This window comes from Ictidomys tridecemlineatus, chromosome 3, assembly GCF_052094955.1.
Source record: "Ictidomys tridecemlineatus isolate mIctTri1 chromosome 3, mIctTri1.hap1, whole genome shotgun sequence".
NCBI lineage: Eukaryota > Metazoa > Chordata > Mammalia > Rodentia > Sciuridae > Ictidomys > Ictidomys tridecemlineatus.
The window spans coordinates 50,548,870-50,619,951 of NC_135479.1; the positions used below are offsets into that span (position 1 = coordinate 50,548,870).

Below are 71,082 nucleotides of genomic sequence, written 5' to 3' on the forward strand. Positions count from 1 at the left end.
AACAAGATACTAGTTCTGAGTCTAGGCCTTAGGAGATGTTGTGTGTTGCCACTTGCCACCATCATGGCCATGAGAAGAACATGCCTGAGTTAACCCACTGATAAAAAAAAAAAAAGGTGCAAGATGCAAGGAAAAGGTCCAGGTTGGATCCCAACCCATATCAGCCCATCTCCAACCAATCCATGCACAGGTAAGTGAAATAAATGCTTATGTTTGTATGCTACTAAGACTGTGTGGGAGTTTTCCTTACACAGAAATATCTGCCCAGCACAAACTCTATTATGCAGGCCACAGCTGATTCAGTGATAAATGTAGCTGATCCAAGGCAGGAAAGCATGTAGCCAGAGACTTAGGAGATGGCTGAAGGTGAGACCCCTGCTGAACAGAGGTACCCTGTCTGCTTGATCACTCCACAACTACCTGGATCTTCATTCATGGGAAATATGTCTGTCAGACAACCTGAGAGAGACATTAGAGAAGAGGGAGTCCCCAGACTGAGAAATGTATGAAGAAGGCAGTAGAAAAAAGCCAGAGGCAGTAGAAACCACAAATGATCAGAAGGTGCCACAAGAGTATTGCATAGAGAGGTGCCATTCAGGAAGAGTGCAGGAGGAAGGAGCATGAGGACTGGGAGGCCGAGATGGAGAATGTGGGTCATGGGGTGAATGGGTGGGAGGTGAAAATGAAGAGAGGTAGAGCAGGATGATTAGAAATAATGTTGAGCTACTAGAGCCACTGTCCTGTCCTGAATAGTGGGCCTTCCCAATGTAGACCTGAAGAGGGGATTCAGCCCTTGGGCTTCATGGACTTAGAGCAGGCCATGAGCAGGCCATGAGTAGGCCACATATTTGTCTTCAAGTTGATCTCTAGTGAGTCTGAGAGATGGTTCTCCTCCTCCTCCTCCTCCTCCTTCTCCTCCTCCTCCTCCTCCTCCTCCTCCTCCTCCTTCTTCTTCTTCAAATTGAACCTAGGGCTGTTTAACTACTGAACCATATCCTCATTCCATTTTTTATTTTGAGATAGGGTCTTGCTATGTTGCTTAGGTCTTGCTAAGTTGTTGAATTTTGTCTCAAACTTGCAACTCTCCTGCCTCAGCTTCTCTCCCAAATTGCTAGAATTATGGATTTTAAGCACTGCACCTGGCAGGATGGTACTTCTTTGAGGACAAGAGTCCTTGAATATAAGCTCTTTTGCATACTTTGCAAGCCCCCTCACACTGAGCCATACCCCCAGGCCAAGAAGTTACTTATTTTTAGGACAAGAGAGAAAAAACGGTGTGTGTGTGTGTGTGTGTGTTCCAGAAGTACTCATTAAATTATTTTTATGCAACTCTGTATGGATAAAATAATGTAGTACTTCAAAACATTATAGGAGTTCTGAAATTTTTCTTGTAAACAAGGGGAGAGCATGTCACCCCAAAGACTGAGAGAGACAGATCTCTGAAGAAATATTTACTGTGGGATTTGGAGGAATTTTTCAGGAAGGTTTTCAGTGACATCACTAGGATTCTGCAAGTAAGAGCCAGAAAGAATGGCTTAGATGAAAAGGTGCTAGTAAACTAGGTGTGGTGGTGCATACTGGGTCCCACCTACTTGGGGGGCTGAGAGAGTAGGATCCCAATTGGAGTCCAGCCTGGGCAATTTAGCAGACCTTGTCCCAAAATCAAACAAAAAGGGATGTGGGTGTGTGTAGCTCAATGGTGTGGTAGAGCACTGGCAGAGCATGTGTGAGGCCCTGGGTTCAATAATCTCCAGTATTGAACATGAGTCAATAATGAAATTACCAAATAAAATGTGGTAACCATCAATTGAAATAATCCTTTACTTTTTTACAAATTGCCTATTCCACCCCTGGAGAGCACATCTACCTTGTTAACCACTGTATTTCCTGTGCAAGTTAGTAGCTCAGTACCTGTGACAAAAATAAGTGGGTCACAGAACACCAAGCTCAGAAGGCCCTCACACACTGCTGCTGTTTAGGGCATACTCTAAACAGGGAGGGTTGGGGTGGACTCCAAGCAGTTTATTCCAGGGAGGCAGGGGGTGGGCCAGCCAGGCTGGGGTCCTGGAGCAAGCAGGAATGACCTGGCAGTCAGTGGAGGGAGGCTCAGTGGGCTGAGCCCTGTAGAAATGAGAAAGGGAGTGAGGACTTGGCCAGAAGCAAGCAGGTCTCTCAACAAGTGTACCTTATGCCGTCCCATCTCCTTTTTCCTCCAGTTGGCACAAATGAAACTAATAATGTAACCCAAAATTGGTCTTTGTCCCCTATGCCAATTCATGCCAATTTAATAATGAGGACACAGTTTTGAGAAAAAGGAAAAGTCATTTTATTGTTTGCTAGGAAGGTGAAACCCAGGGAAATCCTGTCCCAGAGGCTGTGATTCTACCCATCAGGGAAAACAGAGGGCTTATAAAGAAGCTCTTCAAAACCTACTTTCCAGGTGTGCCTGAGAGGGGGTCTCAGGGCATCTGGATAGTGTGTTAGGATTCACTTGTTAATTTGGGAGATAGTCTCTTCCTGGAAACTCTGGCAGACATCTCCCTCCTGTGGAGCACAGATAACTCAAGGCAATCTTATTCCTTGTCCCCAAGTTGGGAGTGGGAGGAAGAAGAAAAAAAGAAAAACATGTCCGTTTTCAAAATAAGCCTCAGAGCAAGGAGGGCTATAGTCTATACATGTTCACAAAGTATAGAATAAAAGTGTTCACCAGGTGTAAGCCACACAGCACAATCTCCAGGCATGAGGCAACTACCAGCAAGGAGAACAGTGTCACATTCCAGGACACCACGTTGGGTGGTTCCTCGCAGAAATTCCAGGAAGCATAGTTGTTCAAGTAAGTGCCTCTGTGGACAGGTAGGGTCCAGTGAGTGAAGGAGGTCAGACAGTGCCCTAGCCCCACCCTCAGTCCCCTCCACTCACAGGATGAAATTTTCAAAGGGTTAGTTGGAGCCACATGGAGGGAATTCTCCTGAAGCTCAGTGGCACCCAGGGTCCCGGCCCTTGTGGGAAGGACACGGGAACCAGGGTATATAGAGAATGGGGGTCACTAATTTGCTAATCCTTACAAGGTTTCTTGGAAGTGGTAGTCCCACGTGCCATACATTGAGCATTTGGGTCCAATTCTGAGGCCGACTCCTGACACAGAGAGGCAGTAGATGGCACCAAGCATTCCGAAGACTGAGCACCAGCAGGAACATGTAATCTGGACCGGGTGTGGAAGATGGGCTGAATAGGGCTGCCCCCTCCCATGGTGGCCCGACCACACCTAGCTGTGTTCTCTACATGGCCAAGTGACTCTGGAGCCAGGTTGAAATACATTCCTGGGGCTGGGGATGCAGTATTGTAACAGAGTGCTTGAAAATAAATTTTCCTATAAATCCAGGACTTGGAGTTAGGCAAAACTAAGGGCCAGTGGGGATTCATGGCAGTTAGGAATTCTGTAGAGGCTCTGGGAGAGACTACTTTAGAGACAGAATCCTCAGTCTTTTTTTCATTTTTGAGGGGTGGAGGCTCACTGGGGATTTATCCTAGGAGTTCTCTACTACCGAGATTGATCACAGCAGCTCCTCCGCCCTTTTAAAATATTTTTTTTAGTTGTTGATGGATATTTAATTAATTAATTTATTTATGAGAACCCACTGTCTCACACATGCCAGACAAGTGTGCTACTGATGATCTACAACCCCAGCCTGATCTATAGCCCTTTTTATTTTTTATTAATGAGAGAGAATTCTGCAAAATTGCTGTGGCTGGCCTCGAGCTTGAGAAGCTCCTGCCTCAACCTCCAGGGTCAATGGGATTACAGGTGTGCACACCATGTCCTCCCAAATCTCTTCTTAATTTGTATCTCACCCAGTCAGGATGTCTAGCCTCTGCCAGAGCTGCTGTGATTCCAGGACATAGTACCTGTGGGATAAGAGTCAGTGTAATAGTGAGTCAATCTAATACTGTGAACCCAGCACCCAACACAAATTCTTAAAGTCTTTACCTCTCCTGGAAGCTGCCTATGATGTCCTCAGCCCTTTAAACTATAGGAAGACCTTACCTCTATCTGTTCTGGAGCATGGCTGAACTCTACCTTACTTTATCATTATTTATGTGCCTACCTTACCTGTTCATATTTCAGCTTCCTTGAGGGTTGGGTTCAATATTTAACATTCCCATAAACCTTGGCACATAGTAGGTGCCCTCCTGATTGGGAATCAGGATGACCTGAGTTGAGGCTAGGGCCACACTACTTCACACTCAATGAACTAATTGGTTTCTCTGGGTCTCAGTTTGTCCTAGGTAAAATTGGTTTGTAAAACCTACCTCATATAGTTGTTCTTAGGATTTAATGGTAACTGGGGGACCAGGTGTCAAGACTGCTTTTGAATAAATGCTCCTTAGCTATAAATGCCTTCAGCAGTGGGAAGAGGTAGTGGTGTTGGAAGGTCTGGTGAGCTAGGATATGGTTGAGTATGCTCACAAATGCTGTGATGTGGAGTATGGGATTTCCTAAGATCCAGCCCCTAATGTTTTTTTCTTCCTGTGACTTTTCCCACAAGAAGTTCACTCCTCCAGGGAATCAGCTATTCCCCTGATGATAGTTATCTGTACATGCCTAGAGAACCAAATCTAACTGCCTGAAGATGATGTCCACTCAAAAGTCTTGGTTTTAGCTCAGATTCTGCCTGTATCCGAAGTGACATCATAATATTTTCCAAATTCATCTCCCTTTGATTTCCTCATCCTTTTAATTGAAAAATAGCATCCACCAGGTCACCTAGGCTGAAAAACTTTAATCCTTATGCACCTGCCAAAGCCAAGTCTTCTTGACTTTTGCTTCAATGGCTCCTGAATCTATCAATCCTTTCTCCTTCTTCTTTTATTCAATTACTAATCATGTTCCATGAGGAAGATGTTCTTGGCTTCCTTACTAAGTCCCATTAGCTCTTGTCCCATGCCACCCCACACTTCATTATACATGCCCCCACCAGATTAACCTTGGTGCTGCCAGGGTCAGATGGGGCACACCTATGAGCCCAGAGATCCAGGAGATTGGGACGGGAGGATGCAAGTTCAAGGGAAGCCTTGGCAACACAGGGAGACATTATCTCAAAATAAAAAATAAAGGGCTAGAGCTCTAGGTTAGGTTCAGTTGGATGTGGGGGTGGAGGTGGGGAGGATTTTCTTATTTTTTTGGATTGCCTTGGTACTGGGTATTGAACCCAAGAGCACTTAAACACTGAGCCACATCTACAGCCTTTTATTTTTAAAATTCTATTTAGACACAGGGTCTCAATTAGTTGCTTATGGCCTCCCTAAGTTTCTGGATTTGAACTTGTAATCCTCCTTTGTCAGCCTTCTGAGCCACTGGGAATACAGGTGTGATCCACAGACCCTTCTGCAAGGAGAGTTTCCAAATCTTTGAGGCTCCTCACTTTGCCTCCAGCCTTGTTCTTGTCCTCATAGCCCAGAACAAGTTCTTTGTTCATCTCCCATCCCTGGAATTCCACAGCTGTTTTGATCCTTCCCTCCCTGTTGATCTTGTCTGGCTTATACTACACAAGGCAGCATTTTACTCTTTTCCAGGGAAGGGGCTGAGAGTTTTAGTTCTGTTATATCATCCCCAGCAACCGCAGAGGAACCAAATTTTCAGGAGCTCCCCTCCTCCTCTGTCAGGGCAGATCCAGGGCCAGTGCTGACCCCATTGCTTAACTTGTCTGTTGAGGTCACTTACTGGGAGGATCCATGATCCACAGATACCTAGAATAGCCTTCTGGATTTACTAGTGTGTGTGTGTGTTGTGTTGGTGAAGATCTCATCCAGGGTCTTGCCATTCTAGGCAAGTGCTCTACCACTGAGTTACACCCCCAAACCACATTTACCAATTTCAAATCAACCAACTAACTCCTTGAGAATTTTACTTTTGTTCAAAGTATTTGTTTCCTTTTGTATTGTCAGCTTCCTTATCCTCTTCACTGTCACCTAATTGTCTTCATAAAAAGAGAAGAGTCAACATAAATTCAGGAGGCAACACTGTTTATAGCTCAAATCTCCTCACTTTTCTCTATCACCATGGCCACTGGACTATTTCAAGGTCCTATTTTCCCTCCATGACATTAGTCTTATCTTTCCGCATCTATGAATGACCTCCTACTATCCATTCTCCACACAATAGCCAGAGCAATCTACTTTAATCCAGTGGGGGTGTGGAGCAACTAGAAATCTCATACTGCTCTGATAGGTATTAATTGACAGAAAAACTCTTATTAAAAAGTATTTGATAGTATTAGCACTGAATATTTGCAAATCTTAAGAGTCAGTAGTGTTACTCAGGTCTAAGAGTAACAATGGAAATAAAAACATATGTTTACCTAAGGTACCTACAGGAATGTTGATAGCAACATTATTTGCAATAAACCCAAATGGGAACTATCCAAATGTCCACCAACAGTGGAGTGTTTCAATTAAAGTATAGTCAAATGATAGAATGCATAAGAAATAAAAAACTACAGCTACACTAAGTAACATGGGTGGCTATCACAAATATAATATTATGCTAAAGAAGCCTGACACAAAAGAACACATAGTATATAATTTCAATTTATGTAGAATACTAAAGAGACCAAAGCAGTTTCTGGGGTTATAAAATAGAATAATAATTAACCTTGTTGGTTTTGGGTAGTACCTGGCGATGGGATGTCTGGGATTCTGGTAATATGATCTGTGTTTTTTTTGTTGTTGTTCATTTGTTGTATGATTTGAGGTTTTGCTATTTCACCCAGGTCAACCTGGAACTCCTAGTGTCAGCCTCAAGATCCTCCTGCCTCTGCTTCCTGAGGAGCTGGGACTACAGGGGCATGGATGAATTGTTTTTTGGAAGTGGGAGTTGGGTAGATGGGTATGTTCACTTTGTAAAACTACATTGAGCTGGGACTAGGGATGTAGTTTAGTAGCAGGGCATGTGCTTAGCATTCATATGGCCCTAGGTTTAATCCAAGCGCGCACGCGCGCACACACACACACACACACACACATACACACACACACAAAAAGCATAAAAGAAAAATCTCAAAGCTACTTGCCCTAGATGATGTTTATGATAGCTTTATTTATTTATTTTTTATGGTACAAAGGATTGTGCAACACAGGGCACTCTGCCACTGAGTCACATCCTCAGCATGAGCTCTCTTTCCCTTCTCTCTCTCTCTCTCTTATGTGTATGTATTTATATAGTCTAATTTTCCCAGGTTGACCTTAATCACACTTACAATTTTCTTTCTCTCTCTTTGCAGTACTGGCAATTGAACTCAGGTGTATTTTCTACCAAGGCATATCACAGTCCTTTTAATTATTTATTGCTCAGGTTGTTCACAAATTTGTGATTCTCCTGCCTCGGTCTCCTGAGTTCCTAGGATTACAGACATGTGCTACCATGTCTGGCTGGCTTGTGCGTGGTCTCTTGCTCTCTATCTCCCCCCCCCTCTCTCTCTCTCTCTCTCTCTCTCTCTCTCTCTCTCTCTCTCTCTCTCTCTCTCTCTTGCTTGAAGTGGTGCTGGGGATCAAACCCAACATCTCTCAAATTCTAGGTTCATTTTCTGCCCATGAGCTATACCTCCAGCCCTATTTATTTTTATTTTTTGGTGGTACTTACTCCTGTCTGAAATCATCTTCAAGTTCCTGTTAGGTGAAGGCACTGGTCTAAGCACTTGCTCTCATGAGGCTTCTAGTCTTGCTTCCTCGTATATTTATCTCCAGAAAGGAACACAAGATTCCTGGGGATCAGGGACCTTTTTGTGTCTTTGTGGCTTAATGAGCTATTTCCTGAGAGTGACTCAAGTTGTAGAGGAGGCGGAAGATACCTGTGAGATGTTGGAAAGTGCATCATTGGAGATTGCCAGTGAAGAAGACTAGTTAGACTGGGTGGAGGAGTGGGGAGTAGTTTAAGCTGCAGAAGAGACATGCTGTAACACTGGGGAGTGTGTACGTGTGGGAGGAGTGTGACATCTCAGAGAGAGTTGAGGTGAGAGAGATGGAGTAGAGTCCAACAGCCATGAATGTATGTAAGGAATGGGGGAGTAGAAGGCAAGAAGGAGCTGCTAGTTCAAGGAGAGGTATACCCATTTATCTAATAGAGATGTGACCCAGAATAGGGATGAGATGAGACCTCTTTTAGAGAATATTATCTGTCATCTGTCCTGAAAAGGGGGGAACTCTGCTGGGTAGATGTCTCATCTTTGCCCCACACAAATATGACACTAGGTTAACCATCTAAAACTTCCCCTAAATGAGGGGAGAGTTAGAGAAGGAGGTCCAGGGAAATCGGTCTCCTCTTCCTCCACTTCTCCCAGCAGGTCCCCATCTCCAGGAAGCCTTGGGGGCAACTTCTCTGCCCTCTGACCTGCTTCTGAGTTTGTCCTTAGCACCCAGCACAGAGTGGGCATCCAGAATGTGGGCTGAGAGTGAGTGGATGAGGAGGAGGGAAGGATAGCACTGAGCTGATAGATAGAGTGACTGATGGGTGACATCACTGCCAGACTCCAGACATATTTGATGCACCCCCCCATGCCTTTTATTACCCTTCCTTGATGAGCTCCCACACAGCCAGCTGGTCCTTCTGCTTGGACGCTTGTAGAGAGGGGTCCCCAATATCTGCTCAGCTGTGGGGACAGGGAAAGGCAAGTGGGACATGCATTTTCCCAGATGGTAAGCTCTTTAGAGACTTGAGCCTCCCTTCCCTGCCTTCCCCTTCCCTTCAGACATTCAGCTCCTGTCCTTGGGGCTCCTTCAGGGCTGTCTACAGAGTGCTATGTGTGTAGGGGGAGCATTATGTAGATTCCTGGTCCTCACCAAGCACTTGCAGCCCCTCTGGAGCTCAATCCTTCTCCATCTCTCCTCCCTTTCCATTCACTATCCCTTTCAGTGGTGCCCAGTCCTGTGTTCTAGGCTTCTTACCATCAATCCCCCGCCGATGAAGCCAGGCATGAGCAGGACTTGCAAGCTGAGTTGTTCAGAGCTCCAGGTCTTTCCATCAGGCACCAGTAGGAGGGCATTGGCCCCAATGCAGACTAGGGAAAGAGTTATTAGGGAGAGTCCCACAGAGCGGGTATACTTTTTTGGGTTCATGGTGAGGCGGTAAGTGAAAGTGAGCCTTAGGTTCAGAGGAACACAGGCTAGAATGTGAGTAAAGGTCAGAGGAAAGATGTGGTAGAAACTGGCAGGATCAGAATGATACGGGAGAGAGGTTCTTATCACCAGCTGCAGCTGGTGAGAGAAGGGGAGGATGTGGTGATGGAGCAGGTCAGGGAGCTAGTCACAGGCTGGAAGTTACCTGGTATCAGTGTCTTCTTCATCTTTTTTTCTGCACACACCTCTCCATCATTCCCTTTTCATTCCTTACCCGTTTGTCTCTAGGTCACAATTGCCTCATCTCTATAAAAGGTAGAGTGGTACCACTTGCCTCCTGAGATGGTTGCAAGGGTTTCTTAGGACAAGGGGAGTATTTGGTAAACTAGGCAGCACAAAGGAGGCATACAGTGACCTCATCATTTCCATTTGTCATACAGAGAGAGTTCCTCCCAGAAAGAAGTGAGAAAGTTGCTTTGGGCCTTCCTAAGTTGCTGAGGCAGTTTTTAACTCATGATTCTCCTGCCTCAGCCTCCCAAGCACTGGTATTACAGGCATGCGCCATTGTGTCTGTCTTCATTTCATATTATTAAAATTCATTTATGGATCCTTTCTTGTTTTGAGACTACTACATGTTTCTCAGGGTAGAATTGAGATTGAGACGTGATTTGTTAGAACATACCATCCTCTGGCCCCAACATTTGACTCAGCCATACCTGTACAATCCAAGCCAGTTCCATGAAGAATCCATTTTTAAAATTTATTTATTTGTGTTCTTGTTTTTGTTCACCATCTGAAGGTCAAGGAAATTCTGTTTTTGAGACTGCTGGTGGTCTGTTTTCACTATGAGGCAAATCCTGCTTGTTTTAGCAGGAAGTCATTCCAGAGGAAACAAACATTGAGAGAGAGAGTGAGGTGTGATGGCATCATTTGAATTGGCAGATTCAGCCATGCCTGGAGCCTGATCACTCCTTGAAACTTTTTTTTTTTTTTTTGTATTAGAGATTGAACCTCAGGTCTCTTAACCACTGAGACACATCTCCACTCCTTTTTAAAATTTCATTTAGACATAGGGTCTTACTGAGTTGCTTAGGGCCTCCCTCAATTTCTGAGGCTGACTTTGAACTCACAACCCTCCTGCCTCAACCTCCTGAGATGCTGGGATTATGGCATGCACCACCACACCCTGAACTCCTTGGAAAAATTTTTTCTTTTTAGTTTTATGTGACAGTAGAGTATATTTTGACAAGCATACATGGAGTATAACTTTTTATTTTTGTGGTTGAACTTGATGTGAAGTTACACTGGTTGTGTATTCACATATGAAACTTGGAATATTTTTTAAAAAATATTTTTTGGTTGTTGATGGTCCTTTATTTTTAATTATTTGTATATGGTGCTGAGAATTAAACCCAATGCCTCACACATACTAGGCAAGCCCTCTTCCACTGAACTACAACTCCAGCCCCACATAGAACCTTTGGATGATGTGAATTGGTTTGAATTGTGTTTCTGTCAGCTACAATATAAAGAGTAGTTTTTGATACAGAGACAGTGTATTAAACTCTGGCTTCATTAGGACCTGTGGTAGACATACCAGGATTCACAGTTGAGGGCTGAGACCCAGCTTATTTTGTCAGGCAGAAAGAGGAGTGTGCAGCCCCCTGCAGAATTAGCCCACACCCATGTGTGATGAGGTAGTGCCCATGGAAGAGATGAGATAGCACTAAGTACCACAGGACCCCACAGTGCTTGCAATAAAAAATAGTACGGCACAGAAAGTGGGAGCCAGTTGAGGACCACTGATACAGTTTCTCCCAAAGGCCCACTCGAAACATTAGAGAGACATGGATGGTGGAGAAAACTTACCACTAAAACTGAATGCCAGAATCTGAGCAGAATCCTTGCTGTTTATAAGACAGAGAAGCTGGATGGAGAAAAGGCTGTGAAGAATGGACCTCTAGAATGAGAGGAACCTGCCTGACAGGTTACCTCTGACCCAATCACAGGCAATCACTGTGGTAACTGATATTGGGTTTTGCTTTTGTTAGCTTGTTTAATGCTTTTAAAATATTTTAAAATGCCGCTTATTATATCTACTGTTCTTTGTTTTCAAAAATATTGCATTCCCCTGTTAGAAGGCCTATTTTAAATCTGAATAGAGTTATTTTTATTCATTATTATCATTTGTGTGTGCGTGTGTGTGAGAGAGAGGGTGGGGGGACGTGCTGGGGATTGAACAAGGGCTAGCTAAGTGCTCTACTGGTGAGGTATATCCCCAGCCCTAGTAGTTATTTTAAATATTGCAAACAGTGTTCTTTAACTTATATCTCCCTGAGAAACCTCAGACTCTTATTCCACATCCTCCTTTGAGGGGTTCTATGCAGATGTTTCACCATGCCTAGAGCCATATGACCATGTTGTCTGTAGTAAAAATGGAACTGCTCATTGCAAGTCCTCAGACCTCCTTGTAAACATATCCTTTGCTAAGCAATTTAGTTGTCCCCCCACCACCTCCCTACTCAGTAAGAGGTAAATACACCTCCCACCATATGGGCAGAAAGTAAAGTGGGCATAATCAACAAAGTTGATTATGAGGTTGTGAATTGGTAAAGGTTCTGAGTCTAGGCCTTAAGAGATGTTGTATGTTTCCACTTGCCACTATCATAGCCATGAGAAGAACATGCCTGAGTTATCCCACTGATATAAAGGAGTTGTAAGATATAAGGAAAAGGTCCAGGCTGGATCCCAGCCAAGATCAGTTTACTTCCAACCAATCCATGCACAGATAAGTGAAATAAATGCTTAAGTTTGTATGCTACTAAGACTGTGTGGGAGTTTTCCTTACACAGCAATGGCAGCCTAGCATAGACCGTATTGTGCAGCCACAGCTGACTGAGTCACAAACTAATAGCTGATCCACAGGCAGGCAAGCATGTAGCCAGAGACTTAGGAGATGGCTGAAGGCGAGAGCCCTGCTGAACTGAGGTACCCTGTCTGCATGATCACTTAGCAACTACCTGGATCTTCATTCATGAGAAATATCTCTGTGAGACAACCTGAGAGAGACATTAGAGAAGTGGAAGTTTCCAAACTGATAAATGTATGAAGAAGGCAGTAGAAAAAATCCATGAGGCAATAGAAATCACAAATGCTCAGAAGGTGCCACAAGAGTATTGCATAGAGAGGTGCCATTCAGGAAGAGTGCAGGAGGAAGGAGCATGAGGACTGGGAGGCAGAGATGAAGAATGTGGGTCCTGGGGTGAATGGGTGGGAGGTGAAAATGATGAGAGGTAGAGCAGGATGACTAGAAGTAATGTTGAGCTACTAGAGCCACTGTCCTGTCCTGAATAGTGGGCCTTCTCAATTTAGACCTGCAGAGGGACTAAGAGCAAGACTAAGGGACTAAGAGCAGGCCATGAGCTGGCCACATATTTGTCTTCAATTTGATCTCTAGTGAGTCTGAGAGATGGGTTTTTTTCTTCTTTTCTCCCCTTCTTCCTCTTTTTCCTCTTCCTCCTTCATATTCTTTTTCAGATTGAATCTAGGGCTGTTTAACCACTGAGCCATATCCTCAGACCATTTTTCAATTTTGAGATAGGAACTTGCTATGTTGCTTAGTTAGGGTCTTGCTAAGTTGTTGAAGTTGGTCTCAAACTTACCATCTTCCTGCCTCAGCCTCCCTCCCTAATTGCTGGAATTATGGGCTTAAACCACTGCACCTGGCAACATGGTACTTCTTTGAGGTCAACAGTCCTTAAATACAGGGTCTTTTGCATACTTTGTAAGCCCCCTCCCACTGAGCCATGTCCCCAGACCAAGAAGTTACTTCTTTTGAGGAGAAGAGAGAAAATATATGTGTGTGTGTATGGTCCACAAATACTCATTAAATTATTTTTATGCAACTCTGTATGGATGAAATAATGTGAATAATGTTTCAAGACATTATAGGAGTTCTGAAATTTTTCTTTCAAACAAAGAGAAAGCATATCACCCAAAGACTAAGAGAGACAGATCTATGAAGAAATATTTACTGTGGGATTTGGAAGAATTTTTCAGGAAGGTTTTCAGTGACATCACTAGGATTCTGTAAGTAAGAGCCAGAAAGAATGGCTGAGATGAAAAGGTGCTAGTAAACTAGGTGTGGTGGTGCATACTGGGTCCCACCTACTTGGGGGGCTGAGAGAGTAGGATCCCAGTTGGAGTCCAGCCTGGGCAATTTAGCAGACCTTGTCCCAAAATTAAACAAAAAGGGATGTGGGTGTGTGTAGCTCAATGGTGTGGCAGAGCACTGGCAGAGCATGTGTGAGGCCCTGGGTTCAATAATCTCCAGTACTGAACATGAGTCAATAATGAAATTACCCAATAAAATGTGGTAACTATGAATTGAAATAATCCTTTACTTCTTTTAAAATTGCCTATTCCACCCCTGGAGAGCACATCTACCTTGTTAATCACTGTATTTCCTGTGCAAGTTAGTAGCTCAGTACCTGTGACAAAAATAAGTGGGGAGTGAGGGCTCTAAACAGGGTCACAGAACACCAAGCTCAGGAGGCCCTCACACACTGCTGCTCTTTAGGGCATACTCTGAACAGGGAGGGTTGGCTGGACTCTAAGCTGTTTATTCCAGGGAGGCAGGGAATGAGCCAGCCAGGCTGGGGTCCTGGAGCAAGCAGGAATGACCTGGCAGTCAGTGGAGGGAAACTCAGTGAGCTGAGCCCTGCAGAAATGAGAAAGGGAGTGAGGACTTCGCTAGAAGCAAGCAGGTCCCTCAGCAAGTCTACCTTATGCTGTCCCACCTCCTTTTTCCTCCAGTTGGCACAAATGAAACTAATAATGTAACCCAAAGATTGGTCTTTGTACCCTATACCAATTCATGCCAATTTAATGATGAGGACACAGTTTTGAGAAAAAGGAAAAGTCATTTTATTGTTTGCTAGGAAGGTGAAACCCAGGGGAATCCTGTCCCAGAGGCTGTGATTCTGCCCATCGGGGAAAACAGAGGGCTTATAAAGAAGCTCTTCAAAATCTACTTTCCAGGTGTGCCTGAGAGGGGGTCTCAGGGCATCTGGATAGTGTGTTAGGATTCACTTGTTAATTTGGGAGATAGTCTCTTCCTGGAAACTCTGGCAGACATCTTCCTCCTGTGGAGCACAAATAACTCAAGGCAATCTTTTTTCTTATCTCCAGGTTAGGAGGGGGAGGACAAAGAGTGTGGCAGTCTGGCTGGGCATAATTCAGGAGCCACTTGTCAAAAGAAATGAACTTTATTTTTAGAACACACACACCACAACACACAGCTCCTCAGAAAAAACCCTCAGAGCCCAGCTGCCACCACCAGCTTCCCACAAGCCTCTCCACCTCCCCCACTCCTCCTGCTCTTGAGGCCGATTGGCTGGGTTGTGTGGGTGGAGCCAAAAAAAGTCCCCAATGAGCAGCTCCATGGTCTGAAAGGTCGGGGAAACAGCCCAATGAGCATCACCGCAGAGGAGCCAATCAGTTGGTTGGCAGCTAGAATTTTGCTGGGGCCACTGTGAGCCAATCATCAGCTGGCCCCTGGAAGTTTGCTGGCAGCTGGAAGTTTGCTGGGACCCCTTTGGCTGTGGCTCTCAACATCTCCCCCTCTCTGTTTAAACAACAAGCATGTGGCTTAGGGACCATGCCTGCCTTAGGTTGTCCAACAGTACATATGGTCCTTACCCATCATCGGATGAGCTGACCTCAAGGCATCAGCCTCCTGTCTTAGGTTGGTACCATTGCAATTGGATCTTACCCGTCATTGACTACAGGTCCAGCATACAGCCACACCTGTGGATAGGTCTTGTACCAACGGGGGGGGGGGTTGAGGTTCTTTGCCTCACTTCTGTTGGCCCCCAAATTTTAGCTGAATGACCATGACAAGCAGAAGGGAGAAAGATACACCAAGCCAATTGATGGCTCCTTTTGGAAAAATTGTACCACCGATGACACCATCAGCAAAAATACCCCTACACTACCACAAGTCGCTGCACCAACAGATAGTTCACAATGCATACAAGTGATACATAGTCCAGGCAGTTCTGCCAGCAGTTCAGTGATGGCTATTGAGAAGTTGTAGATTGGTTTTATCTTTGTCTTCACCAGCACTGGGATGAAGATAGGAATTCTGGCAATAATGGCTAAAGAAAAAAATTATGTAACATTCCAGAAGGCACTAAAAGAAAACAATTTTCTGAACAATTTACATTATCTTGAACAGAATTATTAAATATAATGAAAAGGAAAGGTGAAAGTAAACAAACAGATCTGTTAACCTCCTTTTTTTGTTCATGTATTAAAACAATCCTCAACAGCTGTTTACCCAATTTAAATTAAACCGTTTAAATCACGGGAATAAAAAAAATATTTGGATCCATTTTTTTCATGGGTGCTCATCATATATGATATATGGACATACGTATATACAAACATACAACATAAAACACAAGTGTGCACACATAATACATAAAACACATAACATAATAGTAAAGGCCTTATAACTTTTTACAGGTGAAATCTCCATTGCAATGTTTAAAAACTCCATAGTCAAAAAATAGAACTGATCAGCAAAACATTAACCTAGGTCTGTATGAGCTCAAAAAACAAAATAGAACTTCATGATGTGGGAAAGGATAATAATAAAATAGATATCGAAAAAAGCATCCTGGTTCTGTCGCAGATGTAAGGATAGCCAAATTGGAGTTTTGGATATTAGCTGTTATGGATTTGAGCCAAATCATCTTCTTTTTGGTCTGTAGAAATTGCTTTAGTTAATCTCTCTGGAATCCAAATCGGCTGCTGTTCTCCCTGTCGAAACACACAAACAGACCCCCAACTGCAGACAATCACTGGGTCAGGACCTTTCCATTGTGCTGTTAGAATATCCTTCCAAAGTACCTTGGGCTTATGTACATTTTTTGGACACATATGCCTTTCCACAGCACTATGTCCTGATGAATCCAAATTTTAAAAGTTTGGAGTAAAAAGGGTTATTTTAAGTTTATCTTTGGGGGATATATACCCCTTCCCAATTCCCTCTTTTTGCTTTAATAAGTACATTTTAATACTTTGATGAGCTCTTTCAACTATGCCTTGTCCCTGTGGATTGTATGGGATTCCTGTTATATGAGTAATGCCAAATGATGAGCAAAATTGTTTAAAAGAGGTAGAAGTATAAGCAGGGGCATTATCTGTTTTTAACTGTTTTGTGGCAAAATTTTGTAAGCAATGAGCTATAATATCTTTAGTTTTTTCTCTGGCATGAAGAGAGCCCATCCAAAATCCAGAAGAAATATCAACTGTAACATGCAAATATTTTAATTTTTCAAATTCTGGCAAGTGTGTGATGTCAATCTGCCAAATATGGTTAGGTATCAGTCCTCTAGGATTGACTCCAAGATTAACTTGTGGTAAAAAGGTCACACAATTTTTTTTTTAATTTTTAATTTTTTTTTATTGGTTGTTCATAACATTACAAAGCTCTTGACATATCATATTTCATACATTAGATTGAAGTGGGTTATGAACTCCCAATTTTACCCCAAATGCAGATTGCAGAATCACGTCGGTTATACATCCACAATTTTACATAATGCCCAATTAGTAATTGTTGTATTCTGCTACCTTTCCTATCCCCTACTATCCCCCCTCCCCTCCCCTCCCCTCCCTTCTTCTCTCTCTACCCCATCTACTGTAATTCATTACTCTCCTTGTTTATTTTCCCATTCCCCTCACAACCTCTTATATGTAATTTTGTATAGCAATGAGGGTCTCCCTTCATTTCCATGCAATTTCCCTTTTCTCTCTCTTTCCCTCCCATCTCATGACTCTGTTAAATGTTAGTCTTTTCTTCCTGCTCTTCCTCCTTGCTCTGTTCATAGTTGCTCTCATTATATAAAAGAAGACATTTGGTATTTGTTTTTTAGGGATTGACTAGCTTCACTAAGCATAATCTGCTCTAGTGCCATCCATTTCCCTGCAAATTCTATGATTTTGTCATTTTTTATTGCTGCATAGTACTCCATTGTGTATAGATGCCACATTTTTTTTATCCATTCATCTATTGAAGGGCATCTGGGTTGGTTCCACAGTCTAGCTATTGAGGTCACACAATTTTGACATTGTTTTATTATTTGTCTAGCTTGTTCCTTAGTTATTTTAAAATGCTTTTGTAAAGTATTAGCATTGACATGGAACTTTTTATGAAAATTTGTAGCTTCTTCTAGTGTAGAGAAAATATGTATGTCATGTGTAGTTCTATCTTCTAAATCATTGCCCAAACTAAGGGCTCCAGATAATCCTGTATGTGCCCTGATATGTCCTATAAAGAACGGATCTTTTCTGTCCCAGATTAGACTTTGTATAGTGGAAAACAAAGAGAAAACAGTAGAGGAAGGGGAAATTCTACCAGCATCTTCAAAGGATACTATAGCATTAACTATATACTGACTATCGGAAAATAAATTAAATACAGAATCTTTAAACATCACAAAAGCTTGTAATACTGCATTAAGCTCTATCTTTTGAGCTGATTGTTTGGGTACTAAAAATGTAAAAGTTTGATCAAGGGTAAGTATTGATGCTGTACCATTATTTGACCCATCAGTGAATATATTTGGAGCATTCATGATAGGTGTTTTTCTTGTCATTTTAGGAAAAACTACAGGATGCTTAGACCAAAAAGACAACAAAGGATTAGATGGTAAGTGGTTATCAAATGAAACATTAGATTTGCACATGATTATTGCCCAAGTATTTAACTCATTAGCTAACTCATCAATTTGATTCATAGTATATGGAGTAATAATTTTATTGGGAGAAATTCCAAACACTCCTTTGCTGCTTTTATTCCTTTGAGTATTAATTGTCCTACAGCCTCAGGATACCTAGTAAGAATAGTGTTAGGAGAATAAGATAAATGTATCCATAATAATGAACCTTCTTGCCAAAATACTCCTGTAGGAATATTTTTTGTTGGTAGTACAATAAATAATAAAGGCAAACTTATATCAATTCTATCCAAATGCATATTTTCCATATATGTTTCAATGATTTTTAATGCCTTTCTTGCTTCAGGCGTTAATATGCGGGGTGAATTTGGATCTGATGGACCTTTTAGGATATCAAATAAAGGTCCCAACTCTTCTGTTGGTATTCCTAGATAAGGCCTTATCCAATTTATGTCTCCTAATAACTTTTGAAAGTCGTTAAGTGATTTGAGTTGATCTACTCATATTTGAATTTTTGGTGGACAGACCATGGTTGAGGGTAATAGAACTCCTAAATAATTAATTGGAAAATTTAATTGTACTTTATCTATTGCTATCTCTAGATTATAATTTTTAAATAAGTTTGTAAGTGTGGCATTACATTCTAGCAATGTGTTTTTAGCTTTGTGTGCTAATAATACATCATCCATATAGTGAAATATTTGTAGTTCAGGATTTTGATTTCTAAGTGGCTGGATTACTTTGTTAACACAAATTTGACACATAGTTGGGCTGTTAGCCATCCCTTGAGGGAGTACTTTCCATTCATACCTCTGATCAGGACCTTCATGATTCAGTGCAGGGATAGTAAATGCAAAACGTGGACTATCCTCAGGATGAATTGGAATTGAAAAAAAAACAATCTTTAATATCTATAACTAAAACATACCAGGTTTTTGGCAAAGCAGACAATTGAGGAATCCCTGATTGAGCAGGTCCCATAATAACCATCTCATTATTAATAGCTCTTAAATCTTGCAGTAATCTCCATTTACCAGATTTCTTTTTGATGACAAAAATGGGAGTATTATGGGGAGATACAGAAGGTTGTATATGTCCTTCCACTAATTGTTGTTTGACCAGGTCATGAGCTGCTTGTATCTTTTCTTTAGTCAAGGGCGACTGAGGAACCCATACTGGTCTTTCTGATTTCCAAGTAATTTTGATTGTCTCAGTGGCCCTTTCTGAAAATTCAACCCATGTCTGTCTGTTCCTTGATCTATTTGTATTGGTGCTGCTATACCTTGTTCTTGTTTTTCTAATCTTTTTCCTTTCCTAAAACCTTGTCTAGTCATAATAGTGGGTGCATTTTGGTTGATGTTATTTGTTAATGTCAAACCTAATTGATCTAGGACATCTCGTCCCCATAAATTTATGGGAAGATGATCCAATACATATGGCTGTATAGTTCCTTCACATCCTTCAGGATCCTTCCAATCTAATACCATTGCACTTCTATGGGGATAAGTCGCCACTCCTAGGCCTCGAAGCGTTTGAGTGGCTTGTTGTAATGGCTAATGTTTTGGCCATTCTTGATGAGAGATGATACTAAGGTCTGCACCTGTATCCAGTAGCTCATTAAATTCATGTCCTTGAATATTTAGTTTTAGCATGGGGCAAGAATCTAAATTTAAAGAAAGCATAGCCCAATCTACACCTGTGGAGCCTAATCCCTTGGAACCTCTTTCTACAGTACAACTGGAAAATTTATCATGTAGGCTGGGTATTATTAGTAACTGCTATTCTATCTCCTGGTGAAATTACTGATATACCCTCTGGAGAACTGACTATAATTTGTATTTCACCTTAATAATGGGAATCAATTACCCCAGGACTTATCATATTCCTTTTATAGTAGAAGAACTGCATCCCAATAAATAAGCCTACTGTTCCTTTGGGAAGAGGTCCTTTTACCCCTGTGGGAATGATTTGAACTCCCATCTCTGGAGTTAGTACTGCTCTGGCAGAGGCGCAGATGTCCAACCCTGCACTCCCTCTGGTTTGTCTGATGAGAGATCTAATGGACAATGTGTCCTGGGCACTACCCTGATGGGGTTGCTGGGTTCCTCCAGTGCTCCGTATATTTGTGGTCTTGGGCCCCGGAGCATTGGGCCCCTCTGTCCATTTTTTGGCAACGGAGCCCGATGCCTTTCTCCACAATATTGTGGATAAACACCTGGTCCTTGTTCGTTTTTTGATAATGGAGTACCCTCTATGGTGGTTTGAGATTGGCATTCATCAGCCCAATGTCTCCCTCTATGGTATCGTGGGTAAATACCCAGTATTCTACTCCTTTGATACCTAGTTTTGTTAAACCCTCCTCCTATGGGGCAATTCCTTTTAAAATGTCCTGTTTGTTCACAGTTGTAGCATGTTCTTCACCTGGCATCTAAAACCTGTTGTACTGCAGCTGCCACAACTTTCCCTTGTTCATTAATGTCGCTACACAATTTAATATGTGTGTTTAAATCTTCATGTTTCCATGGTCTAATGACTTCTCTGCACCAACGATTCACTTGATCATAAGCCAGTTGTTTTATTAATGGCATTGCTTATTCTGTATTCTCCAAAACTCTGGTAGCTGTTTGAATAAGCCTATCTACAAATTCAGTGTAAGGTTCATTAGCTCCTTGATTTACCTTAGATAATTGACTGCTGCGCCCCTCCCCTGACTCAGGCAATGGTAAGGCCCTACTGAGGTGGATGGTGCAAGGCATCCATCCTCTGGAGGAGCGCAATATGTTTCTGGGAATGGGCTGGTTTGTTTTTGTATTCCTTTAATAAGTATAGTTTCGATTTCTCATATGACCATTAAGTATGAAGGAAAAATCATGACTTTCCCAATTAATGCAACTACTTCTAAAGCATAGATCTGTTTGCTCTAAATGCAATGATTCAGCTGTGGAGTTTAAATTGTTAATGTCTAAAGAAAAACTTCCTGTATTCCTGTCAAGGAAGTTTTTGAGAAATTAAATTAAAATCTAGAGAAGAAAAATTAATGTTAAGAAGATAGATTAGTGCTTAGTACTGGGCAACTTGTTCTTATTCCTGTGCACAATGGTTTGTGCTCTTACTTTTGTTTGATTAAAAGTAATAACAAATCAACCACTTGCCGTAACCATGGCACCGGTTCCAGTCAGTAAGTCAAGAAAGAATAGTCAAGGTATAGGCCAATAGTTTGGGACATTTGTAACTATTATTAAAAGTTAACTATGCAGAACAGCTCAAAGCAAAACTCGAACTGAAAGTACAAATGCTTACTTATGCATAAGCCAAGATACATTCTTCTATTCTAATTGTAGCTACGTAATATTTTGTTTTGTTTGAATAATGATTCCTGTTTTGTAACCACAAAGTACTGTAAGCCTGCCAAAATGAAAAGTATATATGATCAACTTCACAAGTAAATATTGGGATCAACACCTTCACTTTGGTGTCTGTGTTGTTTCTCCACCCCCCTTTCGCCGACTCCTCACCATCCGTTCGTCTCCTGAGACCCCCTGTTGGAGCTGGTCTCCGACAATTGACCTTGTAAACCTCCATGTCCTTGTAAAGTCTTCCATGCCCTAACCGCATCTACAGCAATTTGTGCGTATACGCCAGGATCATATGCAATTTGTTGCTGCTGATCCTCATAAGGTCCCTTTCCTAACAACATATCTAGATTTCTCTGAGGATAACCAGCTGCTGCATTTCGCCAGCCATCTCCTTGAAAAATTCCTCATTGGCAACCTTGCATAACAGGTATTGTCCTCCATTTAGCACAGCTTTACACATATTAGCCCAATCTGCTGGCGTCATGTTCAAGTTGTTAATGGATTCGACCATGCTTACAGTGAAGGGTGCTTGAGGACCATAGGTTGTTACAGCCTGTTTTAGCTGCTTCACTGTTTTGAAATTTAAAGCATGGTGAATTCGCTGCCCTCCTGCCTCAAATACAGGGCATGTTAATATTTGAGATCCTGTTTCAGGATCCCAACTATCAACTGTGGGGGTTGGGGGCCTGCATATGGAGATGGCCTTGTTGGTTGGACACTTACGTCTTCTGGTAATAGAAAGGTGTTAGTAGCAGTCTCCTGTAGAGGGGGCACTGTTGGTTGGACACTTATGCCCTCTGGTGATAGAAAGGTGTTAGTAGCAGTCTCCTTTTGTAACCTTCCCCCTGATGGCTTTTTCTGCTCTAAATGTTCTAGCTTGAGAGACCTTCTTTTTTACTTGAATTTTTTTTCTGTCTGACTAGCTCGAGAGACCTTCTCTTTTACTTGAATATTTCTACTATAACTATAATACAACCCAACAAGATAACGCCAAACAAAACTGAAACAGAATGAAACAAAATTGGAACAACAGAAAATCATTATAGCCTTTCTATCCTCCTGAAATGTCCATCCGTCCTTTCTCCCTATCTGTTCCTCAGATGTGAGCAGTTTTTTTTCCATCTTACACATCTCCAGGGACAGGCAACTTAAAACAAAAGTGAAGCAAAACAAAAGAAGAATCTTAAAATGGCTACCCATCCTCTCGCCCTGTCCTCAGGGGCGAGCAGTTTACCTTATCACTTACCCTCAGTCATTCCCCATGAGCCACCAAATGCCGCAGTCTGGCTGGGCACAATTCAGGAGCCACTTGTCAAAAGAAACGAACTTTATTTTTAGAACACACACACCATACCACACAACTCCTCAGGAAAAACCTTCAGAGCCCAACTGCCACCACCGGCTTCCCACAAGCCTCTCCACCTCCCCCACTCCTCCTGCTCTTGAGGCCAGTTGGCTGGGTCCCATGGGCGGAGCCAAAAAAGTACCCCAATGAGCAGCTCCGTGGTCTGAAAGGTCAGGGAAACAGCCCAATGAGCATCACCGCAGAGGATCCAATCAGTTGGCAGCTAGAAGTTTGCTGGGGCTGCTGTGAGCCAATCATCAGCTGGCAGCTGGAAGTTTGCTGGCAGCTGGAAGTTTGCTGGCAGCTGGAAGTTTGCTGGGGCCCCTTCCGCTGTGGCTCTCAACAAAAGAGAAAAAGAAAAACATGTCCCTTTTCAAAATAAGCCTCAGAGCAAGGAGACCTATCGTCTAATCCTGAAGTTCTCAAGTTTTAAATTAATAATGTTGACTAGGTGTACACCACACATCACCATTTCCAGGCAGGAGGCAATGACCAGCAAGAAGAAGAGCGTCACATTCCAGGACACCACTTTGAATGGCTCCTCACACAAATTCCAGGAAGCATCATTCTTCAAATAAGCACCTCTGTGGACAGGTAGGGTCCAGTGAGTGAAGGAGGTCAGGCGGCGCCCTACCCCCACCCACAGTCCCCTCCACTCACAGGATGAAGATTTCAAAGGTTAGTTAGACCCACGTGGAGGGAATTCTCCTGAAGCTCAGTGGCACCCAGAGTCCCGGCCCACGTGGGAAGAGCATGGGAGTCATGGGATGCAGAGAATGGGGGTCACTAATAGATGCTAAGCCTTACTCGGTTTCTTGGAAGTGATAGTCCCACTCGCGGTTTATGGAGCATTTGGGTCCAATTCTGAGGCCAACTCCTGACACAGAGAGGCAGTAGATGGCACCAAGCATTCCGAAGACTGAGCACCAGCAGGAACATGTAATCTGGACCAGGTGTGGAAGGTGGGCTGAATAGGGCTGCCCCCTCCCATGGTGGCCCGACCACGCCTAGCTCTGCCCCCCACCCCCCAACATGGCCAAGTGACTCTGGAGCCAGGTTAAATAGAGATTATCAGGGCTGGGGAAGCCCTCCCGAAACAGTGTGCTTGAAAATACATTTTCCTATAAACCCAGGGCTTAGACTACTTTAGGCAAAACTAAATTAGTCGGTGGGTTTCATGGCAGTTAGGTACTCTGTAGAGGCTTTTTTGGCTCTGGGAAAGACTAATTTAGAGACTGACTCCTCAATCAATCTCTCTCTCTCTCTCTCTCTCTCTCTCTCTCTCTCTCTCTCTCTCTCTCTCTCTCTCTCTTTGTGGAGTGGAGCCTCATTGGGGATTTAACCCCGGGGTTCTCTACCAGTGAGACTGATCCACAGCTACTTCTATTTAAAAAAATACATTTAGTAGTTGTTGATGGATCTGTATTTTATTTATTTATTTTCTCATTTATTTATTTGTGAAAATACACGGTCTCACACATGCCAGGCAAAGCCCTACCTGAACCACAGCCCCAGCCTCATCCACAGCCCTTTTGATTTCTTATTAATGAGAGAGGATCCTGCAAAATGGCTGAGGCTGGCCTTGAACTTGAGAAGCTCCTACCTCAACCTCCAGAGTCACTGGGATCACAAGGGTATGCACTATGCCCTGCTGAATCTCTTTTTAATTTGGATCTCACCCAGTTGGGATGTTCAATTACTACCAGAACAGCTACGATTCCTGGACACAGCACCTGTAAGACAAGAGTCACTGTAATAATGTGAATCTGGCACCAAACCCAGATTCTCAAGGTCTTTACCTCCTCTGGAAGTTGCCTATGATGTCCTCAGTCTTTTGGGCCTCTCCTGGAGCATGAATGGGCAATACCTTACTTTATCATTATTTATGTGCTTACCTTATCTCTGTCCATATTTTAGCTTCCTTGAGGATTGGGTTCAATATTAAATATTGCTTATAAATTTTGGCTCATGGTATAGGTACCTTTCTGATTGGGAATCAGGAGGACTTGAGTTGAGGCCAGGGCCACATTACTTCACACTCACTGAACTAATTGGTTTCTCTGGGTCTCAGTTTGTCCTAGGTAAAACTGGTTTGTAAAACCTACCTCATATAGTTGTTCTTAGGAGTTAATGGTAACTAGGGGGCTAGGTGTCAAGACTGCTTTAGAGTAAATGCTCCTTAGCTATAAATGCCTTCAGCAGTGGGAAGAGGTAGTGGTGGTGGAAGGTCTGGTAAGCTAAGATATGGTTGAGTATGCTCACAAATGCTGTGATGTGGAGTATGGGATTTCCTAAGATCCAGCCCCTAATCGTTTTTTCTTCCTGTGATATTTTTCACGGGAATATCACTTCTCCCAGGGAATCAGTAATTCCACTGCCAATAGTTACATGAACATGCCTAGAGAAAAAAATCTAACTGCCTGAAGAAGATGTCCACTCAAAGTCTTGGTTTTAGCTCAGATTCAGCCTGTATCGGAAGTGACGTCATAATATTTTCCAAATGCATCTTCCTTTGATTTCCTCACCCTTTTAATTGAAAAATAGCATCTACAAGGTCACCTAGGCTAGAAAACTTTAATCCTTTTGCTCCTTGCCAAAGTCAAGTCTTCTTGACTTTTGCTTCAATGAATCTATCAGTCCTTTCTCCTTCTTCTCTCGTTCAATTCCTAATCATGTTCCATGAGGAAGATGTTCTTGGCTTCCTTACTAAGTCCTGTTAGTTCTTGCCCCATGCCACCCACACTTCATTATTCATGCCCCCACCAGATTAACCTTGGTGTTGCCAGGGTGGGATGGGGCACACCTGTGAGCCCAGAGATCCAGGAGATTGGGACGGGAGGATGCAAGTCCAAGGACAGCCTTGGAAACACATCTCAAAATAAAAAAATAAAGGGCTAGAGCTGTAGCTCAGTGGGAAAATGTTGCTGGATTCAATTGGGGGTGGGGGTGAGGGTGGGACAATTTTCTCTCTTTTTTTGGATTGCCTTGGTACTGGGTATTGAACCCAAGAGTACTTAAACCCTGAGCCACATCCACAGCCCTTTTTTATATTTGTATTTAGACACAGGGTCTCAATGAGTTGCTTATGGCCTCCCTATGTTGTTGAGGCTGGATTTGAACTTGTGATCCTTCTACCTAAGCCTCCCGAGCCACTGGCAATCCAGGTATGCCCCGCAGAGCCTTCTGAAAGGAGGGTTTCCAAATCCCTTTGAGGCTCCTCACTCTGCCTCCAGCCTTGTCATTGTCTTCATAGCCCAGGCCAGGTTCTTTGTTCATCTCCCATCCCTGGAATTCCATGGCCATTTTGATCCTTCCCTCCCTGTTGATCTTGTCTGGCTTATACTATACAAGGCAGGATTTTGTTCTCTTCCAGGGAAGGGGCTGAGAGTTTTAGTTCTGTTATATCATCCCCAGCAACCGCAGAGAAACACCTGATGAGTGGAACCAAATTTGCAGGAGCACTCTCGCTCCCCTCCTCCTGTGTCAGGGCAGATCCAGGGCCAGTGCTGACCCCATTGCTTAACTTATGTGGTGAGGTCACTTACTGGGAGGATCCATAATCCACAGATACCTAGAATAGCCTTCTGGATTTACTAGTGTGTGTGTGTTGAGTTGGTGAAGATCTCATCCAGGGTCTTGCCATTCTAGGCAAGTGCTCTACCACTGAGTTACACCCCCAAACCACATTTACCAATTTCAAATGACCTGCTTCCTCCATAATTTTACTTTTGGTCAAAGTATTACCTTCCTTCTGTGGTGTAAGCTTTTTGTCTTCTTTCCTACTATCTAATTGTCCTCATGAAAAGAGAACTGCCATCTTAAATTCAGGAGACAATATTGTTTATATCTCAAATCTCCTCATTTTTCTCTATCACCATGGCCACTGGCTATTTCAAGATACTGTCTTCCCTTCATGACATTAATCTCATCTTTCTGCATTTATGGCCGACCTCCTACTATCCATTCTCCACACAAATGCTAGAGGGATCTACTTCAATCCAGTGGGATGTGGAGCATCTAGAACTCTCACACTGTGCTGATAGGAATGAATTGATACAAAAACTCCAGCAAACTATTTGCCAGTATTAGCACTGAATATTTGCAAACCTGAAAAGTCAGCAGTGTTACTCCTCTCTAAGAGTAACAATGGAAATAATCACATATGTTCACCTAAGGCACCTACAGGAAGGATGATAGCAACATATTTTGCAATAAACCCAAACTGGGAACTATTCAAATGTCCACCAACAGTAGAATATTTAAATTGAAGTATAGTCACATGATGGAATGCATAAGAAATAAAAAAGTAGAGCTACACAAAGTAACATGGGTGGCTATCACAAATATAATGTTATGCTAAGGAAGCCAGACACAAAAGAACACATAGTGTATAATTTCAATTTATGTAGAATACTAAAGAGACCAAAGCAGGTTCTGGGGTTAGAAGATAGAATAATGGCTAACCTTGTTGTTTTGGGGTAGTACCTGGTGATGGGATGTCTGGGATTTTGGTAATATGATCTGTGTCTTTTTGTTCATTTGTTGTATGAATTGGGGTTTTGCTGTTTCACCCAGGTCAATTGGAACTCCTAGTGTCAACCTTAAGATCCTCCTGCCTCTGCTTCCTGAGGAGCTGGGACTATAGGGGCACGAATGAATTGGTTTTGGAAGTGGGTGTTGGGTAGATGGGTATGTTCACTTTGTAAAACTACATTGAGCTGGGGCTAGGGATATAACTTAGTAGCAGGTCATGTGCTTAGCATTCACATGACCCTGAGTTTAATCCCATGCAGACACACACACACACACACACACACACACACACACACACACACACACAAGCATAAAAGAAAAATCCCCAAGCTAATTGCCGCAGATGCTGTTTCCTTCCTTCCTTCCTTCCTTCCTTCCTTCCTTCCTTCCTTCCTTCCTTCCTTCCTTCCTTCCTTCCTTCCTTCCTTCCTTCCTTCCTTCCTTTCTTTCTTTCTTTTTCTTTCTTTCTTTCTTTCATACTAGGAATTGAACAACCAACAGAGGGCACTCTGCCCCTCAGTTACATCTTTAGCATGAACTCTCTTCCCCACCACCCCTCGTCTATAAATATGGTCTAATTTTCCCAGGTTGACCTCAATCAAACTCACAATTTTCTTATCTCTCCCTGTCTCTCTTGGAAGTACTGTCAATTGAACTCAGGGGTATTTTCTACCAAGCCATATCCCAGGTCTTTTAATTATTTATTGCCCGGGATTTTCTCAAATTGGTGATTCTCTTGTCTCAGCCTCCTGAATTCCTGGGATTACAGACATGCACTACCATGTCTGGCTGGCTTGTGCGCTCACTTTCTCTCTCTCTCTCTCTCTCTCTCTCTCTCTCTCTCTCTCTCTCTCTCTCTCTCTCTCTCTCTCTCGCTTGCAATAGTGCTGGGGATCCATCCCAACATCTTGCAAATTCTAGGTATGTGCCCTACCCATGAGCTCTACCTCCAGCCCTATTTATTTTATTTTTGGTGATACCCACTCCTGTCTGAAATCATCCTTATTTATTTGGTGACTGTTAACCAACTTCCTGTTAGGTAAAGGCACTGGTCTAGGCACCAGGCACACCGCAACCAAACAAAAACAGGCAGTCCTTGCTCTCGTGGGGCTTCTAGTCTTGCTTCCTCATAATATTTACCTCCACAAAGGAACACAGGTTTCCAGAGGAGCAGGAACCTTGTTGTGTCTCTGTGGCTTAATGTGGCATTTTCTGAGAGTGACTCAAGTTGTGGAGGAGAAGGAAGATAGCTTTGAGTGAGAATGTTGGGAGCACAGGCTTGAGGATCGCCAGTGAAGAAGATTAGTTAGACTGGGTGAAGGAGAGGGGCATAGTTTAAGCTGGAGAAGGGACATGATGTGACACTGGGGAGTGTGTTCATGTGGGAGGAGTGTGACGTCTCTGAGAGAGTTGAGATCAGAGAGATGGAGTAGAGTCCAACAGCCATGAATCTTTGTAAAAGATGGGAAGTAGAAGGCAAGAAGGAGTTGTTGTTAAAGGAGAGATATCCCCATTTATCTAATAGAGATGTGACCTGGAAGAGGAACATGTGAGACCTCTTCTAGAGAATATTTTGTCAGCTGTCCTGAAAAGAGGGGAACTCTGCTGGGTAGATCTCTCAACTTTGCCCCACAAAAATATTACACTAGTTGACCATCTAAAACTTCCCCTAAATGTGGAAAGAGAGGAGGAGATCAGGAAATCTGTGTCCCTCCTTCTCCACTTCTCTCAGCAGATCCTCATCTCCAGGAAACCTTGGGGGCAATTTCTCTGCCCTAGTGACTTGCTTCTGAGTTTGTCCTTAGCACCCAGCACAGAGTGGGCATCCAGAATGTGGGCTGAGAGAGAGTGGATGTGGAGGAGGGAGGGGCAACTCTAAGCTGAGAGGCAGCTTGACTGATGGGTGACATCACTGCCTGGCTCCAGGCCTTTTTGATGCACCCCCCCCATGCTTATCATTCCTTTTTCCTGATAACCACCCACACCACCAGTTTCTCCTTTTGCTTGACCCTTGTAGTGAGGGGTCCCCAACATCTGCTTAGCTGGAGAGGAACAGAGGGTCAGGTAGGACATATTTTGACCCACAATAAAAGCTCTTTAGAAACTTGAGTCTCCCCTCCCTGCCTTCCCCTCCCCTTGAAACATTCAGCTCAGGTCACTGGGGGCTCCTCTAGGGCTGTCTACAGAGTGCTGAGTGTACAGGGGAGGATTGGCACATTCCTTGTCCCCACCAAGCACTTGCTACCCTTCTTGAGCTCCATCCTTTTCCCTCTCCTCTCCCTTTACATCCAGAACCCCTTATGGTTGTGCCCACACCCCTGGTCACTGGCCTGGGCTCTAGACTCCTCACCATCAATCCCCCGCCGATGAAGCCAGGCATGAGCAAGACATGCAAGCTGAGTTGGTCACTGCTCCAGGTCTTCCCATCAGGAACCAGTAGGAAGGCATTGGCCACAATGCAAACTAGGGAAAGGGTAATTAGGGAGAGTCCCACACAGCAGGCACGGTTCCATGGGTTCATGGTGAGGCAGTGAGTGAAAGTGAGCCTGAGGTCCCTGGGTCCAGAGGAAAACAGGCTGGAGCATGAGTAAAGGTCGGAGAAAAGATGTGGTAGAAACTGGCAGGATCATGATGATAAGGGAGAGAGGCCCTATCACCAGCTGCAGCTTGTGAGGAGTAGGGGTGGATGCTGATGGAGCAGTTGCTGGAGTTAGTCACACACTGGAAGTTGCCTGGTGCCTGTGTCTTCTTTTTCTGCACCCAGGTGTTTGTAGTCTTTCTTTGATTCCTTACCTGTTTGAACATATCTCCAAGCCATTATATGTCTCTAAGTCACAATTGCTTCATCTCTATAAAGGGTAGAGTGGTACCCCTTGCCTCCTGAACTGGTTGTAAGGATTCCTTAGGGCAGGAGAATATTTGATAAACTAGGCAGCTCAAAAACTGTGTACAGTGGCCTCATAATTTCCCTTTGTCACATGGAAAGCGTTCCTCCCAGAAAGAAATAAAGAAGATGACAGTAGGCTTCAGTTGTCAGTTTATTTCATATATATATATGAATGAGACTGGGTATTGAACCCAGGAGTACTTAACCAATGAATATCTCCAGTCCTTTTTTGTATTTAAGACAGGGTCTAACTGAGTTACTTAGAGCATCACTAAGTTGCTGAAGCTGGCTTTGAATTCATGATCCTCTTGCCTCAGAGTCGCAAGATCTGGGGTTACAAGCATGTGCCACCATACCTGGCTTCATTTTATATTCTTAATATCTGTTTATTGATCCTCTCTCCTTTAGTGACTACCACCTATTTCTCAGAGTAGACTTGAGCCTGAGGCCTGATTTTTAGAACATTGCATTATTTGGCCTCAACCTTTGATTCAGTGATGACTGTACAATCCAAGGCAGTTCCATGAAGATTCATTTTAAAATTTATTTATTTGTGTTCTTTTTTTTTTCACCATCTGGATATGAAAGAAATTCTTTTTTTTTTTTTTCGTACCAAGGATTGAACTCAGGGGCACTCAACCACTGAGGCACATCCCAAGCACCCAACCGCCTTTTTTAAAAAATAATTTTTAGTTGTAAATGGGTCTTTTTATTTTAATTAATTAATATGAGGTGCTGAGAATCAAACCCTGGGCCTTACACATGACAAGCAAGTGCTCTACTACTGAGTCACAACTCCAACCCTTCCCCAGCCCTATTTTGTATTTTAATTTGAGACAGGGTCTCATTGAATTGATTAGCACCTCCCTAAATTGCTGAGGCTGGCTTTAAATTCACAATCCTCCTGTCAGCCTCTGAGCCCAGTTAACTAGCCTATCTTAATGGGGGGGTAAAAGATAAAAGCTGCCAGTCACAAGGAATGGGGAAATAGGTACTGTGAAATAAAATTATAACCTTGGGACAAAATAGTTTCCCCCTTTTAAAGATCTCACTGGATTCTCTATTTGGCCAGAAAACACTTCTGGGTGCAGCCCTACCTATTGCCCCCAAATCTAAAATACATGAATTCAAGCACCTATGTCTTGGCTCTGCTGATTTCTGCAAAGAGAGGTCCCTATGAATCTTTGTATGGGCAATGTGATTTTTATTGGACAGAATGCCCCAGATACATGCACATATAATGACAGAATCTCTGGATACAATTGACAGTGGGGAACTCACTTAAAGTTGATGACATTATGATGATGACAATATAAACTGGTCAAATAACAATAACCTGTGTTCCTACCCCTTGAGCTCAAACTGGAAGGGAAAAAGATTTAAGGCACAGTTTTTAAAAAATATGCCAGACTGTCTGATTTCTCTCTTGGGATAAAATCAATGACCAATGTTATTTTAATCAAGAATTTTTTAGGAGGAAATAACTTCCCCCAGGGGGATAGGATAACACCTTAACATAGAGACATTAATGGGGATTCTGGGAATCCATTCTCTTCTGGCCAGTTGTTTAAAATATGAATCAAGTCAGCTTTTCCAGATCTCCTACTCTGCCTATCCTGCCTGTTAAAAAAAAAAATCTCACTCTGATGAGTAAAATTTGTACAAGTCTTGAGACTTATAAAAAAACTGTGATGTCCATTACCTTTAGGTTTTTTCATTGTTAGAGAAACGGATAACTTAAAATTTTGACCAGGCTTGATTTTTCATGAATAACCTGAATACATGTGACAGAAATAAAATACATCTGAAACGAAATATGTTTGTCTGAATCTTATCTAAATGCTCTGTAAAACTTTATAAAATGAAAGTTCATATAGGTTTGACCAATAAGTGCTCTCTTATATATTGCATCTGGCATAAAAGGGCCACACTGCCATTTGAGGAACTGGCTTCCATCTGTCTGCTTTAACTAGTTCTGATCATTAACACTGTTCCCTAAATATATAAGAGATTTAAGGCTATTCTTTTGATTTTTTGCTAGTACTGCTAAACTCTGCAAACCTGTAATGATCCATGAATTCTGAATTTTAATGTGAAAAATTAAACTTAGTTAATACAAAGGACATCTGTGTAATGGTGATGCTAACTATTAGTTCTTTGTATATTAAGTATACTCATTTCTTCTAGTATAGAAATTTTAAAATATAAAGCTTGGAAAAGCACTTTACCAAGCTTATGTTCCCCAAACTAAAATTGTCTAAAATGGTAACTAACCTGAGATAAGGCTCTGCCTCCCACCTTATTCCATGTTAGAGTGGCTCCAAAATAGGCTAGACTTTAGCTCATTTAAAATTGGTGTTCAAAAGATTGATTTTTGTTGTAAAGTTACTGTGATCTCAAAGAGGGAATATAATATATAACTAAGTAAAGGTTCAAGATTATAAAAGTCATTTTTCATGGTTCATAGCTATTGCACAAACTGATATGTTTTTGCCCTGTGAATTTCATTTTGTATTTTCCTTATAAACTTTATAAAGTTTGCTCGTTAATGTTTTGCAGAGGCACTGCTTCTAAAAGAAAAAAAAATGGGTTAATTTGAGAGAATAAGCCATCACTTACAGGACAAAGAGTATATAATGCTGACTTCCATTACAGATGCTAACCCAATTAAATGAAAGGGTAACTGTAAAATTGCAGATATTAAAGTTAATACCTGGGGCTGGGGATGTGGCTCAAGTGGTAGCGAGCTCGCCTGGCATGCGTGCGGCCCGGGTTCGATCCTCAGCACCACATACCAACAAAGATGCTGTGTCCGCCGAGAACTAAAAAATAAATATTAAAAATTCTCTCTCTCTCTCTCTCTCTCTCTCTCTCTCTCTCTCTCTCTCTCTCTCTCCTCTCTCACTAAAAAAAAAAAAAGTTATAACCTGTTACTCCCTCCATAAGCTGATAAAACTGGCTTGCTGGGTGTTTAAAATCAGAAACTTGGAGACCAAAGTCAAGGAAGTGAAAGGGTCAAGGAAAAATCAGCCAATATTTGGCCCTTGCCCTCCAAGTTCAGCCAGCACCCAGAGAATGATGGAATCCCTCTGAAATTCTGGTGAGTCACCTGATCTGCCAATCAGAAAGATTGAAGGGACCCAAGAGAACAGAAAGCAAACTGGTGGTACATATTATGCAAAGAGGAGGGTCACTGGAGAATGAAATGCCTAAAACTTCCAAAAGAAGTCACATGTGTGGTCATCAAGGCCCTGATCTGACCCATCCTGGCACATGGCACCACTCATAGAGGAAACCTAAAGGAGCCAGGAGGCTTCACACATGTCCCCAAGAGTCATCTCTGAGGAGTCTTGGCTGACTGTTCAGACTAGATAGGAACAAGGTCAGTTTTGACCAACTTGGTCTTAAACACCCGGCAGGAGAGGATAGCCTCAGCACAGTCCTACGAGGACATTAAAAAGGAAAAACATTTTTTTTATGTCACTTAAGATGTACACTTGTGTCAGCCCTAACAAAAGTAAGTAAAGCTGGAGGCTGTAAAGAAAGGGTACTTGATGAGAGTGCCTGACATTTAACTATCACAAAGGACTTCTAGAGACACAAGCTTGTCCTGCATTCCAGACACTGGCAAATAAATTGTTTTCATATTAATTATTTACCAAAAAAGTAATGCTTTGCTCTCTTGTTTATTGTTGTCCTAGCATAAACCTTGTCTAGTCACTTGTCAACTGCTACCATGGACCTTTGGACTGCTGTAGTTCATGCCCCATCTGACAGAAAACAAGGATTTGGGGTCACTTCCCCCCAACATCACCCTCAGCATGAAGTAACTTGGAGATGTCCCTGCCCACTTTTCCATAGAAATGGAAGGTAGAAATTGACAGTGGGAAATTCAACAGTGGTCCCTTCACCTTCTGAATGTAGCCCTTATTGCTCTAAGACATTATTATTATTATTATTATTATTATTATTATTAGTAGTAGTAGTAGTAGTAGTAGTAGTAGTCCTGGTATTGAACCCAGGGCCTTGTGCATGCAAGGCAAGCACTCTACCAACTGAGCCATATCCCCAGCCCCCAAGGCTTATTTTTTAAATATTTTTTCTCTCTTCTTCCCTCTCCCCCTCCCTAACAAAATTGGGGAGACAGTGTTACTTTTTCTTCCTCTGGTTAACTCTGCTTGAACACATTCACTACAAGAGGGAGATGCCTGCTAAGCATCTGAGAAGTGAATATCTCCCAAATTAGGAAGTGAATCTTAATATGCCATTCTGGGCCCTGGAATGTAACCCTTGAAGTTCCTTTAAAAGACCCCTGCTCCTCTCGATCGGGAGAGTCACAGTCTTTGGGACAGGAGTACTAGCAAAGCAGTAAACCTTATTTTTCCTTTTTCTCAAAACTGTGTCCTCATCATTGTATTTGTATTAATTGACATTGGGGATAGGGACCAAACTTTCAGTTATAAGAGTGCCCAAACTGAGAAATGTTATGAATGAAAGCAATAAAAAAAAATGCCATGAAGCAATAGAAACCACAAACAATCAGAAGGTGCAGCAAGAGATATGAGTAGAGAGCAGTCATTCAGAAACTGGCACATGGCCTCAGGAGGAAGGAGCCTGAGGACAGGGAAGCAGAGATGGAGAATCTGGGTCCTGAGGGGTGGGGGTGGGAGGTAAAAATGATGAGAGGTAGAGCAGAGTCACTAGCAATAATGTTGAACGACTAGAGCAACTGTCATGTCCTGATAGTAAGACTTCCCAATGTAGACCTGAAGAGGCGATTCAGCCCTTGGTCCTAGTGAACTATGTAGCAGGTTAAGAGCAGGCCACTTATGTCTTTAAGTTGATCACCAGTGAATCTGAAAGATGGTTCCCCTCCTCCTCCTCCTCCTCCTCCTCCTCCTCCTCCTCCTCCTCCTCCTCTTCGTCTTCTTCTTCTTCTTTTGAGCTGAGCATTGAACCTAGGGCTATTTAACCACTGAGCCATATCCTCAGACCATTTTTTAATTTGTGACAGGGTCTTGCTAAGTTGCTTAGCATCTCACCAAGTTGCCAAGGCTGGTTTCAAACTTGCAATCCTCCTGCCTCTGCCTCCCTCCCAAGTTGCAGGAATTATAGGCATGTGGTACTTTTTTGAGGACAAAAGTCCTTAAATACAGGGTCTTTTGCATACTTGGCAAGCCCCCTCCCACTGAGCCATGTCCCCAGCCCAAGAAGTTACTTCTTTTGAAAATAAGAGAGAATAATGGTGGTATTATTATACCAATACTTGTGGTACCCATTAAATTATTTTTATGCAACTCTGTATGGATGAAATAATATTAATAATGTTTGAAAACATTATAGGTGTTCTGAAATGTTTCTTCAAAGCAAGAGAAGAATACGTCAACCCAAAGACTGAAAGAAAGAGAGAGATCTCTGAAGAAATATTTACTGTGGGATTTGGAAGAATTTTTCAGGAAGGTTTTCAGTGACATCACTAGCATTCTGCAAGTAAAAGCCAGAAAGAATGGCTGAGATGAAAAGGTGCTAATAAAGTAGGCATGGTGGTGTGCACTGCATACCAGTTACTTGGGAGGCTGTGGTAGGAAGATCATCAGTTGAATGCCATCTTGGCAATTTAGTGAGACTTTGCCTCAAAATTAAACAAAACTCGATGGGGGTGTAGTAGTTCAATGATGCTGTAGAGCACTTACAGAGCCTGTGTGAAGCCCTGGCTTCAATAATTTCAAATATTTTTTTAAAGAGAGAGAGAGAGAGAGAGAGAGAGAGAGAGAGAGAGAGAGAGAGAATTTTTAATATTTATTTTTAAGTTTTTGGCAGACACAACATCCTTGTTTGTATGTAGTACTGAGGATCAAACCTGGGCTGCACGCATGCCAGGCGAGCATGCTACCGCTTGAGACACATCCCCAGCCCAATAATTTCAAATATTGAGTATAAATCAATTATAAATGAATACATTAAAATGTGTTAATCACCAATTGTAATAAGCCCTTGCTTCTTTAAAATTGCCTTTTCCACCCATGGAATGTCCAGTTTTTGAGAGCACATCTACCTTGTTAACCACTGTATTTCCTGGGCAAGTTAGTAGCTCAGTACTGTGACAAAAATAACAAGTAGGGTGTGAGGGCTCCAAACAGGGTCACAGAACACCAAGCTCAGGGGGCCCTCACACACTGTGCTGTTTAGGGTATTCTCCGCTCAGAGAGGGGTAGGGTGGACTCCAAGCTGTTTATTCCAGGGAGGCAGGGATTGGGCAGGCCAGGCTGGGGTCCAGGAGCAAGCAAGAATGACCTGGCAGTCAGTGAAGTCTCAGTGAGCTGAGCCCTGTGGAAATGAGAAAGGAAGTGAGGACTTCGCCAGAAGCAAGCAGGTCCCTCAACAAGTCCACCTTATGCTGTCCCACCTCCTTTTTCCTCTAGTTGTCACTAATAATGTAACTCAAGCTTGACCCATGTCCCCTTTGTCAATTCATGCCAATTTAATAATAAGGACAGTGTTTTGAGAAAAAAGGAAAACTAATTTTATTATTTTGCCAGCAAAGGAGAAACAGGGGAGTCCTGTCCCAGAGGCTGTGATTTTACCCATCTGGGCAAACAGGGCTTTTAAAGAATGTCTTCAAAATCTACATTCTAGGTTGCCCTGAGAGGGAGGTCTCAGGGCATCTGGATATTGTGTTTAGGATTCACTTGTTAATTTGGGAGATAGTCTCTTCCTGGAAACTCTGGCAGACATCTCCCTCCTGTGGAGCACAGATAACTCAAGGCAATCTTATTCCTTGCCCCCAGGTTGGAAGGGGGAGGAAGGAGAGAAAAAGAAAATCATGTCTCTTTTCAAAAATAAGGCTCAGAGCAAGGAGGGCCATATTCTAATCCTGGAGTTCTCAAGTTCTAAATTAATAGGTCTTTACCTCCTCTGGAAGTTGCCTAAGATGTCCTCAGTCTTTTGGATCTCTCCTGGAGCATGAATGGGTTCTACCACCAGGTGTAAGCCACACAGCACTATCTCCAGGCAGGAGGCAACAACCAGCAAGAAGAAGAGCGTCACATTCCAGGGAACCACTTTGAGTGGCTCCTCACACACATTCCAGGAAGCATCATTCTTCAAGTAAGCGCCTCTGTGGACAGGTAGGATTCAGTGAGTGAAGGAGGTCACATGGCACCCTACCCTCACCCGCAGTCCCCTCCACTCACAGAGTGGGATTTTTCAAAGGGTTAGTTAGGCCCACATGGAGAGAATTCTCCTGAAGCTCAGTGGCACCCACATGGGAAGAGCATGGGAGTCATGGGATGCAGAAACTTGGGTGGGGGGGGGGTCACTAACAGATGCTAAGCCTTACGCGGTTTCTTGGAAGTGATAGTCCCACTCGCCATTTATGGAGCATTTGGGTCCAATTCTGAGGCCGACTCCTGACACAGACAGGCAGTAGATGGCACCAAGCATTCCGAAGACTGAGCACCAGCAGGAACGTGGAATCTGGACCCAGTGTGCAAGGTGAGCTGAATAGGGCCGCCCCGTCCCCACTCACAGCCTGACCGCACCTAGCTGTGAGCCTCCCACCATCCCCAGCCCCCTGCCACATGGCCAAGTGACTCTGGAGCCAGGTTAAATAGAGATTCTGGGGGCTGGGGAAGCCATCCCGAAATAGTGTGCTTGAAAATACATTTTCCTATAAACCCAGGGCTTAGAGTTAAGCAAAATTAGGGCCAATAGAGACTCATTATGGTGAGGAATTCTGTGGAGCCTGCTGTGGCTCAGGGAGAGACTAGTTTAGAAACCAAATCCTCAATATCTATCTCTTTCTTTCTCTATCTCTCTCTCTCTCTCTCTCTCTCTCTCTCTCTCTCTCTCTCTCTCTCTCGTGTTAGGCTCACTGGGGATATAACACAGGAGTGCTCTACCACTGAGATTGATCCACAGCACCCCCCCACTTTAAAAATTATTTTTATTAGTTGTTATGGATCTGTATTTTATTTATTTATTTGTGAGAACCCACTGTCTCACACATGCCAGGCAAATACTCTACCAGCTGAGCCTCAGCCCCAGCCCCAACCCAAGCCACATCTCTAGCCTCATCCACACCTCCCTCCCTCCCTCCCCCCTCTTTCTTTCTTTCTTTCTTTCTTTCTTTCTTTCTTTCTTTCTTTCTTTCTTTCTTTCTTTCTTTCTTTCTTTCTTTCTTTCTTTCTTTCTTCTTTACTTATAGATGGACACAATACCTTTATATAATTTATTTATTTCTATGTAGTGCTGAGGACTGAACCCAGTGCCTCACAACATGCTAGGTGAGTGCTCTATCACTGAACCACAACCCCAGCCCCGCCTTTTTATTTCTTATTATTAATGAGAGAGGATCCTGCAAAATTGCCCGGGGCTGGCCTCAAACTTGAGAAGCTCCTGCCTCAACTTCCAGAGCCACTGGGATTACAGGGGTATGCACCATGCCCTGCTGAATCTCCTTTTAATTTGGATCTCACCCAGTTGGGATGTTCAACTGCTGCCAGAACCATTCTGAATCCTGGACACAGCACCTGTGAAACAAGAGTCAGTGTAATCGTGTGAATCTGGCAACAAACCCAGATTCTCAAGGTCTTTACCGCCTCTGGAGGTGGCCTAAGATATCCTCAGACTTTTGGACCTCTCCTGGAGCATGAATGGGCTCTAACTTACTTTATCATTATTTATTTTCCTACTAATCTCTGTCCATATTTTAGCTTCCTTGAAGGGTGGGTTCAATATTAAACACTGCCCATACATTTTGGCACATGGTAGATGCCTTTCTGAATGGAAATCAGGAGGACCTGAGTTGAAGGCAAGGGCCACACTACTTCACACTCAAATGAGTTGATTCATTTCTCTGGGTCTCAGTTTGTTATATGTTAAATTGAGTTGTTCTTAGGATTTAATGGAAACTGGTGGGCCCCATATCAAGACGGCTTTAGAGTAAATGCTCCTTAGCTATAAATGCCTTCAGTAGTGGGAAGAGATAGTGGTATTGGGAGGTCTGGTGAGCTAAGATATGGTTGAGTATGCTCACAAATGCTGTGATGTGGAGTGTGGGATTTCCTAAGATCCAGCCCCTGAACTTTTTTTCTTCCTGTGACTTTTCCCACAGGAAGATCACTCCTGCCAGGGAATCAGCTATTCCCCTGACAATATTTACCTGTACATGCCTAAAGAACCAAATCTAACTGCCCGAAGGTTGTGTTCACTCAAATGTCTTGGTTATAGCTCTGATTCAGCCTGTACCAAAAGTGACTTGATAATACTTCCCAAATTCATCTCCCTTTGATTTCTATATCCTTTTAGTTGAAAAAGGTCATCCACCAGGTCACCTAGGCTGGAAAACTTTACTCCTTTTGCACCTTGCCAAACTCAAGTCTTCTTGACTTTTGCTTCAATGGCTCCTGAATCTATCAGTCCTTTCTCCTTCTTCTCCCATTCAATTCCTAATCACGTTCCATGAGGAAGATGTTCTTAGCCTCCCTACTCAGTCCCCTTAGCTCTTGCCCCATGCCACTCCACACTTCACCATTCCTGCCCCCACCAGGTTAACTTTGGTGTTGCCAGGATGGGATAGGGCACACCTGTGAACTCAGAGATCCAGGAGATTGAGACAGGAGGATGCAAGTTCAAGAGCAGCCTTGGCAACATAGAGAGAGCTTATCTCAACAGAAAAAAACTAAGGGCTGGGGTTGTAGCTCAGTGGGAAAATGTGGCTGAGTTCAATTGGGGGTGGGCGGCAGGGGTGGGGAGGATTTTCTTTCTTTTTTTCTTTTTTGTATTGTTTTGGTACTGGGTATTGAACCCAAGAGCACATAACCACTGAGCCATATCCAAATTTCCACCAGCACTCTTCCTTTTCTCCTCCTGTGTTAGGGCAGATTCAGGGCCAATGCTGACCCCACTGTTTACCCTCTCTGGTGAGGTCACTTACTGGGAAGATTTAGGATCCACAAATACCTAGAATTGCCTTCTGGATTTACTTGTGTATGTGTGGGTTGTTTTGGTGGAGATCTAATCCAGGGTCTTTCCATGCTAGGCAAGTGCTCTAACACTGAGTTGCACCCCCAAATCACATTTACCAATTTCGAATCACCCACCTCCTTGAAAATTTTACTTTTGGCCAAATTATTAGCTTCCTTTTGTGGTGTAAACTTTTTTGTCTTCTTCCCTGCCATCTAACTATCTTCATGAAAAGAGAAGTGTCACCATAAATTCAGGAGGCAACACTCTTATAGCTCAAATCTCCTCACTTTTCTCTATCACCATGGCCACTGGGCTATTTGAAGGTACTGTTTTCCCTCCATGATATTAGTCTCATCTCTGTGCATCTATGGCTGACCAGGTCCTACTATCCATTCTCCACACAAGATCCAGAGGGATATTCTTCAATTCAGTGGGGTTTGGAGCAACTAGAACTCACACTGTGCTGATAGGAATTAATGGATTAAAAAAAACTTCAGAAAACTACTTGCCAGTATTAGCACTGAATATTTGCAAATGTTAAGAGTCAGCAGTGTTACTTCTATCTAAGAGCAACAATGAAATAATCACATATGTTCACCTAAGGCACCCACAGGAAGGATGATAGCAACATTATTTGCAAAAAAAAACCCCAAACTGTCCACCAGCAGTAGAATGTTTTAGTTGAAGTGTATTCACATGATGGAATGCATAAGAAATAAAAAAGTAGAGCTACACAAAGTAACATGGATGGTTCTCACAAATACAATATTATGCTAAGGAAGCCAGACACAAAAGAACTCATAGTGTATAATTTCATATTATATAGAATACTAAAGAGACCAAAGTAGTTTCTGGGGTTAGAAGACAGAATAATGGTTAACCTTGTGAGTTTTGGGTAGTACCTAGTGATAGTATATCTGGGATTCTGGTAACATAATCTTTGGGTTTTTTGTTCATTTGTTGTATGAATTGGGGTTTTTCCATTTTACCCAGGTCAACCTGGAATTCTTAGTGTCAGCCTCAAGATCCTCCTGCCTCTGCTTCCTGAGGAGCTGGGACTACAGGGGCACGAATGAATTGGTTTTGGAAGTGGGAGTTGGGTAGATGGGTATGTTCACTTTGTAAAACTACATTGAGCTGGGGCTAGGGATGCAGCTTAGTAGCAGGACATGTTCTTAGCATTCAAATGACCCCGAGTTTAATGTGCGTGTGCGCGCGCACACACACACACACACACACACAAGACCAAAAAACAAAAAGAAAAATCCCCAAACTTCTTGCCCTAAATGCTGTTTATGATAGCTTTATTTATTTATTTATTATGGTACCAGAGATTGAATAACATAGGGCACTCTGCTACTGAGTTACATCCTTAGCATGAACTCTTTTTCTTCTCCCCACATCTCCCCATATTATATGGTCTAATTTTCCCAGGTTGATCTCAATCAAAATCATGATTTTCTTATCTCTCTCTCTATCTCTTTGCACTACTGGCAATTGAACTCGGCGTATTTTTCACCAAGCCCTATCTCAGTCCTTTTAATTATTTATTGCCCAGGTTGTTCTCAAATTTGTGATTCTCCCTGCCTCAGCCTCCTGAGTTCCTGGGATTACAGACATGTGTTACCTGGCTGGCTTGTGTTCGTTCTCTCTCTCTCTCTCTCTCTCTCTCTCTCTCTCTCTCTCTCTCTCTCTCTCTCTCTCTCTCATACAGGGATCAAACCCAACATCTCATAAATTCTAGATACATGCCCTACCAATGAACTCTACTTCCAGCCCTGTTTATTTGTATTTTTGGTGATACCCACTCCTGTCTGAAATCATCTTCATTCATTTGGTGACTATTAACCTATTTCCTGTTAGGTGAAAGCACTAGTCTAGGCACCAGGCACACAGCAACCAACAAAACAGGCAGTCCTTGCTCTCATGGGCTTCTAGTATTGCTTCCTCGTAATATTTACCTCCACAAAGGAACACAAGATTCCAGGGGAGCAGGGACCTTGTGTCTCTGTGGCTTAATGTGGTATTTCCTGAGAGTGACTCAAGTTGTGGAGGAGGAGAAAGATACCTGTCAGAATATTGGGAGCTCCTCCTTGGGGATTGCCAGCGAAGAAGAGTAGCTAGACTGGGTGGAGGAGTGGGGGGATAATTTAAGCTGAGGAAGGGACATGATGTGACACTGGAGAGTGTGTAGGTGTGGGAGGAGTGTTTCATCACAGAGAGAGTTGAGGTCAGAGAGATGGAATAGTATCCAACAGCCATGAATCTGTGTAAGAAATGGGGAGAAGACAAGAAGGAGTTGCTAGTTCAAGGAGAGTTATCCTCATTTATCTAATAGAGATGTAGCCTGGAATAGGGACAAGGTGAGACCTCTTCTAGAGAACGTTCTGTCATCTGTCCTGAAAAGAGGGAAACTCTGCTGGGTAGATCTCTCAACTTTTCCCCACACAAATATGACACTAGGTTGACCATCTAAAACTTCCCCTAAACGGGGAAAGAGAGGAGGAGGAGATACAGGAAATCTGTGTCCCCTCTTCCTCTACTTCTCTCTGCAGGTCCTCATCTCCAGGAAGCCTTTAAGGCAACTTCTCTGCCCTACTGACCTGCTTCTGAGTTTACCCTTAGCACCCAGCACAGAGTGGGCATCCAGAACGTGGGCTGAGAGACAGTGGATGAGGAGGAGGGAAGGACAGAACTGAGCTGATAGATAGAGTGACTGATGAGTGACATCACTGCCTGGCTCCAGACATTTTTGCTGCTTATTATTCTTCTTCCCTGATAACCTCCCACACAACCAGCTGCTCCTTTTGCTTGACCCTTGTAGTGAGGGGTCCCCAAGATCTGCTCAGCTGCAAGGGCAAGGGAGGGTCGGTAGGACATGTTTGACCCAGAAAGGAAGCTTTTTAGAGACTTAAGTCTCCCCTCCCTGCCTTCCCCTTCCCTTAGATATTCATCTCAGGTCCTTGGGGGCTCCTTCCGGGATGTCTACAGAGTGCTGAGTGTGTAGGGGAGGATTGGACACATCCCTTGTCCCCATCAAGCACTTGCCATCCCCTCTGGAACTCTGTCCTTTTCCCTCGCCCCTCCCTTCCCATTCAGAACCCCTCATGGTTGTGCCCACACCCCTGGTCACTGGCCTGTGCTCTAGACTCCTCACCATCAATCCCCCGCCGATGAAGCCAGGCATGAGCAAGACATGCACGCTGAGTTGGTCACTGCTCCAGGTCTTCCCACCGGGAACCAGTAGGAAGGCATTGGCCACAATGCAGACTAGAGAAAGAGTAGTTAGAAAGAGTCCCACACAGCAAGCGCGGTTCCATGGTTTCATGGTGAGACAGTGAATGAAAGTGAGCCTGAGGTCCCTGGGTCCAGAGGAAAACAGGCTGGAGCATGAGTAAAGGTTGGAGAAAAGATGTGGTAGAAACTGGCAGGATCATGATGATAAGGGAGAGAGGCCCTTATCACCAGCTGCAGCTTGTGAGGAGTAGGGGTGGATGCTGATTGGCAGCAGTTGCTGGAGTTAGTCACACACTGGAAGTTGCCTGGTGTCCATGTCTTCTTTTTCTGAACCCAGGTGTTTGTAGTCTTTCTCTGATTCCTTACCTGTTTGAACATATCTCCAAGCCATCTCATGTCTCTAAGTCACAATTGCCTCATCTCTATAAAGGGTAGAGTGGTACCCATTGCCTCCTGAGCTGGTTGTAAGAATTGCTTAAGACAGGAGAATATTTGGTAAACTAGGCAGCTCAAAAACTGTGTACAGTGGCCTCATAATTTCCCTTTGTCACATGGAGGGTGTTCCTTTGAGAAATAAAAAAGATGATAGCAGGCTTCAGTTGTCAGTTTATTTCATATATATATTTAACTAGGTATTGAACCCAGGAGCACTTAACCACTGAATATCTCCAGCCCTTTTTTGTATTTTATTTAAGACAGGGTCTTACTGAGTTACTTAGGGCATCACTAAGTTGCTGAAACTGTCTTTGAATTCATGATCTTCCTACCTCAGACTCCCAAGGTCTGGGATTACAGGCATGTACCATCATGGCTGGCTTCATTTTATATTCTTAATATTTGTTCATTGATCCTCTCTCCTTTAGAGACTACTACCTGTTTCTCAGAGTAGACTTGAGACTGAGGCCTGATTTGTTAGAACATTGCATTATTTGGCCTCAACCTTTGATTTAGTGATGACTGTACAATCCAAGGCAGTTCCATGAAGAATTCATTTTTAAATTTATTTATTTGTGTTCTTGCTTTTTTCACCATTTGGAGGTGAAAGAAATTCTTTTTTTCTTTTTTTTTTTTTGATACCAGGGAATGAAGTCAGGGGCACTCAACCACTGAGGCACATCCCAAGCCCCCACCCCCACTTTTTTAAAAATAATTTTTAGTTATAAATGAGTCTTTTTATTTTAATTAATTAATTAATTTATTTATATGAGGTGCTGAGGATTGAATCCAGAGCCTCACACATGCCAGGCAAGTGCTTTACTACTGAGTCACCACTCCAGCCCTTCCCCAGCCCTATTTTGTATTTTAATTGAAGACAGGGTCTCACTGAATTGATTGGCACCTCCCTAAATTGCTGAGACTGGCTTTAAATTCACAATCCTCCTGTCAGCCTCCTGAGCCACTAGGATTACAGGAGTGCACCACTGTGCCCAGTTAACTAGCCTATCTTAATGGGGGGTAAAAGATAAAAGTTGCCAGGCGCAAGGAATGGGACAATAGGTTACAGTTCTATGAAATAAAATTATAACCTTGGGACAAAATAGTTTCCCCTTTTAAAGATCTCACTGGGGGGCTGGGAATGTGGCTCAGGCGGTAGCGCGCTCGGCTGGCATGTGGGCGGCCCGGGTTCGATCCTCAGTACCACATACCAACAAAGATGTTGTGTCCGCCGAGAACTAAACAATAAATATTAAAAAAAATAATAATAAATAAAGATCTCACTGGATGCTCTATTGGCCAGAAAACACTTCTGGGTGCAGCTCTACCTATTGCCCCCAAATCTAAAATACATGAATTCAAGCACCTATGTCTTGGCTCTGCTGATTTCTGCAAAGAGAGGTCCCTATGAATCTTTGTATGGGCAATGTGATTTTTATTGGACAGAATGCCCCAGATACATACACATATAATGACAGAATCTCTGGGTACAGTTGACAGTGGGGAACTCACTTAAAGTTGATGACATTATGATGATGACAATATAAACTGGTCAAATAACAATAACCTGTGTTCCTACCCCTTGAGCTCAAACTGGAAGGGAAAAAGATTTAAGGCACAGTTTTTAAAAAATATGCCAGACTGTCTGATTTCTCTCTTTGGATAAAAATCAATGATCAATGTTATTTTAATCAAGATTTTTTTTTAGGAGGAAATAACTTCCCCCAGGGGGAGGGGATAACCCCTTAATATAGAGACATTAATGGGGATTCTGGGAATCCATTCTCTTCTGGCCAGTTTAAAATATGAATTGAGTCAACTTTTCTAGATCTCCTACTCTGCCTATCCTGCCTGTTAAAAAAAAATCTCATTCTGATGAGTAAAATTTGTACAAGTCTTGAGAGTTATGAAAAACTGTGATGTCCATTACCTTTAGGTTTTTTCATTGTTAGAGAAACAGATAACTTAAAATTTTGACCAGGCTTGATTTTTCATGAATAACCTGAATATATGTGATAGAAATATAAATACATCTGAAACTAAATATGATTGCTGAATCTTATCTAAATGTTCTGTAAAACTTTATAAAATGAAAGTTCATATAGGTTTGACCAATAAGTGCTCTCTTATATATTGCATCTGGCATAAAAGGGCCACACTGCCATTTGAGGAACTGGCTTCCATCTGTCTGCTTTAACTAGTTCTGATCATTTACACTGTTCCTTAAATATATAAGAGATTTAAGGCTATTCTTTTGATTTTTTGCTAGTACTGCTAAACTCTGCAAACCTGTAATGATCCATGAATTCTTAATTTTACTGTGAAAAATTAAACTTAATTAATACAAAGGACATCTGTGTAATGGTGATGCTAACTATTAGTTCTTTGTATATTAAGTATACTCATTTCTTCTAGTATAGAAATTTTAAAATATAAAGCTTGGAAAAGCACTTTACCAAGCTTATGTTCCCCAAACTAAAATTGTCTAAAATGGTAACTTTAAACTTAAAATAATAACAAATTTAATTGGAGATTTATTTATGTCATTTAATGTTCTGTAACTGGACCAGTTATCAATAAGTGTATGTGAAATTTTGTTACTTTTTACACTGGGGTAGAAATTTAAATGTATTTTTAAAAGAGAAAGAGAGCCTGATCTTTAGTGGACATTGTAAAACATGAAAACATCTTGGCACTTTCCCACAGAAAAGGGTTAAAATCTCTAAGCTTTTCTTTGATTAATATTTCAGATGTTATGATGTATTATGTTATTTGTGAAGAGTCCCCTTACCTGAAATAAGGCTCTGCCTCCCACCTTATTCCATGTTAGAGTGGCTCCAAAATAGGCTAGACTTCAGCTCATTTAAAATTGTGTTCAAAAGATTGATTTTTGTTGTAAAGTTACTGTGATCTCAAAGAGGGAATATAATATATAACTAAGTAAAGGTTCAAGATTATAAAAGTCATTTTTTATGGTTCATAGCTATTGCACAAACTGAGTATGTTTTTGCTCTGTTAATTTCATTTTGTATTTTCCTTGTAAACTTTATAAAGGTTGCTCGTTAATGTTTTACAGAGGCACTGCTTCTAAAAGAAAAAGAAATTGGGTTAATTTGAGAGAATAAGCCATCACCTACAGGACAAAGAGTATATAATGCTGACTTCCAGTACAGATGCTAATCCAATTAAATGAAAGGGTAACTGTAAAATTACAGATATTAAAGTTATAACCCGTTACTCCCACTGTAAGCTGATAAAACAGGCTTGCTGGGTGTTTAAAATCAGAAACCTGGAGACCAAAGTCAAGGAAGTGAAAGGGCCAAGAAAAAATCAGCCAATATTTGGCCCTTGCCCTCCAAGTTCAGCCAGCACCCAGAGAATGATGGAATCCCTCTGAAATTCTGGTGAGTCACCTGATCTGCCAATCAGAAAGATTGAAGGGACCCAAGAGAACAGAAAGCAAACTGATGGTGCATATTATGCAAAGGGGAGGGTCACTGGAGAATGAAATGCCTAAAACTTCCAAAAGAAGTCACATGTGTGGTCATCAAGGCCCTGATCTGACCCATCCTGGCACATGGCACCACTCATAGAGGAAACCTAAAGGAGCCAGGAGGCTTCACACATGTCCCCAAGAGTCATCTCTGAGGAGTCTTGGCTGACTCTTCAGACTAGATAGGAACAAGATCAGTTTTGACCAACTTGGTCTTAAACACCTGGCAGGAGAGGATAGCCTGGGCACAGTCCTACATGGACATTAAAAAGGAAAACCATTTTTTTTAATGTCACTTAAAATGTCACTTGTGTCAGCCCTAACAAAAGTAAGTAAAGCTGGAGGCTGTAAAGAAAGGGTACTTAAGGAGAGTGCCTGATATTGAGCTATCACAAAGGACTTGTAGAGACACAAGCTTGTCCTGCATTCCAGACACTGGCAAATAAATTGTTTTCATATTAATTGTTTACCAAAAAAGTAATGCTTTGCTCTCTTGTTTACTATTGTCCTAGCATAAACCTTGTCTAGTCACTTGTCAATTGCTACCATGGACCTTTGGACTGCTGTTGTTCATGCCCCATCTGACAGAAAACAAAGATTTGGGGTCACTTCCCCCCAACATCACCCTCAGCATGAAGTACCTTGGAGATGTCCCTGCCCACTTTTCCATAGAAATGGAAGGTAGAAATTGACAGTGGGAAATTTAACAGTGGTCCCTTCACCTTCTGAATGTAGCCCTTATTGCTCTAAGACATTATTATTATTAGTAGTAGTAGTAGTAGTAGTAGTGGTAGTAGTAGTCCTAGTATTGAACCCAGGGTCTTATGCATGCAAACCAAGCACTCTACCAACTGAGCCATATCCCCAGTCTCCAAGGCTTATTTTTTAAATATTTTTTTCTCTCTTCTTCCCTCTCCCCCTCCCTAACAAAATTGGGGAGAGAGTGTTATCTTTTCTTCTTAACTGCGCTTGAACACACTCATCACAAGAGGGAGATGCCTGCTAAGCCTCTGGGAAGTGAATATCTCCCAAATTAGGAAGTGAATCCTAATATGCCATCCTGGGCCCTGGAATGTAACCCTTGAAGTTCCTTTAAAAGCCCCTTGTTCCTCTCGATTGGGAGAGTCACAGTCTTTGGGACAAGAGCCCCAGTGTTTCTCCTCTGCTAGCAAAGCAGTAAACCTTATTTTTCCTTTTTCTCAAAACTGTGTCCTCATCATTGTATTGGTATTAATTGACATTGGGGATAGGGACTAAACTTTCAGTTATAAGAGTGCCCAAACTGAGAAATGTATGAATGAAAGCAGTAAAAAAAAAAAAATGCCATGAGGCAATAGAAACCACAAATAATCAGAAGGTGCAGCAAGAGATATGAGTAGAGAGCAGTCATTCAGAAACTGGCACATGGCATCAGGAGGAAGGAGCCTGAGGACAGGGAAGCAGAGATGGAGAATCTGGGTCCTGAGGGGTGGGGGTGGGAGGTAAAAATGATGAGAGGTAGAGCAGAATCACTAGCAATAATGTTGAACTACCAGAGCAACTGTCATGTCCTGATAGTAAGACTTCCCAATGTAGACCTGAAGAGGCGATTCAGCCCTTGGTCCTAGTGAACTCTCCTCCTCCTCCTCCTCCTCCTCCTCCTCCTCCTCCTCCTCCTCCTCCTCCTCCTTCGCTGAGCATCGAACTTAGGACTATTTAACTACTGAGCCACATCCTCAGACCATCTTTTATTTTTGTGACAGGGTCTTGCTTGCTAAGTTGCTTAGCATCTCACCAAGTTGCCGAGGCGGTTTCAAACTTGCAATCCTTCTGCCTCAGCCTCCCTCCCAAGTTGCAGGAATTATAGGCACACACCACTGCACCTGGCAACGTGGTACTTTTTGAGGACAAAAGTCCTTAAATACAGGGTCTTTTGCATACTTGGCAAGCCCCCTCCCACTGAGCCATGTCCCCAGCCCAAGAAGTTACTTCTTTTGAAAATAAGAGAGAATAATGAGTACCACAAGTACTCATTAAATTATTTTTATGCAACTCTATGGATGAAATAATGTTAATAATGTTTGAAAACATTATAGGTGTTCTGAAATTTTGCTTCAAAGCAAGAGAAGAATACGTCAACCCAAAGACTGAAAGAAAGAGAGAGATCTCTGAAGAAATATTTACTGTGGGATTTGGAAGAATTTTTCAGGAAGATTTTCAGTGTCATCACTAGCATTCTGCAAGTAAGAGCCAGAAAGAATGGCTGAGATGAAAAGGTGCTAATAAAGTAGGCATGGTGGTGCACACTGCTTACCAGTTACTTGAGAGGCTGTGATAGGAAGATCATCAGTTGAATGTCAGTCTTGGCAATTTAGCGAGACTTTGCCTCAAAATTAAACAAAACTTGATGGGGGTGTAGTAGTTCAGTGATGCTGTAGAGCACTTACAGAGCCTGTGTGAGGCTGTCTTCAAATACTGAGCATAAATCAATAATAAATGAATACATTAAAATGTGTTAACCACCAATTATAATAATCCCTTGCTTCTTTAAGATGGCCTTTTCCACCCATGGAATGTTCAGTTTTTGAGAGCACATCTACCTTATTAACCACTGTATTTCCTGGGCAAGTTAGTAGCTCAGTACCTGTGACAAAAATAACAAGTAGGGTATGAGGGCTCCAAACAGGGTCACAGAACACCAAGCTCAGGAGGCCCTCACACACTGCTGCTGTTTAGGGCATACTCTGAACAGGGAGGGTTGGGGTGGACTCCAAGCAGTTTATTCCATGGAGACAGGGAGTGGGCAGGCCAGGCTGGGGTTCTGGAGCAAGCAGGAATGACCTGGCAGTCAATGAAGTCTCAGTGAGTTGAGCCCTGCGGAAATGAGAAAGGGAGTGAGGACTTACCCAGAAGTAAGCAGGTCCCTCAACAACTCCACCTTATGCTGTCCCACCTCCTTTTTCCTCCAGTTGGCACAAATGAAACTAATAATGTAACCCAAATATTGGTCCTTGTCCCTGATGCCGATTCCTGGCCATTTAATAATGCAGAAACAGTTTGGAGAAAAAAGATTATTTTATGGCTTTTCTAGCAAAGGAGAAACACAGGGGACTCTTGTCTCAGAGTCTGTGTATCACCATCTCTCCCAGCTAGTGACCTATGCTGGGTTCACAAATCTTACTTTTCCAATCACTAAAGAAAATGACAAAGGAAGAATAAAAACCCACAGAAGTACTTTTTTCAAAATCCAGGGACAGCTCTCCAACTTTACAGGTCTGTGGAAAGAGACAGCCACTGGAATTCTTTATTCTTATATAGGGGAAACACAAGGGGCGTTTCCATGGAACATTCTATCCCCAAAAGAGCAAAGGGGTAGAATTACAAAGGAACAAGTGAGTGTAACTCATCTTCAGTGGGGGATTCCCACTCTTGGAGCCACGCCTTGTTATCCAAGCTGGGATAAGGATCTGGCACTACTGTGCCAGACTGAATCCAATAATTGTTCAGAACCCCCGTGCATCAGGACTCAAAGGTGTCTGCATCCAAGGCAGCTCCTGACAGCTATGATTCTGCCTACTTCCAGGTGTGCCCTGACAGGGGATCCCAGGGTACCCTGATAGTGTGTTAGGATTCACTTGTTTAATTTGGGAGATATTCTCTTCCTAGAAGCTCTGGCAGACATCTCCTTCCTGTGGAGCACAGATATCTCCAGTCCCCAGGTTAGTAGGGGATAGAGGGAGAAAAGGACAAGAAAAACATGTCCCCTTCAAAAATAGTCCTAGAGGTACCAGGGATATATATTGAAAGGTGAAGTGGACATTGAAGTATATGGTTACCTACCTGTGCTCCTGCCCCACCCTAAACTCCTAACACCTGGCCCTAAAAGGGCCCACCAAAAGTAACTCCTCCCATGATCTGGCTTGGCTAAACCCTATAAAACCCAGACCCTCGAGATCCGTCCGCTGCTTCCTGTGCATCGCTTCTTCAGGACATAGAGCCTGCTGTTCTCTCTTCCCTGAGCTGCCTGTTTGGGGGCATGGAAGTGCCAACAAAGCCTGATGTCTTTGATCACATGGAGCCCTAGTTCAAAGGAGAGTCGAGAGGCTTGGTCACACCGCAAGGGTGTTAGCAAGTGACTGCCTGAGTACAAGGCGGTGGTGGTGGGTACAAGTGGAGTGGGCAAGAGTGCATTGACCATCCAGATGACCCACCAGTGCTTTGTGGAAGACCACAACCCCACCATCCAAGATTCCTTCTGGAAGGAGGTGGCCCTGGACCATGGTGGGCTATATTCTGAATGCGCTAGACACTGCAGGGCAGGAAACTCACAGGGCCCTGCGTGACAAGTGCTTGGCAGTGGGTGACGGTGTGCTAGGTGTCTTTGCTCTCGATGATCCTTCATCTCTGACCCAGCTGCAGCATATATGGGCCACCTGGAGTCCTCGCCACCCCCAGCCCCTAGTTCTTCTGGGCAACAAGTGTGACCCTGTGACCACCACTGGAGATGCTCATGCTGCTGTTGTAGCCCTGGCCCAAAGCTGGGGGGGCCCCATGCGTGGAGATCTCAGCCAAGATCTGGCAAGGTGTGGAGGAAGCCTTTTCCCTGCTTATCCAAGAGATCCAAAGGGTCCAGAAGGCCATGGCAGTGTCATGTGAGGAGAAGTCCCAGCACCAGAAGGCCATGTGCAGTTTTGGCTGCTCTGTGGCCTGAAGATACAGGTCTGGAAAGATGTCTTCTCCCACAGGCCAGGATGATGATTCCTTTGATATGAGACACCCCCCTATCAACTAGTATCATGGACACTGTTGGTGTAATGGGCATAGATGAACATACTTTTATTAACTTTCCTTTGGTGAGGGTTTTTTTTTTTTGTAACATGGGGATTTCTAATGTTGGCTCTGTTATGTTAAATTGAGAGATTTTTGTGCAAAATTAAAATGTTCTCAGGTTTCAATAATAACAACAACAAAAAAACACCCAGACCCTCATGATGACCTGCCTCTGCCATTTTGCCCCCAAAGGTGTGCTTCTCCAGTGTTGAATAAAGCATCACTAGTCCATGAGGTCTCCCTCTATTTTTCTGTTTCTTTTTGTATTCTCTTTCAGGTGCTTTCATTTGGTTCCCTAACTGGTATCGGGATGTTTTCTAGGTTATTTTTAACCCCTCCCCATTCCAATGAAACTCCATTTTTTTCCTCTGTCTTCATGAGACCTCCAACTCAGAGGCCACTTTATGTCATTTTGGTCCCACATGCAACCTGGGCCTTCTTTTCCTCAGAGAAGTTAAGACCAATTCCAGTCTCTTTTCGAAATGCCCTGCCAAGACCCTTTGCCTTTTGGATCATCCAGGGTCCTGCACTGATACCGCCATTGATGATTTATATGCAGTGCTGAGATTTGAACCCAGGGCCTCACATATGCCAGGCACATGTTCTACCACTGAGCCACAACCCCAGCTCCACAATCTGGACTCTTATCTCTCCAAATAAAAATCAGTTTTTACAGTTTTAACCTTTTACAGCTGTCCCCCCTGAGTTAAAAGTTTTAATCTACATAACTAGCCCCTGAATGTCTGAAGGGCATACTCACAAGTTCCAATGATGGAATCACCCTAATTTTACCCTTTAAAACCAAAATACTCTCTGTAATGAATGGCCTTTTTTTTTGCATCTAGAAAATGAGTTCTCGAAGAACAATAAATGACTTCCCTGGATCTGTTGAGGTCTGCATCCATTATTTTGTGCTTATACAAATGTCCTCCTTTAAATTGAAATAATTATTAGAAAGTTAATATACTCCATTCTGAGTGAGGCCCCAGCCAGAGTACATAGAAGGAAAGACAAAAACTCAGGGATGGAACTGTGTAGCTCAGTGGCAGAGCACTTGCCTGGCATGCGTGAGGCACTGGGTTTCATCATTAGCACAACATTAAATAAATAAAGGCATGCCGTCCATCTACAACTACATTAAACAAAAACAAAACAAAAAAAAAGGGGGTAAGGGGACTTCTGACCACTCTGGGATCAGGAAGTTGTCCCCTAGCCAAAGAAACACTTTTCTCAGCAAAGGTGCCCATATTTCTGTTCTCTTTATTTTTGTTCAAAGGGAAGCCTCACCCTCAAAAGTAATAGTAGGGAATGATATGATCACAGCTTAGATAAAGGAGATGCCTAATAGTTTTCTGCAAGCCTGGCCTGGTTAGCAACTGGGGAATAAAAATGGTTCAAATGCTCTAGGCATGAGGTGTAACTCAAACAGTGGATTCCCTTGGCTTCTGCCAGATCTCACGAAGAAATCTTACATTGAAATGTAAATGGTGGATGCCTTTCCAGCTTACAGGACTTGTAACCAGAGGGGGAAAAAAAAGTGCCACTTTAAATCCAAGCCATTGTCTTCTTTACCTTGAGAATTTTTATCCAAATATTTCAGAGGTTTCTTTCAATCTTCAATATCTGAACTGACTAATATGAGCCCCAAAATAAACTGCATGCTGCTTTATTAGAGTAATTATTGGCCGTTTTATTTTTCCCCCTAATTTTTTAAAAATTCTATATTTTTGAACTCCTGGTTTTATGTTAAATTCACATTTTCATCCTGTGCACCTAGATTAATATGTTTTTCTGAGCAGTCCTATTTTTCCATCTCTCTTGGTTTTTTTTTTTTTTTTTTTTTTTTTACACTCTGCTTTGTTCAGAGGCCAATTTACAAGGGTTATCTCTCAAACTAATAGGTTTTAATAAACATCTGTAGCATTACAGTAGAAATCTGCCTACAAAAAGATACAAGGTCTTTGTTTCGTGTATGCGTGCACACCTGTGTATTGTCATGTCTACATATGTGCAGGTGTCCATATGTCATACACATGATATCAAAATTGGCATATAGATAAATGAGCATCATAAATTAAAATTTAAAAGAAAAATGGATCCAAATAACTTTAGTTCACATGATTAAAAAAGAAGTTCAATCTAACTTAGGTAAACAAATAAGAGTAAAGATGACTTTAAATTTTCTAACAGAAGTTTCTCTAGGTGGTCAAACAATTAATAAAATGTTGATGTAGGACTATGTAAGAGCCTAAAATACCTCTCACCTCCTTATATTCTTCCAGATTTCTGACATGGGACCCCTACTCTGCCCACTCCAGCAGGAGGTAGCCAGATATGATGACATGGCCCCAACTCATTATTCCCTTTCAGAGTCTGGAATGAAGAATTTGGTTATTTACCTGTCCTCCTGCCCCACTCTACTATTACTTGCCTGCAATAGTAGCTTTTCCCATGACAAGGTTTGGATAAACCGTTCAAAACCCAGATCTTCATGATGACTGGCCAACATTTTTCCTCCAAAAGATGCACAACTTTGTTGTTTTTCGAGGACTTGGAGTTCCCGTGGGGACTCATTTTCTAGATGCAAAAAGGCCACCAGTTACAGAGGGTACAATTAAGGTGATTCCATCAATGGAACTTGTGGGTATGCCCTTCAGACAGTCAGGGTCTAGTTATGTAGGTTAAAACTTTTAACTCATGGGGGACAGCTGTAAAAGGTTGAAACTGTAAAAAGCTGTAAAAATTCATTTTTATTTGGAGACATAAGAGTCCAGACTGTGGGGCTGGGCTGTGGCTCAGTGTTAGAGTAGTTGCCTGGCATGTATGAGGCCCTGGGTTCAAATCTCACCACTGCATATAAATAAATAAAATAAAGTTCCATCAACAACTAAAAATAAAGCATTGCCCCCTCCAGTTTATCAATTTTTATTCTCTTTCATGTGCTCTCAGACAAATGGTAAAATAATAGGGTTCACCAGGTGTAGGCCTCACAGCACTATCTCCAGGCATGAGGCAACCACCAGAAATGAGAAAAGTATTACATTCCAGGGCACCTCATTGGGTGGCTCCTTGCATAAGTTCCAGTATTCACAGCTGCTCATGTAAGTGCCTCCATGGATAGGCAAGGTCAAGAGAGTGAAGGGGTAATGTGGTGCCCTACCCCTACCTCCATCCCCCTGCATAAGCAGAATGGAATTTACAAGGGGATACTTAGGCCTATGTGGAGGAAAGCTCAGCATGCAGGTTTCCCAGCCATGGGAATGGGGAGATGCAGAGAATGGGAATCAAAATATAGGCTAGCCCTTCCTTACAAGGTTTCTTGGAAGTGGTAGGCCGACTTGCCATTCATTGAACATTTAGGTCCACTTCCAAGAGAGGCAGTTCATGGCACCAAGTCCAAGAAGCCATCTGTGAAATACATGATGACCTTTTCTTGGCATTGAAGTCAGGGAGGAAATAGGTCTGGCTGTGGCTCTCCTGTGGTGACAGACCACCCAATGCATGTGACCCTCTCTTCCACTCTGCTAGAAAGTCCCCCCATAGTTGCACCAGAGATGGGTGTAACCTGTTAGGAACTGAGCAGTCTACCTGCTCCCACGTATAACCTGTTTTGGTGAAGAACATTCTATAGAATTTCTTTGATATCTTCTGATATAAATAAAGCAGATATGGGCTCTTTTGAGTGTTAGAAGCTGGATCCGTCTGGTCAGCTTGCCTGTCCTGCCTGCTTTGAAACTACTTTCTGTGTTCTGTGGTTATTTTACCATTTTATTTCTCTTAGTCTTTATTTCCCAGCCAGCCCATTCCACTGGAGGGAACCCCCTTTATACCACCCACACAGGACGTTGGTTTTAACTGGCATCTGGAACAAGGATTCTCATCATATGGAATTAAAAGGTAACCAGTGGGTATTTGGACCTCCCAGGAAAAGCTCATGCATGGATTAGCATATTGTGGATTAGTATATTGAGAGAAAGAGGAGAGAGGAAGTTCTTTACAATAAAACAAAAGGGAAAAGATATAAAAAGATCCGAGGTCACTCAGTTCTTAGAAATGATTAGGGAAATCTGTCTGTGGTTTTGTGAAGAGGAATTGCTTGATTTACATATTTGGGGAAAGACTGGGCAGGGAGCTACATGAAGGATGTTTCTCAGCTGACCTACCTAGAAGTACAATTGAAAATGTAGAAACAATTTGGACTATAATAGAGATTTGTTTATATTTGAACCAAGACATCAGCTGATGGTCTTCAGGAGATTTACAGGCTTTAGAGATTAAATTAAAAGTCTTAGACCTAGCAAACAGGATTTCCCAGCTCCTGGGACTTCTTTGACTACAGGTAACCTAACACACTAAATATAGGGAGAAAGGTTAAGGGTGGAACAAAGTCACACCTCGTCTGTAGCTCTGGAAAGTCAGAGAAACAGACTTAGGGCAGAACCAAAGCATGCTTAACTCATAGCAAAATGGAGTGAGGGAAACAGTCTGTGGGCACAGCCAGAGCAATTCATGGCTCATAGCACAAAAAAGGCAGGGGGGAAGGCTAAGGCTCACAGCCTCAAACATGGCTGCCACAAACCTGTCTCCATTGCAACTTGGCCTCAGAATTGCATTACAGGAGGGAAAAGATATCTCCGAATTTAAATTACTTCCAATTTTGAGCAGTTAGATGAGCAAAACCAATGTGGACAAGTTCATACTTCCATTTCTTTTAAAACATTAAAGAATTAAAATTCGCTTGCCCCACATATGGCCTGAACTCACCTTTTGTTCAAAGCCTGACAGAATCAGTGTGTAAGGAGGCTTAGCCACCTCATGGCTGGGTAACACTAGTGAAAGCATGCCTTTTGGGAGGCAATGGTCTGCTGTGGAGCTTTAACTGGATGGATTTCTGCTCTAAGCAGGCAGAAACTAATAGAAGGCATGGAAATAATATTACAGTAGACATGTTGACTGGGATGGGACCATTTACTGATTTGGAACAACAGTTAAATTGTGGTATAAAAGATTATAATCAGATTAGTGCATGTGTCAGATGGTATGGAGAGAATTAACCACTAAGGGAGAAAAAAAACTATAAATTTTAGTCAGATCTGGAAGGGACCAGAAGAGTTTTTTAGATTTTGTAGTGCGTTTAAACCAAGCTGTGAAGCACTTGGTCAGAGACCCAAATGCCTCTGAGATGTTAGTTAAACAGCTAGTTTTTGAAAATGCTAACGAAGTTTTCCAGGAGGTAATTCAATCACATCATAAAAAGGGATCCATTTCAGATTATATCTGCTTTTGCGCAGATGTAGGACAGGCCTAATCTCAAGGTTTAACCATGCCTGCTGCATTAAAACAGGTTCTATGAGCCCCATCAGAGGAAACCGTTACCAAAGGCAGTGTTTTAATTGTGGAAAAGTAATTGTGGTGATAGGCTGCAGTCATAAGCTTTAAAAAGTCCTGTATTGCCATCCTTATCTCCCCATTGAAGGTATATGAACACTCCAAACTGGCTGAGAGAAACCCATAGCACTGGGTTTCTGCCCTTGCCATGGTGTGGGAATGCTGTGAACAGCATGTCATAAACGAGATGCCTCCATTTATGCAGCAGGGAAACTGGAGTCGGGGCCAGCCTTGCCCCCCCCCAAACAATGGAGGCATTACAACTCGCTCCAGAAGGGCAACAGCTATTGGCTCCAGGTCATCAATCATTCACTCTAGTCCATCCTCCTTATGCACAGGCTCAGTCTCATGATACATCGGGACATTTTCCGCTCAGGAACCGGGAACTTGGAGCTCTGTCGGGCCTCAGAATTCATACTGACTCCAGAGATGGGTCCACAGCTAGTTCCTACAGGAACTTATGAACCACTGCCACCAGATACAGTAGGTTTAATATTGGGAAGAAGCCACATAACTCAAAAGGGGATGACTGAGTGTTCCAAATGTAAATTTTAATGGAGAAATTAAGATTACTGTTCAAACAAATTCCATTATTCAGCTTTCTCCAAAAGATGCAATTGTATAAATAATTTTCTTGCCTTGCTATTCTGCAAGGAAAGATTTAGGGGACAGACATGGAGAAATTCAGACTTCCAGGTCCCCATATAGAACTTATTTGGCTCAATTAGTTAAACAAGAGCACCTTCTATTGGACCCTAAAAGTAACTATAAAATTTTCAAGGGCATAATAGATACAGGAGCAGATAAATCAGTCATATCTAGCAGATTTTGGCCCCCAAATTGGTCTTTGCATACTGCACCTTCCAGTCTAGAAGGGATTGGACAGATCTCTCAGCCAGTTCAGAGTGCTCATATATCTCCAATGGGGAGATAAGGATGGAAATACAGGACTATTTAAACCTTATGTCCTTGACCCTTTGCCAGTAAATTTACAGGGGTGAGATATTTTGAGTAGTCTAGGAGTATTATTAATAACTCCTAATTCCATGGTGTCATCTCAAGTGCTTAATCAAGAATCTATTTTCACTAACGGATTAAAAGGAAATCAACAAGGCTGGGTGTGGTGGCACCTGTCTGTAATCCCAGTGGCTCAGGATGCTGAGACAGGAGAATCAGGAGTTCAAAGCTAGTCTCAGCAAAAGCGAGGCACTGGCTGACTCAGTGAGACCCTGTCTCTAAATAGAGTACAAAATAGAACTGGGGATGAGGCTCCATGGTCCAGTGCCTCTGAGTTTAATCCCTAGTACCAAAAAAAAAAGGGAAATCAACAAAAAGGCTATTTACCTATGACTCAGTCTTCTCAATAAAGACAATTTAAATTATCTAGTTCATCCAACCAAAAATTTTAATGGAGGCATTGATTTCTTTTCTGGCCCAGAAAACAGCAAAGAAAATTATTTGGCTGTCAGATTATATTTTCTGTGTTGACTAAAGGCCCCTTACAGAGGAAAAACTCCAAATAGACAATATCCTATTCCAAAAACATCTTCAAGCTGGTCATATCAAATGTACTCTTAGTCCTTGGAATACTTCAATTTTTGTGGTAAAGAAAACATCTGGCAAATAGAGATTGTTACAAGATCTCAGAGCTATTAACTGTACTATGGGACCAATGGGAGCCTTACAGTCTGGGTTTCCTTCTATAGCTATCCCTCTTGATTATCAATTAATAGTAATAGATTTAAAAGATTGCTTTTTCACTATATCATTCCATCCAGATGATCATAATAGACTTGCTTTTAGCATCCCAGCTATAAATTTCAAAGAGCCAGTTAAAAGATTTTGCTGGAAGGTATTATCCCAAGGAATGACCAACCCATAGTTTAAGAGCCAGTTAAAAGATTTTCTGGAAGGTATTACCCCAAGGAATGACCAACCAATAGTCTAACATTGGGTCAAAATTTTGTAGCATAGGCTATAGCTCCAATACAAGAACAATTCCCTGATGCATATGTAATTCATCACATGGATGATATTCTTTTGGCTCATGCTAGTTCAGATGTACTTATAAAAAGTTTTTCTCAATTAGAAACTTCACTTACTGCGATGAGTTTATGCATAACACCTGAAAAGATACAAAAGCTTCTCCTTTTAAATATTTAGGCAAGACCCCGGAAGTGCTTGCTGCGCAGGACCCCTTGAAAAAAATGAGGACCCGTTTTTTTTTTAGGTCACAAGATTGCGCCAACCTCCACGCGCAGAGGAAGACACTTAAGCCCAGAGAGATGAAGTGAGCCATTCAAGGTCATACATTGTCCGGGATGGAATCCAGACCTTCTGATTTCCTTACTGATCTGGATTAACTTTTGAATTCCACATTACCCATTTTATGGATGAAGCTACTGAGATATGGAACAATGGATTGAATAGTCACCCCCCCAGCCCTGGAATCTCACACATGACTCTTCTCACTCAAATGACCACAGCTCCATTAAACAGAAACCTTATGTGTATTCCTTGAACAATGCTGGGATTTTTACTGGATTAAACAACAACAACAAAAAGGGTCTTGCTAAGTTGCTGTGGCTGGCCTTGAACTTGTGATCCTCCTGCCTCAACCTCCCGAGTTGCTGGAATTATAGCTCGGTTGCCCTGACCCTACAGAATATAAGTCCCATGCTGCTGGAGACCATTTTGTCACCCTAAGGAGAATACTGCCCAAGAATGAAGGCAACACAGATGACAGCTGAGCTGTGAGATGGCGAAAACTGGAGACCAGATGGTGTCTTGAGTACCTGGATGTAACCACGTGTTAAATTGGTGGAATCCTGGGCACTTATTTTGCGTGGACCTAGACTTTCCCTTTTTTTCCCCTTATAGAAGTTTGATTTGAATCGTCACCTGCTGCCAGAAGTGTCTTAATTAATCCATGTCATAAATGGTATATCATTCTCTTACCAAAAAATAAATAAATAAATAAATATTTAGGCAATTTAACCCAAGGACACATGATTTGTCCACACATCTACAAATAAGAGTTGATGGTTTACATACTCCTAATGACTTTCAAAATTACTAGGTGGTATTAATTGACTATTGAAGCCAGACTTAAAGATAGGTAATTAGTGTAGTTAGTTAAATTGGGTCCAATATCGAGTACAATAAGGAAAATGAAGACCACATCAAGAATGGAGTTCAGGAAACCAGAACAACACGTGGGGAAATTAAAATGTTAATGTCCCCAAGGCCCAGAACCTATCCTAAAGAACTGTTAATGAAGTAGCTCCCAGCAAACAGGGAGGTGCTAATCAAACCACCCCAGGCCCCTCCTCCCCACCCCATCAGCCTACCTATCTCCCACCTTTTGACCTTCCCACCTGCTTTCTATCACTGCAGGATAGAGGGAAACAAGGGACAGGAATGTGGGAAGACTAAAAGAAGACCTTAGATATAAAAAAGGGAAGACCTCCCCTTTCCACGGATTCTGTCTTTAGGATCCTCTTCATCTTCCAGGAGGAAGTCTTTTCTGCTATCCTTTAATAAAGCCTTCCACTTTCCACTCTACACTTGCCTCGGCATGCTCCTCTGGTGTTGTACTTCAGCATAGGGGGAAGCAAGAAACCTGTCACCGGTAAACAGCGGTAACACTATGACCACGTTTAAAACTAACCACTGCAGATTTGAGTCCTTTATTTCAAATTTTACAGGGAGATCCTTTTCCAACTTCTCCTCATCAACTTGTGGCAAAAGCAAGGACTTCCTTGACAAAAGTTGAATCTGCCATTAAGACTTCTCAGCCTTCTAGAATTAATCCACAAGAGCCTATATATTTATTAACATTTCCCACTGTTCATACCCTTACAGGAGCAACATGGCAGTCACTGAAAATTATTGAATGACTTCCCCTAACTCATTCTCCTCAAAAGTTGTTGGCTCCATTCCATGATTTTATTGCTCAGTTATTAAAGGAAGAACACTAGTTTTACAATTGGTTGAGTCAGAGCCTAATATTATTGTTACTTCTTTTTCTACTCAACCGCATGGTTGGCTCTGGCCATCTTCCAATATTTGGCAAATAGCTTTTGCTAATTTTCCTGGTCAAATAGTAAGCCATTACCCTCATAATAAGGTTATTCAGTTTGCTTTTGTAACTACATTTTCCCAAAATCATACATGCTCAACCAATAGTTGGAGCAATCACAGTATTTACTGATAGCTCAAATGGGTTTCTTTAGCCATGCTCAGACTTGTTTCTGTCTGTCAACAAATGTCTTTATATGGTTGTGCACAAGCCTTCATTCTTTGCATCCTCAGAAATCTTCTAGTTTACATTAAAAATTTAATATTACTAGGGAACAAGCTCTTCAAATTGTTTTCCAGTGCCCACAATGTGTTACATATATTCTATCTTCACTAACTGCAGTTAATCCCCGTGGTTTATGACAAAATCAGTTATGGCAAATGGATGCAACACACTTCCCTCAGTTTGGCAAACATTGTTACATTCATATTATTCTTGATACTTTAGATTTATTTTTGCCACTGCCCATGTAAAATAAAATGCTCAACATATTAAAACTGATAATGCTCTAGCTTATACTAGTCCTTCTTTCCAGCAGTTTTGCCATCAATTTTATATTGATCATAAAACGGGTATTTCTTATAAGCCTCAAGGTCAAGCCATTGTAGAACAAGCTTATTTATCTATTAAGCTACAATTACAAAAAAAAAAAATGGGGAAATAAGATCCCACAAAATAACCTTAATCCTGATTTGTTTTAAATTTTTAAAATTGTGACTCTGAAGGTCACACTGCTGCTGAGAGATACATGTCTTCCACTGCAACAGGTCCCTTGGGCCTAGTTTTGTGGAAAGATTTACAAACATGACAATGGAAAGGACCAGATCCAGTGATAATGTGGGGTAGAGGGAATGCTTGTGTTTTCCCAGAAGGTACCTTTTGTCCTATTTGGGTACTTTAACATGCCATCTGACATGGAGGATCTAGAGCCAAGCTTCAAATGACTGAAGATTGATCAAGAGATGTCAGTCATAAACCCCAGCAGAAAGAGGAAGGTAGAAGGGAGGAGAAAGATGAAGAAGTCCCAGAGAGACTGAATGTCCAAACTACCATTGCAAAAACAACTGAAGAATCTGATGCAACAGGCTCTGAACAGATAGTTCAACAAAAAGGAGAAACTAAGTCTCCAGCCACAACGTTTGTGGCCATGATAGCACTATTGAGCTGTCTGCTAAGTGAGGTCCATGGAGAAACCTATTGAACATATTTTCCAGATCTACCTTTAGTACACCGAGCGATGCGGACTGGAGAATCCATCCCAGTATATACTAATGATAGTCATATGATGGGTGGTTTTACAGACACTCATATTATTCTCATCCAAGTGACTGGATTTAATTATACTAGTTACAGTGGACAACTAGCTATATTTTGGTCCCATGATAAGCATGCTGGCTGGCTCAGGGTATCTTTTGAGAAAAGACAGCATGGGGGGTGGGCTACGCTAGCCAATTGTTCTGGCCCCTGGGACTCAAGGCCGTATGTCCAAACAGTTATTAAAATGGGACTTTCTCACATCAAGCCAGTCATTTCTGTAGAATGTTCACCAATACCTTACTGTCCTAATTATTCTGTAATAGAATTTTGTACCTTTCCTAAATGGATGGAATATGCAAATGTCTTGTCAGTACAACTCAAAGTTTCTAGAAATAGTAGGTATATCTTAGACTGGTCTCCAAGAATTGTTAAAAGACAATTATGTAAGGATGCCATGACACCTGATAATATTCTAACCTTCAGTGAGGTAGTATCCATAAAGATCTTGGGTGCTTACTTGCAGCCTCAGACTTCCTACATTAAACTGATGGCCCTATGCCTGACTTTATAGGCAGGAATTGCAAAGAGGGTTCCTGCTATGGCCTATGAGCCTGTGTTCAATCTCCTAGAAATGTAAGATTTAAGAAGAAGGATGATAAATATCTTGCAGCTTGTAAAAAATGCAATCTAATTTAACTTCATCACTAGATTTAACAGAGGGAAAGAAACATTAATTCTTCACCAACCCTCCTTTGTCTTACTACCAGCCAACATTTCAGAACCATGGTATGCTGATGCTCATGTTCAAGTTTTCAGATCAACAGATGCATGCTCAGTTAACAGACCCAAGCGAACTCTTTGTCTCATAATTCTTGAAGTGGCTGCTTTAATTTCATTCATCGCTCCTACAGTCACAGCTTATACTAGTCCTTCTTTCATGGGACAAAAATATTTAACATGCAAATTTTCTTAATAATTTGGCTCAGAATAATTCCAAAGTCCTCCATAATCAGATAGATATTTATGAAAAGATTAAAACTAAATTGAATGTTTTAGAAGCTATTGTCATAAATATTGGTAATGAACTTTCCATTCTCGAGTTTAAGGAAAGGCTTAAATGTGATGCTGACTATAAATATGTCTGTGTCACTGCAGCCAAATATAATGCTTCCCAGTAGAATTGGAAAAGGTTAAAAAGCATCTAATGCATATCAATAATAATAGCCTGGATCTTATGGCATTACATCATCACATCCAGGATATTTAAAAAAGCCAAATTGATCTTATGGATCCTACATCTCTAGGTGATCAAATACTTCAAGTACAGAATGGCTTTAATCCTGGAACATGCTGAAATATTCTGCATGGTATATTATTGGAATGATATGTTTGCTACTAATTCTCTTTTGTATTGTAATAATAGATTGTTGTACCCTCAGAACAAGAATCTGGGAACCAAAACAACAACTCATAGTTTAAATTTGCAAAGTAAAAAAGGGGAGTATGCAGGAAGCCATCTGTGAAATACATGAGGGCTTCTCTTGGCATGGAAGTCAGGGAGGGAATAGTTCTAGCATTGGAATCTTCCCGTGGCTCTCCCATCGTGACAGACCACCCAATGCATGTGACCTTCCCTTCCACTCTGCTAGAAAGTTCCCCAATATTTGCACCAGAGATGGGTGTAACTCATTAGGAACTGAGCAGCCTGCCTGTTCTCATTTATAACCTGTTTTGGTGAAGAACATTCTATAGAATTTTTTTGATGTCTTCTGATTAAATAAAGGAGACATGTGCTCCTTTGTGTATTAAAAGCTAGATCCGTCTGGTCAGCTTGCCTATCCTGCCTGTGCTTTGAAACTACTTTCTGTGTTCTGTGATTATTCCACCATTTTATTTCTCTTAGTCTTTATTTCCCCGCCAGCCCATTCCACCAGAGGGAACCCCCTTTCCACAGCCTGTGCAGGACATGGGCGGTACCAAGCATTCCAAGGGCTGAGGAGAACACAGAATGCAGCACCTGGACCGGGTGTGGAAGGTGAGCTGAATAGGGTGGCCCCTTCCCACTCGTAACCTGACCTTGAAAAGCTCCTCTGCAGCCATGTTAAAAATACATTTCTGGAACTGGGGACACAGTCCTGTAACAAAATGCCTGAGACTACATTAACAAATAAATAAATAAACCTGGGCCTTGAAGTTAGGCAAAACCTAGAGCCAGTGGAGATTCATGGTGGTTAGAAATTCTAGAGGGCGCTATGGCCATGTGAGAGACTGGTTCAGAGACTCAATTCTCAATTTCTCTCTCCTTTTTTTGTGGGGGTGGGCTATGGGGGTGCACTGGGGATTGAACCCATTTAATATACCATTGAGATAGATCCACAGCCCTTTTTATTTCTGATAAATGAGAGAAGATCCTGCTAATTTGCTGAGGCTGGCCTCAAATTTGAGATCCTCCTGCCTCAACCTCCTAAGTCACTGGAATTACATGTGAGCACACCATGCCTGGCTGAATCTCCTCTTAATTTGGATCTCACCCAGGAAAGATGCCCAGCTGCTGCCAGAATCGCTACAATCCCTGGGATCAGCACCTGTGGGACAAGAGTCAGTCAGTTGATAGTGTGAACCCTCCACCCCAGCCCAGATCCTCAAGGTCTTCACCTCCTATGGAAGCTGCCCATGGTGTCCTCAACCCTTTGGACTATAGGAAGACCTTATATCTACCTATCCTGGAACATTGTTGGGTTCTACCTCGATTTATCATTATTTATATGCCTACCTTATTTTGGACCATAATGTAGGTCCCTTGAGAATTGGGTTCACTATTAAATATTCCCCATAAACTTTGCCTTTCTGAATGGGAATCAGGAGGTCCTGGGTTGAAGGCTAGGGCCACACTACTTCACACTCAATGAACTGATTGCTTTCTCTGGGTCTCAGTTTTGCCCTGTGTAAAATGGGTTGGTAAAATCTGCCTCAGAGAGTGGTTCTTAAGATTTACAGCAAATGCTCCTTAGTTATAAATGCCTTCAGTAGTGGGAAGAGGAGTGGTATTGGAAGGTCTGGTGAGCTAGGACATGGTGGAGTGTGAAAGAATATGTTCACAAATGCTGAGATGTGGATTGTGAGATTTCCTTAGATCCAACCCCTGATTTTTTTTCTTCCTGTGACTTTTCCCAAAGGAAGTCTACCCTTCCAGGAACGATTGCCTCTATAGACACTGGTACATGCCTAGAGATCCAAATCCAACTACCTGAAGGATATGCTTACTCAAATATCTTGGTTGTAACTCAGATTCAGCCTACATCATATGACCTCATAATATTTACCAAATTTATCTCCCTTAGATTTCCTCATCCTTATATAGTTGAAAAATGTCACCTACCAGGTCACCTAGGATGAAAAACTTTAGTCCTTCTGCACCGAACCAGACCTCAAGTCTTCTTGAGTTTTCCTTCAATGGCTCCTGAATCTATCAGTCCTTTCTCTTTCTTCTCCCGTTTAATTCCTAATTACATTCCATGTGGAAGATGTTCTCAGCCTCCCTACTAATTTCTTGTAGCTCTTTCCCTATGCCACTTCACACTTTATGCTACATGCCATCACCAGATTAAACTTATTCTTGCCAGGGTGCAATGGAGCATACCTGTGAACACAGCGGGTCAGGAGAAGAGTAGTTAGGCTGGGTGGAGAAGTGGGGGGTTGTTTAGGTGGAGAAGGGACATGATGTGACACTGAGGAAGTGTGTAGCCTTGGGGGAGTGTGACATCTCAGAGAGTTCAGGTCAGAGAGCTGGAGTAGAGTCCAACAGCCATAAATCCATGCAACAGATGGGGAGTAGAAGAGACCTCAGAAGGTAAGAGGGAGTTGCTGGATAAAGGAGAGGTATCCCACTTAGCTAATAGAGGTGTGACCTGGAAAAGGGATAAGGTGAGACGCCTTCTAGAAAATGTTATCTGTTATCTGTCCTGAAAAGAGGAAACCTATGCTGGGTAGATGTCTCATCTTTACCCCACAAAAATATGACACTAGTTGACCATCTAAAACTTCCTCTAAAGGAGGAAAGACTTAGAGGAATAGATCCAGGAAGTCTGTGTCCCGTCTTCCTTCACTTCTCCCAGCAGGTCCTCATCTCCAGGAAGCCTTGGGGGCAACTTCTCTGCCCAACTGACCTGCATCTGAGTTTACCCTTAGCACCCAGCACAGAGTGAGCATCCAGAATGTGGGCTGAGAGTGAGTGGATGAGGAGGAGGGAAGGGCAACTCTGAGCTGATAGATATTGTGACTGATGGGTGACATCACTGCCTGGCTCTAGACCTTTTTGCTGTACCCCTTATACCTATTATTACCCTGCCCTGATAACCTCCCACACAACCAGCTGCTCCTTCTGCTTGGACCCTTGTAGTGAGGGGTCCCCAACATCTGCTCAGCCGCAGAGGCTGGGAGGGTCAGGTAGGACATGCTTTGACTCAGAAGGGAAGCTCTTTAGAGACTTGAGCCTCCCCTCCCTGCCTTCCCCTTCCCTTCAGGCATTCAACTCAGGTCTTTGGGGGCTCCTGCAGGGCTGCCTCCAGAGTTCTGAATGTATAGGGGGAGAATTGGTTACTTTCCTAGTCCCCACCAAGCACTTGTCATTTCCTCTGGAGGGCTACTTTTCTCTCTCCCCTCCCTTCCCATTCAGAACCCCTTACAGTGGTGCCCAGGCCCCGGATCACCAGCCTGTGCTCTAGACTCTTCACCATCAATCCCCCGCCGATGAAACCAGGCATGAGCAAGTCTTGCACGCTGAGTTGGTCACTGCTCCAGGTCTTCCCATCAGGAATCAATAGGAGGACATTTTCTACAATGCAGACTAAGGAAAGAGGTATTAGGGAGAGCCCCATACAGTGGGCACACATGACAAGTCAGTGAGTGAAAGTGAGTTTGAGGTTTTTGGGTTCAGAAAAAAACAAGTGGGAGCATGAGTAAAGGTCAGAGAAGAGGTGTGGTAGAAACTGGCAGGACCAAGGTGATAAGGGAGAGAGGCCCTGTGGAGGTGGTGGAAGCTTTGGGGCTGCAGTTGGTGACGGGAGTGTGGTGATGAAACAGGTAGGGGAGCTAGTCACACACTGCAAGTTGCCTGGTATCAGTGTCTTTATCCTCTTTTCTGAACACACTCTCCATAGTCCCCCTTTTATTCTTTATCTGTTTAAAGACTTGACCAAGCCATTTCATGTCTCTAAGTCTCAATTGCCTCATCTCTATAAAGGGTAGAGTTCCTCCTGAGCTGGTTGTAAGGCTTCCATAGGACAAGTAGAGTATTCTGTAAACCAAGCAGCACAGAGGAGATGTACAGCGGCCTCATCATTTCCATCTGTCACACAGAGAGAGTTCCTCCCAGAAAGAAATGAAAAAGGTGACAGCAGGCTTCAGTTTTCTTTTTATTTTATATTCTTTTTTTTTTTTTTGTACCAGGGATTGAGCTCAGGGGCACTTAGCCACTGGGGCACATCCCCAGCCCTTTTTTTGTATTTTTTTTAATAGACAAGGTCTCACTGAGTTGCTTAGGACTTTGCTAAGTTGCTGAGGCTGGTTTTTAACTCATGGTCCACCTGCCTCACCTGCCCAAGTGCTGGGATTACAGGTATGCACCATAGTGCCTGGTTTCATATCATATTCTTAACATTTGTTTGTTGATCCCTTTTTTTATGTTTCTCAGGGTAGACTTGAGACTGAGGCCTGTTTTGTTAGAACATTGTATCCTCTGGCTTAATGTTTGACTCAGTGATCATTGTACACTCCAAGCCAGTTCCATGAAGAATACATTTTTAAAATTTATTTATTTGTGTTGCTGTTATTGTTCAGCATTCTGAGGTCAAGGAAATTCTGGGATTTTTTCCCTGCAAAGTGCTGAGGTGCTGGTGGCCTGTTTTCACCATGAGGTAGTAGGACCTGCCTGCTTGAGCAGGAAGTCAATCCAGAGGAAAGAACAGTTGAGAGACAGAGTGAGGTGTGATGATATCATTTGAATCTGCAGATCACTCTTTGGAACCTTTTTTTTTTTTTTTGTATTAGGGATTGAACCCAAAAGATCTTAACCACTAAGTCACATCTCTTCTCCTTTTTTGTGTTTTATTTACACATAAGATCTTGCTGAATTGATTAGGGGCTCCATAAATTGCTTAGACTGACCTTAAACTCACAATCTTCCTGCCTCATCTTCTTGAGTTGCTGGGAATCTCGACATGTGCCATATACTCCTTGGAACCTTTTTTTTTATTTTATATTTGTTCTTTTTAGTTATACATGACAGTAGAGGGTAATTTGACATATTGTGTATACATGGAGTATAACCTCCCAATTTTGTGGTTCTACATGATGTAGAGTTACACTGGTCATGTATTTATTTATAAACCTTTTGGAATCTTTTGATGATGTGAATTGGTTTGAATTTTGTTTCTGTCAGCTACAGGGTAAAGAATAGTTTTTGATACAGAGATTAATTCATTAAACCCTGGCTTCATTAGTGTCTATGGTAGAGTTACAGGGATTCAAGTTTAGGACAGAGACCCAGCTTAGTGTCAGGCACAAACAGGAGTTTTCAGACCCCTGCAGAATTAGCCTACACCAAGTAGGATGTGGTAGTGCCCATGGAAGAGATGAGGGTAACAGTAAAGATTGCTGGACTTCACAGGCATGCAACTAAAATTGGTACCACACGGAAGGTGGTAACCAGTCAGGGAACTCTAATATAGCTTCTCTCAAAAGCCCACTCAAATCACTAGAGATGTAGTTAAGGGAGAAAACTTACTACTAAAACCGAATGCCAGAATCGGAGGGGAATCCTTGCTGTTTATAAGAAAGAGAAGCTGGATGGAGGAAAAGCTATGAAGAATTGACCTCTTGAGTGAGAAGGGACTGGAAAAAAAGAAAATACTTAGAACTTTGCCCAATCAGTTGCTTCTGACTCACAGGCAAACACTGTGAAAACTGATACTTGGGTTTTCATTCTGTTGGCTTGTTTAATGCTTTTACAGTATTTCCATGCTGCTTATGATATCTTCTGTACTTTTTCTTTAAATTTTTTACATTCTTCTATGTATAATAAATCTGAATAGCAGTTATTATTATTATTATTATTATTATTATTATTATTATTATTATTATTATTATTTGTGTGTGTGTGTTGCTAGGTATTGAACACAGGGTCAGGTAAGTGCTCTACTACTTAGCTATATCCCCAGCCCTACTGGTTACTTTTAAATATTGCAAACAGTATCCTTTAACTTGCCTCTCCCTGAGAAACTTCAGACTCTCATTCCACAGCCTCCTTTGAGGGGTTCTATACAGATGATTCACCATGCCTAGAGCCATACGACCATGTGATCTGTAGTAAAAATGGAACTGTTCATTGTAAATCTCAAACCTCCCTGTATCCATGTCCTTTGCTTTGCTATTTAATTGTCCCCCTGCCCACTGTCAACTCAGAAAGAGGTAGAATACAACTCCCACTATGTGGGAAGAATATAAAGTGGGCATACTCAACAAGATACTGGTTCTGAGCCTAGGCCCAAAGATATTGTGTACTGCCACTTCCCACTATCATGGCCATGAGAAGAACATGCCTGAGTTAACTCATTGATAAAAAGAAGGTGTAATATACAATGAAGAGGTCCAGGTTGGATTCCAGCCAAGAACAACCCACCTCCAATCAATCCATGCACGGATAAGTGAAATAAATGCTTATGTTTGATTGTTACTAAGACTGTGTGGGAGTTTTCCTTACACAGCAATAGCTGCCTAGCACAAACCCTATTATGCAGGCCACAGCTGACTGAGTCACAAACTAGTAGCTGATATGCAGTCAGGCAAGCATGTTGCCAGAGACTTAGGAGATTGCTGAAGGTGAGAGCCCTGCTGAACAGAAGTAACTCTCTGCATGATCACTCAGCAATTAACTGGATCTCATTCATGGGAAATATGTCTATGAGGCAACCTGAGAGAGACATTAGAGAAGGAGTCCCCAAACTAACAAATGTATGAAGGAAGGCAGTGAGAAAAAGCCACAAGGCAGTAGAATCACAAATGATCAGAAAGTGCAATAGGAGAATTGAATAGAGAGGTACCATTCAGGAAGAGCACAGGAGGAAGGAGCATGTGGACTGGGAGGCAGAGATGGAGAATCTGGATCCTGGGGTATGTGGGTGGGAGGTGAAAATGATGAGAGATAGAGCAAGGTCACCAGAACTAATGTTGAACTACAAGACCAACTGTCCTATCCTGAATAGTGGGCCTTCCCAATGTAGAACTGAAGAGGGGTCCTGATGGACTAAGAGTGGGCCCTGAGCAGGTCACACATTTGTCTTCAAGTTGATCACTAGTGAGTGTAAAAGATGAGACTTCTCTTTTTTTTGGATTTGAGGCTTGAACCTAGGGCCACTTAACCCCTGAGCCATATTCC

At 42.4% G+C, this 71,082-nt stretch overlaps 3 protein-coding genes and 1 pseudogene across 3 annotated transcripts; 1 reads left to right on the forward strand and 3 right to left on the reverse strand.

The window, feature by feature from the left end:
• Positions 1-2,662: 2,662 nt before the first annotated feature.
• Positions 2,663-9,111, reverse strand: LOC144375643 (transmembrane 4 L6 family member 5-like). Its single transcript, XM_078041092.1, has 4 exons — positions 8,941-9,111; positions 3,883-3,906; positions 3,066-3,265; positions 2,663-2,843 (listed from the first exon to the last, which is right to left on the reverse strand). Exons 1-4 carry the CDS (start codon positions 9,109-9,111, stop codon positions 2,663-2,665), a joined length of 576 nt encoding a protein of 191 aa, XP_077897218.1.
• Positions 9,112-22,959: 13,848 nt separating this feature from the next.
• LOC144375644 (transmembrane 4 L6 family member 5-like) lies at positions 22,960-29,613 on the reverse strand. The gene is made up of 4 exons (XM_078041093.1): positions 29,443-29,613; positions 24,269-24,292; positions 23,367-23,566; positions 22,960-23,143 (listed from the first exon to the last, which is right to left on the reverse strand). Exons 1-4 carry the CDS (start codon positions 29,611-29,613, stop codon positions 22,960-22,962), a joined length of 579 nt encoding a protein of 192 aa, XP_077897219.1.
• Positions 29,614-35,765: 6,152 nt separating this feature from the next.
• Positions 35,766-46,502, reverse strand: LOC120884546 (transmembrane 4 L6 family member 5). Its single transcript, XM_078041270.1, has 5 exons — positions 46,412-46,502; positions 38,457-38,510; positions 37,319-37,455; positions 36,890-37,096; positions 35,766-36,306 (listed from the first exon to the last, which is right to left on the reverse strand). The coding sequence occupies exons 2-5, from the start codon at positions 38,487-38,489 to the stop codon at positions 36,165-36,167; spliced, it is 519 nt and encodes a 172-aa protein (XP_077897396.1). The 5' UTR covers positions 38,490-38,510; positions 46,412-46,502; the 3' UTR covers positions 35,766-36,164.
• Positions 46,503-51,035: 4,533 nt separating this feature from the next.
• On the forward strand, positions 51,036-51,970 carry LOC101970198 (GTPase ERas-like; annotated as a pseudogene).
• The last annotated feature ends 19,112 nt before the right edge of the window (positions 51,971-71,082 follow it).

Excerpts from the sequence above, each read along its gene's own strand:
- LOC144375643 (XM_078041092.1), bottom strand. The coding sequence starts at position 9,111 with ATGAACCCAAAAAAGTATACCCGCTCTGTGGGACTCTCCCTAATAACT. Across the intron at positions 3,266-3,882 it reads TATGTCCTGGAATCACAGCA|GTGTGGTCGGGCCACCATGG; the intron begins GCTCTGGCAGAG and ends GAACACAGCTAG. Across the intron at positions 2,844-3,065 it reads TACCACTTCCAAGAAACCTT|AGGCACTTACTTGAACAACT; the intron begins GTAAGGATTAGC and ends ACCTGTCCACAG.
- LOC144375644 (XM_078041093.1), bottom strand. The coding sequence starts at position 29,613 with ATGAACCCATGGAACCGTGCCTGCTGTGTGGGACTCTCCCTAATTACC. Across the intron at positions 24,293-29,442 it reads TCATCGGCGGGGGATTGATG|GTGCTGTGTCCAGGAATCGT; the intron begins GTGAGGAGTCTA and ends CTTGTCTTACAG. Across the intron at positions 23,567-24,268 it reads TGTGTCCAGGAATCGTAGCT|GCGTGGTCGGGCCACCATGG; the intron begins GTTCTGGTAGTA and ends GGGCAGAGCTAG.
- LOC120884546 (XM_078041270.1), bottom strand. The coding sequence starts at position 38,489 with ATGGTTCTGGCAGCAGTTGAACATCCCAACTGG. Across the intron at positions 37,456-38,456 it reads CAGTTGAACATCCCAACTGG|ATTCCACGTTCCTGCTGGTG; the intron begins GTGAGATCCAAA and ends CACTGGGTCCAG. Across the intron at positions 36,307-36,889 it reads TTAGGCAACTTCCAGAGGAG|GGCTCAGCTCACTGAGACTT; the intron begins GTAAAGACCTAT and ends TCATTTCCACAG.